General features: G+C 41.7%; 4 protein-coding genes across 8 annotated transcripts in view; 3 read left to right on the top strand and 1 right to left on the bottom strand.

Moving 5' to 3' along the window:
• The window catches only part of LOC109878579 (inactive serine protease PAMR1-like), a 17,606-nt gene extending 13,715 nt beyond the window's left edge, over positions 1-3,891 (top strand). For both annotated transcript variants that reach the window (XM_031812944.1, XM_031812943.1), the window contains exons 10-12: positions 592-854; positions 1,267-1,583; positions 3,025-3,891. In XM_031812944.1, the coding sequence (XP_031668804.1) occupies positions 592-854; positions 1,267-1,583; positions 3,025-3,597 (1,153 nt within the window). In that variant the 3' untranslated portion in view covers positions 3,598-3,891. The remainder of the gene's footprint in view (positions 1-591; positions 855-1,266; positions 1,584-3,024) is intronic.
• Positions 3,892-17,979: 14,088 nt separating this feature from the next.
• On the top strand, positions 17,980-39,202 carry LOC116359609 (excitatory amino acid transporter 2-like). Of its 2 annotated transcripts, none has more exons than XM_031812538.1 (10): positions 17,980-18,386; positions 21,357-21,496; positions 23,856-24,008; positions 28,581-28,940; positions 29,043-29,169; positions 29,406-29,639; positions 30,682-30,876; positions 31,965-32,099; positions 32,299-32,509; positions 34,149-39,202. In XM_031812538.1, the coding sequence occupies exons 2-10, from the start codon at positions 21,367-21,369 to the stop codon at positions 34,239-34,241; spliced, it is 1,638 nt and encodes a 545-aa protein (XP_031668398.1). In that variant the 5' UTR covers positions 17,980-18,386; positions 21,357-21,366; the 3' UTR covers positions 34,242-39,202. The 2 variants fall into 2 exon arrangements, with proteins under 2 accessions (XP_031668398.1, XP_031668399.1); XM_031812539.1 differs by having other exon boundaries at positions 18,039-18,386; positions 33,986-35,578.
• A 44-nt stretch (positions 39,203-39,246) lies between these two features.
• LOC116359608 (cell surface glycoprotein 1-like) lies at positions 39,247-48,958 on the bottom strand. Its single transcript, XM_031812537.1, has 5 exons — positions 48,778-48,958; positions 41,938-43,245; positions 41,441-41,503; positions 41,182-41,260; positions 39,247-41,071 (listed from the first exon to the last, which is right to left on the bottom strand). Exons 1-5 carry the CDS (start codon positions 48,863-48,865, stop codon positions 40,891-40,893), a joined length of 1,719 nt encoding a protein of 572 aa, XP_031668397.1. The 5' UTR covers positions 48,866-48,958; the 3' UTR covers positions 39,247-40,890.
• Positions 48,959-55,875: 6,917 nt separating this feature from the next.
• On the top strand, positions 55,876-60,605 carry LOC109886984 (methylthioribulose-1-phosphate dehydratase). 3 transcript variants are annotated; one of them, XM_020478508.2, is made up of 8 exons: positions 55,876-55,995; positions 56,496-56,728; positions 57,114-57,214; positions 57,345-57,393; positions 58,200-58,317; positions 58,528-58,663; positions 59,375-59,542; positions 59,745-60,605. In XM_020478508.2, the coding sequence occupies exons 2-8, from the start codon at positions 56,663-56,665 to the stop codon at positions 59,860-59,862; spliced, it is 756 nt and encodes a 251-aa protein (XP_020334097.1). In that variant the 5' UTR covers positions 55,876-55,995; positions 56,496-56,662; the 3' UTR covers positions 59,863-60,605. The 3 variants fall into 3 exon arrangements, with proteins under 3 accessions (XP_020334097.1, XP_031668401.1, XP_031668400.1); XM_031812541.1 differs by having other exon boundaries at positions 55,959-56,281; XM_031812540.1 differs by having other exon boundaries at positions 55,959-56,410.
• Positions 60,606-72,089: the final 11,484 nt, after the last annotated feature.

Below are 72,089 nucleotides of genomic sequence, written 5' to 3'. Positions count from 1 at the left end.
AATGATGGGGTTTTTAAACCATGGGGAAGGAACTGTGATAGGGTAGGAAATAGGTGGAGGTGTGTCTTCTGATTGATGATTGATTGTTGACTGATTGGGGAGTGATGATTTTCACCTGTGAGGGGAGAAGGAGAGAAAAGAAACACACACAGGATACACACACACAGGATAACTGTATCCGTAACACTAGTAACCGAAAGGTTGCAAGTTCAAATCCCCAAGCTGACAAGGTACAAATCTGTCGTTCTGCCCCTGAACAGGCAGTTAACCCACTGTTCCTAGGCCGTCATTGAAAATAAGAATTTGAGGGCACAGAGGGCCAAATGTCTACAGGTTTTAGTTTTTTTCCTTTCAATTAAGATCTAGACAACTTGCTGAGGGGAGATCCTTATTCATTAGTGACCTTAATTCATCAATCAATTACAAGGGTGGAGCAAAAACCCACAGACACTCTGCCCTCCTTGGAATGAGTTTGACACGTGTTTTACAGACAATAACTTCCCTGAAACATTTATTCTACATCTCTTTTAAACATCACATTGTTAAGCTTTTCCCCTTGTACACAGACACCTTCTCTGTCCCCTACTACAGGAAAGGTCCAGTCCACAGGCTTCACACCTCATCCAGGCATACGGTCTATGACAGTCACCCCCCTGGCATGGACCCACCCTCCTCAGGGAACCTCCCCAGCACCCAAGACCCTGTCCTGAGGGAATTACCCCGTGGTTTCCACCACCTGTCCACTAGCATAGAGTATGAGTGTGCCTCCTCTCTCTACCAACACTACGGTAGCCCCCGGCGCACCTGTCTGAAGACTGGCAGGTGGAGCGGGCATCATGTCTCCTGCTCGCCAGGTGAGGGCAGCGCTGACTTAAAGAACAGATGCAAAGAAAGGGAGATGTACTCAAACTTCGTCAGCCAATGTCTTGAGGGAATGAACAGATTTGGTTTTACAAATATGGTCCCACTTTATGTGATCCATTTATACAATTCAGTACACATTAATGAAACACTGTTCAAGTGTCCCTAATGCATTTACATCAGTTAGCAGATGCTCCGGTTAAGTGCTTTGCTCAAGGGCACATTTGACAGATTTTTTAGCTAGTTGGCTCGGGGATTCGAACCAGCGACTCGGTTACTGACCAAACACTCTTAACCGCCAGGTTACCTGCCTCCACAGGTGTACATGGTAGTTAGAAACATAGTCAGAAACAACCCATTTCCTCTCCCATCTCTGACACCTACTCCTCTCTCTTTCTGTAACAGTGTGTGGTCAACTCCCAGCAGGCTTCAGCCCTCAGAACCTCACTGAGATTGGATGGCCCTGGCATGCAGCCATCTACCTCCGCTCCCACATCATCCGCAGAGCTGGCTCTGGCCTACAGACGGCACCAGAGGAGGCCTACTCTCCCTGGCAGCTGGCGTGCAGTGGAGCACTAGTCACCCAGCTCAGTGTGCTGGTGGCAGCTCACTGCCTGGTGGTGGCAGGAGTGGACAAGCCGCAGTGGGTAGATCCAGCCAACATTAAAGTGGTGATGGGAATGCACAGCCCGGGCCAGATGAGGACACTGAAACAACTGCAGGTGGGTGTGAGTGATGCTAAGCTAGGGGGATGCTCTATCTACACAGGGGGTAAAAGTCTCTCTTGAAGTCTGTGAATACAGTTGTGAAGCCGTTATAATACGGTCTTGACAACGTCTAAAATGTCCAATCTGCAGTTGAAACAATAACAAAGCAGACACACCACCACTGTGTTTGGTAAAAAAGATGTGGAATGTGGCTGGAGAAATGTCACCACTCTCAAAGTCTTAGACACAGCTACGGATTGCAAGGACTGACCATCCATAATGATATAGAACATTATATTGTAGCCGTATTTTGAGGCTATACAGTGTTTGTTTACATTTACGTTGTTTACAAACATTGGAGCAAAAGAAGCTTATATGTTGAGTTCAGATGGGGTACGACAATTGAACTAAGTTATATTCTAAAAGAATGTATGTAAGAATGGGTACCAATGGGTATTTATCATTAATTAATAAGTGGATGAAGGAACTGTAGATTGCTCCTTTAATGCCTAACCAAAACATGCCAAGGTGATTTATGATAGGCCCATTTTAAAGGTGCAGTCTAATTGTCTTGATTTCCATATCATATCAGATTATTCCTCTAATACTTGTTGTAGTAGAACTGTAAAAAAAACATTAAAAGATCCTGTGTCCTCCACATAATAATTTCCAACAAATTATAATATTTGGATATCATCAGTAAATACATATCATATGTAATATTTGGATATCATCAGATTTCACTGAAACACATTTCTGTCAGCATTGTAAAATCATTAGGTAAATGGAGCCTCCAGTAGGCCCATAAGGTGCTAAAATGTTGGGCAATATAGTCACTTCAACTCCTGAACTGAGAAACACCTACAGGTGTAGGATCTTAATTTGAACCAGTTTGCTACAGCAGGAAAATAATCTTGCAGCACCAGGAAATGTGAATTATTATATGGATTATAAATAATGGACATGTTTGTTGGGGTTGATACATTTTGCATAAGGCTAATCAAGTCTGTCATTTCAAAGTGTAAATTACAAACTTCAGAAGCCTTTCTAAACCTCAAATACACTACAGGTTTTACATTTCCAGCACTGTTCCTCTGCAACAGGGTGATCAAATTAAGATCCTACATCTGTATGACACACTGGTATAAATCATATATTGTCATGTCAATGGGAGATGTAGGAAACTAAGGTTGGGGGTTTGTCCTAAACAATTAGACCTCCTTGCGTTATGCACAAACACTTCCCTCCGGAGAACAGATTGTAAGACTATTGTTGCCAACCTCACCGACCAAATCTCAATGCACATGGCAAGTCAGTAAGCTGTGCTTAGGTCCGGCCAAGTTGCATGCTGGGACACTTATGTGTTTAGACTGAGCCAAGCAAGCTGCCACTGCTCTAACTCTCCGCACGGCATTCATTTTGGTCCATCTGTCTCATGTCTCCTCTGATCCAACAGGTTTCCTCTGTCCTGGTCCATCCCAGCTTTGATCCTGTGACACTGGACTCGGACCTGGCCGTTCTGAAGCTACAGGACAAGGCCAAGATCAGTGAGCGTGTGCTGCCCGTGTGTCTCCCCAAAATGCAAGGCGGGGAGGTGACTGCCACACAGGGCTATGCCACAGGCTGGCTCCTTGCATCTGACTCAAGGTCCAGTTCCAAACCCAGCCTAGACGCCGAGACAGCCCAGACTGGAGTAGTCAAGCTGGGGGATGTCATTCAGTGCGAGAGGCAGTTTGCTCAGAGCGGGGCCCCTGTCACCATCACTGACAATATGCTGTGTGCAATGCGTCACCCTCTCAATCCCACCAAGCCTTGTCCCACTGTCAGTGCAGGCATTACAATCATACAATCTCCTGCCACTAAGCCATCATCGGGTCCTTCGGGGGGACAGGGGGATGATAGTGTTGTCTGGGAGCTTCTGGCTTTAGAAAGTTTTGGTTATGAGAAATGGAACTGTGGCCCAGGGCTTTACACAGTCCATACCCGGATAAACAACTTCAAAGACTGGATACAGAAAAACATGAAGTAGATCTCTGATTTGACTCCAGTCTCAGCCACTCTGTCACCATCATTGACAGCCTGTGTTTTTTTCTAACAACTCACTTACTCACTGTTGCCAGTTCCTTGAAACAGATAACAGGGCTAAGTGCTTGGCAGTGTATTCGGCTGAGCCAATTGGAAACTTCCTAAGACGAGATGTGGGGAGGACAGTCATCCCTGACACTATTTACTATGATGTACACTGAACAAAAATATAAACGCAACATGTAAAGTGTTGGTCCCATGTTTCATGAGCTGAAATAAAAGATCTCATAAAATGTTCCATACGCACAAAAGCTTATTTCTCTCAAATGTTGTACACAAATGTGTTTACATCTCTGTTAGTGAGCATTTCTCCTTTGCCAAGATAATCCATCCACCTGACAGGTGTGGCATATCAAGAAGCTGATTAAACAGCATGATCATTACACAGGTGCACCTTGTGTTGGGGATGATAAAAGGTCACTTTAAAATGTGCAGTTTGGTTACAGTGCCACAAATGTCTCAAGTTTTGAGGGAGAGTGCAATTGGTATGCTGACTGCAGGAATGTCCACAATAGCTGTTGCCGGATAATTTAATGTTAATTGCTCTACCATAAACTGCCTAGGACGTTGTTTTAGAGAATTTGATAGTACATCCAACCGGCCTCCCAACCCCAGACCACATGTATGGTGTCGTGTGAACGGTTTGCTGATGTCAACATTGTGAACAAAGTGCCCCATGGTGGCAGTGGGGTTATGGTATGGACAGGCATAAACTACAGACAATGAAAACAATTGCATTGTATCGATGGCAATTTGAGTACACAGAGACATCGTATTTGAATTTATTATGGATCCCCATTAGATGCTAACAAGACAGCAGCTACTCTTCCTGGGGGTTTATTATGGATCCCCATTAGATGCTAACAAGACAGCAGCTACTCTTCCTGGGGGTTTATTATGGATCCCCATTAGATGCTAACAAGACAGCAGCTACTCTTCCTGGGGTTTAATATGGATCCCCATTAGATGCTAACAAGACAGCAGCTACTCTTCCTGGGGTTTATTATGGATCCCCATTAGATGCTAACAAGACAGCAGCTACTCTTCCTGGGGGTTTATTATGGATCCCCATTAGATGCTAACAAGACAGCAGCTACTCTTCCTGGGGTTTATTATGGATCCCCATTAGATGCTAACAAGACAGCAGCTACTCTTCCTGGGGTTTATTATGGATCCCCATTAGATGCTAACAAGACAGCAGCTACTCTTCCTGGGGTTTATTATGGATCCCCATTAGATGCTAACAAGACAGCAGCTACTCTTCCTGGGGTTTATTATGGATCCCCATTAGATGCTAACAAGACAGCAGCTACTCTTCCTGGGGTCCAGCAAAATTAAGGCAGTTAAACATTTTTTTAACATTATAATACATTCACAACATATTAACTAAATATACTGTGAGGAGATGCTGAGGCCCATCGTCGTGCCATTCATCCGCCGCCATCACCTCATGTTTCAGCATGATAATGCACAGCCCCATGTCACAAGGATATGTACACAATTTCTGCAATCTGAAAATGTCCCAGTTCTTCCATAAAATCACCATATAATACCCATAACATAAGCATATCATAACCATATCCTAACCATATCATAACCAGAAAATCACCATAAAATAACCATATAATAACCATATAATAACCCTAACATAACCGTATCATAATCATATAATCATAAAATAATCATATCATAATTATATCATAACCATAAAATCACAATAAAATAACCAATATTATAATTATATCATAACCATATCATAATCATATCATAATCATATCATAGTCATATCATAATTATATCAGAAACATATCATAGTCATTTCATAATTATATCAGAAACATAAAATAACGATATCATAACCATATCATAACCATATCATAATTATATCAGAAACATAAATAACCACATCATAATCATATCATAACCATATCATAATCATATCATAACCATATCATAATTATATCATAACCATATCATAATTATATCATAACCATATCATAACCATATCATAATTATATCATAACCATATCATAATTATATCATAACCATATCATAACCATATCATAACCATATCATAATTATATCATAACCATATCATACTTATATCATAACCATATCATAACCATATCATAACCATATCATAATTATATCATAACCATATCATAACCATATCATAACCATATCATAATTATATCATAACCATATCATAACCATATCATAACCATATCATAATTATATCATAACCATATCATAATTATATCATAATCATATCATAATTATATCATAATTATATCATAACCATATCATAATTATATCATAACCATATCATAATTATATCATAACCATATCATGTATGTATAGTTTTATGTATAGTTGTATGTATAGTTGTATGTATAGTTGTATGTGTAGTTGTATGTATAGTTGTATGTATAGTTGTATGTGTAGTTGTATGTATGTATAGTTGTATGTATAGTTGTATGTGTAGTTGTATGTATAGTTGTATGTATGTGTGTATGTATAGTTGTATGTGTAGTTGTATGTATAGTTGTATGTATAGCTGTATGTGTAGTTGTATGTATAGTTGTATGTATAGTTGTATGTGTAGTTGTATGTATAGTTGTATGTATGTGTGTATGTATAGTTGTATGTGTAGTTGTATGTATAGTTGTATGTATAGCTGTATGTGTAGTTGTATGTATAGTTGTATGTATAGTTGTATGTATGTGTGTATGTATAGTTGTATGTATAGTTGTATGTATAGTTGTATGTGTAGTTGTATGTATAGTTGTATGTATAGTTGTATGTGTAGTTGTATGTATGTATAGTTGTATGTATAGTTGTATGTATAGTTGTATGTATAGTTGTATGTGTAGTTGTATGTATAGTTGTATGTATAGTTGTATGTATAGTTGTATGTGTAGTTGTATGTATAGTTGTATGTATAGTTGTATGTATGTGTGTATGTATAGTTGTATGTATAGTTGTATGCATGTACTGTACCGTTCTGTTGTGTCTGTCCGTATGTCACTGCCTATGTACAGTACAGTAGGTCTACGCACTATACTATGCTGTGCTGTACTGTACTGTACTGTGCTGTGCTGTGCTGTGCTGTATTGTAATGTACTATACTGTACTATACTATGCTGTATGTGCTGTGCTGTGCATCTACACCTGCATTGCTTGCTGTTTGGGGTTTTAGGCTGGGTTTCTGTACAGCACTTTGAGATATCCGCTGATGTACGAAGGGCTATATAAATAAATTTGATTTGATTTGATTTGCTGTGCTGTATTGGACTGTACTATAATGTACTATACTATGCTGCATGTACTGTGTACATTAAAATGACTGTGAAGGTGATTGTGTGTTGTGTGTACCTGCATGTCTGTGTTGGCGTGTGTGAGCCTCACTGTAGACAGTCAAACATGTGCTGTCAGTCATTGAGAATCACTTAGAGGATTTGTGGTCCTTATCCTCTGTTTGTCAGACAGACAGACACCTCAGCTTTCCCCCAGCTCCTCAGAACAAGACGACACCCTTAGAGCCAATGGAATTACACAATGGGAGATTCTCAGTTGGATTTCCTTGACTCCTCGTGTCCTGTCTCCTCGCCTCCTTCTCAAGAACCGTTGGAGGAGAAGGTCAGAGGCGTTTTGAGAAGGAGGCGAAGAGAGAGGACGCGAGGAGTCAAGGAATAGCAATTGAGATTCTTCCCATGCATGCTACCATAGCAACAGTCACTACCACGGTTAGTGTGGATATCAATGCGTGACCCAAATGATGGTTGGCCATAAAATGGAATGTATTTGAGAAGTGGTTGGAATGGCATCCTGAAGCTTCTGTTACTGTTCTCTAAATCAATGACTCGCATCGTAACTGTACAACATCCTGTTCAAGTGGAGAAGGCAGTTACACTAATGAACAAAAGAGTCATTGTGATTGAATTGTGATACTAAAGAAGACACCATACCAGTTTAGTGGCCTCGCGGTTAAGTAACGCTCTCGTTATAACGACAACTAAGTATATCTTTAGCAAAGAATAATGGGATGTCTGGTGATCGAATCTAGACTTTCACTTGGAGGATCCAGGTTGTCATGACACTGTAAATGTGATGGGGATGGAAGCCTGGTAATCCATTGCTTCTTAGCTTGGAGTACAACCTCCCTCCCCCCATTCTATCACACATACACACCTGCATACTAACACCTGAAGGGTTTGTCTATGTGTTTGTCTGAGCAGGATAGAGGGAGGCGCAAGGCCTTCCTGTACTAACAGAAGAGTAAGAGTAGAAACTGTCAGGAAAGACCTGATGCTGCACTTGAATGAAACTAATCACTTGCATCATTGAACACAGATTTGAGAGGATTTTCAATTTTAGAGAATTCATGGCCAATGTCTGAGTGAACGTTTCAATACCTGGAACAGTATCTACAAAGCATCTCACAAAAGGTCCTAGGAATCCTGTTAGACCCTTTTTAAGACTATAAAACTCCCAACTCAGAATAGGTTTTAGGATTATGTTAAAATAGATAGTGTTACATGAAGGTCTAGATTATTTATAGATACTGTTTCATGTAGGTCTAGATTATTTATAGATACTGTTTCATGTAGGTCTAGATTATTTATAGATACTGTTTCATGTAGGTCTAGATTATTTATAGATACTGTTTCATGTAGGTCTAGATTATTTATAGATACTGTTTCATGTAGGTCTGGATTATTTATAGATACTGTTTCATGTAGGTCTAGATTATTTATAGATACTGTTTCATGTAGGTCTAGATTATTTATAGATACTGTTACATGTAGGTCTAGATTATTTATAGATACTGTTTCATGTAGGTCTAGATTATTTATAGATACTGTTTCATGTAGGTCTAGATTATTTATAGATACTGTTTCATGTCGGTCTAGATTATTTATAGATGCTGTTTCATGTAGGTCTAGATTATTTATAGATACTGTTTCATGTAGGTCTAGATTATTTATAGATACTGTTTCATGTAGGTCCAGATCATTTATGGGTTGATCATATAGAAATAGCGCAGTTGCATGTGGGGCAGGAACCACTGATTTGCTGCATTTTTCTATGATCACGACACTTGCTGGTAACTCTTAAGTGATTCGGACAGCTCATGAGGTGTACTAAATAGCTGTCGACTAGGTGGGAGTCTTATGACTAAAGAGGCTTCATGCGTAGCTTTTATTTTTACCACTACTACTGCAACTACCACCACCGGTACAAATACTACCACCACCACCACCACCACTACCAGTATTACTACCACTACTACAACCACTACTACTAATACTACCACTACCACCCCAACTACTACTACCACTGCCAATACCACTACTACCACTGCCAATACTACCATTACCACTACAACTACCACCACCACTAATTCTAATACTAACACTACCACTAATACTACCACTACTACTACTACCAACACCACAACTACTAATACTACCACCACCACTACTGCAATCACCACCACTACCACCACCACCACTACCAGTACTACTACCATTACTACTACCACCACTACTTCTACTACTACTACTACTACTACCACCATTACTACACCATTGCTACTACTACTACTAGTAATACTATTTCTACAACTACAACTACTACAATTACTACTTCTACTACTACTACCACCTCTACTAATAGTAATACTACTTATTCTACTAATACTACTACTACCACTACCACCACCACCACTACTACAACTACTACCACTACCACTACCACCACCACCACTACTACTACTACTACAACTACTACAATTACTACTTCTACTACTACTACTACCACTACCACCACCACCACCACTACTACTACTACTACTACTACTAGTAATACTATTTCTACTACTACTACAACTACAACTACTACAATTACTACTTCTACTACTACTACTACCACTACCACCACCACCACTACTACTACTACTACTACTAGTAATACTATTTCTACTACTACTACAACTACAACTACTACAATTACTACTTCTACTACTACTACTACCACTACCACCACCACCACCACTACTACTACTACTACTACTACTAGTAATACTATTTCTACTACTACTACAACTACAACTACTACAATTACTACTTCTACTACTACTACTACCACTACCACCACCACCACTACTACTACTACTACTACTACTACTAGTAATACTATTTCTACTACTACTACAACTACAACTACTACAATTACTACTTCTACTACTACTACTACCACTACCACCACCACCACTACTACTACTACTACTACTAGTAATACTATTTCTACTACTACTACAACTACAACTACTACAATTACTACTTCTACTACTACTACCATCACTACTACTACTACCACTACCACTACCACCACCACCACTACTACTACTACTACAACTACTACCACTACTACTAATACTACCACTACCACTACCACCACCACCACTACTACTACTACTACTACTACTACTAGTAATACTATTTCTACTACTACTACAACTACAACTACTACAATTACTACTTCTACTACTACTACTACCACTACCACCACCACCACTACTACTACTACTACTACTACTAGTAATACTATTTCTACTACTACTACAACTACAACTACTACAATTACTACATCTACTACTACTACTACCACTACCACCACCACCACTACTACTACTACTACTACTACTAGTAATACTATTTCTACTACTACTACAACTACAACTACTACAATTACTACTTCTACTACTACTACTACCACTACCACCACCACCACTACTACTACTACTACTACTACTACTACTAGTAATACTATTTCTACTACTACTACAACTACAACTACTACAATTACTACTTCTACTACTACTACTACCACTACCACCACCACCACTACTACTACTACTACTACTAGTAATACTATTTCTACTACTACTACAACTACAACTACTACAATTACTACTTCTACTACTACTACCATCACTACTACTACTACTACTACCATCACTACTATTACTACTACTACTACTACTACTACTACAATTACTACTTCTAATACTACTACTACCACTACTACTGTTACTAATAATAATAATACTACTTTACTACCACTATTATTACTACTACTTCTACTACTAATACTACTACTACTACTGCTGCTAATACTACTTCTACCACAACTACCATTACTACTACTGCCACCACTACTACTACCACAACTACCATTACTACTACTGCCACCACTACTACTACTACTACTACTACTAATACTACTTCTACCACTACTACTAATACTAATACTAATACTACTGCCACCACTACTACTACTACTACTAATACTAATACTACTTCTACCACTACTACTAATACTAATACTAATACTACTTCTACCACTACTACCACTACTACTAATAATAATAATAATACTTCTACTACTACTACCACAACCACCACTACCAGTACTACCACCACCACTACTACTAATACTAATACTAATACTACTTCTACCACTACTACCACTACTACTAATACTAATACTAATACTACCACAACCACCACTACCAGTACTACCACCACCACTACTACTAATACTAATACTAATACTACTTCTACCACTACTACCACTACTACTAATACTAATACTAATACTACCACAACCACCACTACCAGTACTACCACCACCACTACTACTACCACTGCTACAAATACTACCACTACCACTACTACTACCACCATCACTACCACTAATACTTCCACAAGCAGGGTCTGTCCTTGTCAGTCCCTGGTTGGGAGACCAGATGCTGCTGGAAGTGGTGTTGGAGGGCTAGTAGGAGGCACTCTTTCCTCTGGTCTAAAAATATCCCAATTTCCCAGGGTAGTGATTGGGGACACTGCCCTGTGTAGGGTGCCGTCTTTCGGATGGGACATTAAATGGGTGTCCTGACTCTCTGAGGTCATTAAAGACCCCATGGCACTTATCGTAAGAGTAGAGGTGTTAACCCCGGTGTCCTGGCTAAATTCCCAATCTGGCACTGCAAATGAGAGCATGTTCTCAGTCAACTTACCTGGTAAAATAACGGATACATAAAAAATATTACTACTTCTACTATTATTGGTACTACTACTAATAACAATAGTAATAATAATACTACAACCACTACTACTAATACTATTTATACTACTACCACTAATACTACTTATACTACTACTACTACTACTTCTAATCATACTACTTCTGCTACTACTACTACTACTACTAATAATAATAATACTTCTACTAATACTACTTCTGCTACTACTACTAGTAATACTACTTCCACTACTACTACTAAAACTACTACTACTACCACCACCGCTACTACTACTTCTACCACTACTACTAATACTTCCACCACTACTATTGCTACTACTACTACTACCACTACTAATACTACTACTTCTAGTACGAATACTACTACTACTACTTCTACTAATACTTCTTCTACCACTACTACTACTACTACCACTACTACTAATAATAATACTATAATTATGCTACTACTACCACTACTACCACTAGTACTACTAATAGTAATAATAATAATACTTCTACTACTACTTCCAATACTACTACTACCTCTTCTAATACTACTTCTACCACTACTATCACTATTACTACTACTACCACTACCACCACTACTACTACTATTACTACTACTACAGCTGTGACTTATGATAATGATAATAGTAGCTAATAGTAGTAACAACAATAATAACATACAATTGTGATCATTGCAACTCATTTGTTTGTCATTGCCGTTACAGAACTATTGGTGGATATGTGTTTTATCGGTGCATTGATATAGAAGGAGTGAAGTGGGTGGTGGGTTGAGCAGGTTGGGAGGAAGGGGCTCTGGTTTAGGGAACACTTTAGTCTGGCTCCTACAGTAAAGGAGACATTAGTGCAGAAGAACATGGATACAATTAAGATGATTCATCAATTCATTTTGGAATTACTGTAAGACAAGGTTTTGCTCTTGAAGTAGTTTTATTCTTGAAACAAAAAAACAACATTTTGCAAACTAGTTCAAATACTGATAACCAACCACACTTCACACTAAGCCTCACACCAAAGTAGCTAACTAGTGGAGCAATCTATTAGGCTAGTAGCTACTATAGTTTCCCTGTAACAGAGGCTAGTTAGTACAGATGCAGGATCTTAACTTGAGCCAGTGTGTTACAGCAGGAAAATAATCCTGCAGTAACAGGACATGTAAATTATTATGATGATTATAATGAATAGGCATTTATGTAGGCGTTGAGGCATTTTTTTGTCTGGGTAAATCAAGACTGACATTTCTAAGTGGAAATGACAAACTTCAGAAGCCTTTTTAAACCTTCGCAGCTTGCTCAGACTAGCTCCAATGCCAACCAGCGGTAGCATATGCTAGCGGTGATGCTAACGTACAGTTTCCAACTCAAAATGTATTGGTCACATACACGTGTTTAGCAGATGTTTTTTGTGGGTGTAGCGAAATGCTTGTGCTTGTTTCCTGTGGTTTCCCATGGTATGGCTGTGATTGCTCAGAAATGCACACTCATCTTTGAGCATAAATTAGCAATGATACAGGAAAAAGGCTTCCCCTTTGTTATAACATTATTGATATGGTAGGGAATTCTTGATTGTCAGTACAAAAAAAAATCTGTGATTTTTAAGGTAGTCTGTTTCAATTAACCAGATGTTCAAAGATGATGAAACAATAATTCAGTAGGCCATTTGCCTTATTCAGCTGGTGTCCAAATTATTCAGGAAGTCTCACATGAGTTGTAAATCAGTTCAAGTTGGGAAGGAGCCCCAATAGCGACAGACAGAAACATACATTTTTACATTATGCCAGCACACCTTGCTGAAGCAGAGATATGGGAAGATTTATGTGATTATAATTATTTTTTGTTATTTTGATGAATCATAATTGTGTGGATGAATGTCTCGTCTCTCTAGACAGATGGGTGGTTTGTAGTGAAGAGAGGCTGAATCTGCTGTTTATCCACTTGCGCCCCTAGAAGTAACAAATAAAGTTAACTAGCCAGCTAGCGCACATGATATTTGGTTCAGGGTTCCAAGATTACACTGAAATTAATACAATTATTTTATTACGGTGGAACAGTAAAGACAGTTGATGTGTAAAGATTGCTGAACTGATATGTCCAACTAATTGCTATGTTATTTTCAACTCTGCTAAGATATCAATGATAGGGAAAATATGATGCAGGGAATTACCATAACACCTGGATGCAGGAACCCGGCACAGATTAACATTCAGGAAAAGGAGTTGCAAAGATTGTGGTTTCAATTTGAGCCAATTCACCACCATAAGGTGTCCAGGCCACCATGTGCATGAAATGATCAATGTACATGATATTAGAGAAACAGATGCATGCTGGGAATTGTATTTCTACTAGCATGGTATTGACATGATTTAATTATTGGATTGTAAGATTGTCTATTCTTAGTGAGTTTTAAGAAAAGAGAAGACTAGATAGATATATTCTTAGGAAGTGGTAAGTTAACTCATATCATGGTATATCTGTTGTGTCATGAGTGTGTACATTTGCGCATGTGTGTATGTCCCTGTGTGTGTATGTGTGGTAGATTAGGAGAGCTCAGGACAGATTAGTTATTTATAGACACCATGTCCTCTCATCATGGTTCGTGTGGTCAGATGGAGTTGCGTGAGGAACGTGTACCTAAGGGGGTGGAGTCCCGCGTTGGGATGCATGAGCTAGAAACAGACGCGTTGCCATCTTCTCCCTCCCTTCATGTGGACTAACCTACTGAACACAAACTGGTTGAATCAACGTCATTCCAACAATAACAATTGAGGTGATGATGTTGAATCAATGTGGAAAACTGATCAGATTTGCAAAAATTCATCAATGTAAAGGGATGTTGGAATGTTAGCCTTTTTTTCAACACAACTTTTAAGCAAAATCCAAATGACATGGTAAAATGTTTTGGGGAATTCACGTTGAATTCACGTAATGTGACAATTCAATCAAATGTAAATCAAAACTAGATGTCGAAGTGACGTCTGTGCCCAGTGGGAACACGGCTCAGAGATGGTTAACTCCATTCCAATGAAGATCAGAGATCACTTATTGCAACAAACCAGACCACCACCAAGGAAAATGTAACACACACATGAAGCAATTACCAAAACACAAAAAAAGAATCACTAAAAACAGAGATTACCCAATAATAAATAATAAATATTACATACTGTTAAAACATTCAAAAGGAGAAAGGCACCAGGAATGGATGGCTTTCCAATGGAATTCTATTCAACATTTTGGGACAAAGTAGCCCCACTATTTACACACATGACAACACACATGTCACTCAATTCAGAACTTCCTAGTTCCATGTATCAAACAGTTATTTCAGTTATATTAAAACCAGGAAAATCTGGAGAGTCCCCTGCTGATTACAGACCCATACATGTAATACATTGTGACAATTAAATAACAACAACACTTATAAGCAATAGAATGTCAAAAGTCTTATCAGACGTGATACATGTCCATCAAACAGGGCTTATTAAAAACAGACACTTAGATTCATCAATAATGGCTGTTGATGCCGAAAGGCTTTCAACCATCTTGAATGGCTTTTTCTATTGAAAACTTTGGAAGCCCTCAACTTTTGAGCTGAAATAATACATTTAATAAAATAACACAAATAATACATTATCTGATTGTTTTAGAAAGGGGCACAAAACAGGGATGTCCCATCTCACCCTCCTGTTAGCACAGGCAATAGAACCACTTGTAGAAAGAATTAGACAGGACCCAAATGTAACAGGTATCAATCAGTATTGGTAAACATGAATATAAACTAAACTTATTTGTATATTATCTACTTATATACCTGACCAATATTGAACACTCAATGCCCCCTTAGCTAAAAAATATTTTCAGAATACTCTAAAATCTCAGGATGCAAATTAAAGTGGGGAAAAATGAAATAATACGAAAAAGAATAGCTCACAATCTACAGCAATCATTTTAAGTGGACTACCAAAATATTAAATATTTAGGATGCTTAACTCATAAGAGTCCTGTCTAAGCGGGGGAGGGGGGGGGGTTCTACTAATCTACATTAAATTGTTTAAGGAGGTCATACCAAGGATCATTTTGCTATTTGATTTTGAATTTTAAGACGCATTGAAGCATAAAAAAACAAAGAGCTAAAATGATTAGCCTACACTACAAACACTTTGAATAACAGATTCACTACACAGAAAAACAGATAGTCCCAAAAAATCTTAAGGAAGTTTGTTCTAAAGTGTCTGTCCTATATCTGAGAGATATAACAAAGATCAGGAAACATATACATATTTTTTTATGGGTACTTAACACATTATTTTTGGCACTAAACACTCTCCGTATATACCTCCATTCATTTTTCAACTGGTGCCGGGGGACCTTCAGACAAGTCTTGTGAGGCCTGTGGGGGTCCTAGAGCAAAATAACCAATATTTTTCCACATGTTTTTCTACCTGTTGTTACGTCACAGCCTTATTCTAAAATGCATTCAATTTTTTTTTAAATCTACACACCATACCTCATAATGACAAAGCAAAAACAGGTTTTTAGAAAATGTTGCAAATGTATTAAAAAGAAAAACCAGAAATACCTTATTTACATAATTATAAGACTTTGCTATAAGACTCGAAATTGAGTTCAGGTGCATCCTGTTTCCATTCATCATCCTTGAGATGTTTCTGCAACTTGATTGGAGTCCACCTTTGGTAAATTCAATTGATTGGACATGATTTGGAAAGGCACACACCTGTCTATATAAGGACCTACAGTTGATAGTGCATGTCAGAGCAAAAAACAAGCCATGAGGTTGAAGGAATTGTCCGTAGAGCTCAGAGACGGGATTGTGTCGAGGCACAGACCTGGGGAAGGGTACCAAAACATTTCTGCAGCATTGAAGGTCCACAAGAACACAGTGGCCTCCATCATTCTTAAATGGAAGAAGTTTGGAACCACCAAGACTCTTCCTAGAGCTGGACGCCTAGCCAAGCTGAGCAATCGGAGGAGAAGGGCTTTGGTCAGGGATGTGACCAAGAGCCCGATGGAACAACCATCTCTGCAGCACTCTACCAATAAGGCCTTTATGGTAGAGTGGCCAGGCGGAAGCCATTCCTCAGTAAAAGGCACATGACAGCCCGCTTGGAGTTTGCCAAAATACCATTAGAATCAAGATTTTCTGGTCTGATGAAACCAAAATTCAACTCTTTGGCCAGATTGCCAAGCTTCATGTCTGGAGGAAACCTGGCACCATCCCTACAGTGAACCATGATGGTGGCAGCATGCTGTGAGGATGTTTTTCAGTGACAGGGACTGGGAGACTAGTCAGGATCAAGGGAAAAATGAACTGAGAAAAGTGGAGAGAGATCCTTGATAATAACCTGCTCAGGACCCCAGACTAGGGCGAAGGTTCATCTTACAATAGGACAACGACCCTAAGCACACAGCCAAGACAACCCAGCAGTGGCTTTGGGACTATATCAATTCTAATAACCTGTTTTTGCTTTGTCATTATAGGGTATTGTGTGTAGATTATTCAATCCATTTTAGAATAAGGATGTAATGTAACAAAATGTGGAAAACGTGAAGGGGTCTGAATACTTTTCTGAATGCACTGTATGTGTTTGTGAGTGTCTCACCTCATATTATTGTGTAGCCTAAACTGTTTGGACGCTACAGCCAATTTTGTGAGTAGACCGATTTTCAGGATGTCTCATGGTCTGACAAACATTGATCTAGCTCGGTCACCTTTCACCAGGGGTGAGGACATTGGCCTTAGTTTAACAAGGACAAGGATTCTATTTGGAACCTTTTTCATCCTTCTTTAAGAAAAGGTTCTAAAAGGCTTCTTTTTATGGAGAAAATGTTCTACCTGGAATGAGGGTTCTTCTAAACTGCAAGGACAAGCTGAGGAACCCTTTATTGTTCTAGATCCTTTTTCCTAAAAGTGTGAGTTGAAAGAGCCCATCTTGTCTGATTCATTACTACTCAAACTTCCCTCTCCTCTTTGTTTACATCTGGGTTGGCTATAACACGCACATGTCTCTTCAATGCAACAGCCAAGTGTTCCTTTTCTTGAGCAGTTGGCTTGCAGGCCTGCTTTGATTGTTTGAGAATCTCGTGCGTCTTTATCCCGCCTCACATCCGAGGGAAAAGCATTACAGCGCATGCTTTAAGGACGGATTAGACAGGTAGAGAAGGAGAAAGAGGAGGGCACCAAGGATTTCACTTGCTGCTTACAATTAAGCAGAACGTGGAGCCCATAGTCCAGCCTGCAGGTTGGTCACTTCAGGTCTACACACATGCTTGGATGAGTCGACTTCAGTGACTGCGGATACCATTCTTAGTCTTCCATGGGCATTGCTGATTATTCATTGTATTTCGATTGGATGCTGAGACGGTGCTGCTGGCTTTCTTCTTGAGATCTACTCCTGCATAGCCTCCAGATTTCTACATTCCCTTATTTAAGGGGCAAAGGGGGGACCTTCATACGTTTGTGGATCTTCACTGAATCTCCAAGATGGATAGACCGTGAATTTCCCTTCCTTTCTTTGACTCTATCCTCGCAGCCCCATGGCTGACTGAGTAGTGACTCTTTAGTACGTCACCTTCCATTCCAAATTCCAGACAACAACTACAGGTAAGCTAAATGTAAAGGTTTTTAATTGAATATGAAAGGTTTGAAACATTTTCTTGAAGCGCTCCAGAATGTTTCTCTTCAAACCTTCTACATTCTACTTTTTCCGTCCTGTATTTATTATAGAGGCAGTTGCTGTCATGGATTTTTGAAGGTATGATTGAAAGTTTGCATCTCACAGTATGATGCATCAGTATTGTTGAGTAGAATTTCCTCATCACAGTATGATGCATCAGTATTGTTGAGTAGAATTTCCTCATCACAGTATGATGCATCAGTATTGTTGAGTAGAATTTCCTCATCACAGTATGATGCATCAGTATTGTTGAGTAGAATTTCCTCATCACAGTATGATGCATCAGTATTGTTGAGTAGAATTTCCTCATCACAGTATTATGCATCAGTATTGTTGAGTAGAATTTCCTCATCACAGTATTATGCAACAGTATTGTTGTTGTCCCCTGACGCAAAAAAGGGAAAATGCTCTGGCGTCGGTGACGTGTCTGATCATTCTTCATGTATTGTCATTTGACCTTTGGTAATCAGAGGTCATCCCTTTCTGGTGAGAGAGCTGAGACACTCTCCCCTTTGACCTCATCTGCACCAACCCAGCCAGGTGGCCTTGAGAACCATCCAGCTCAATGAGATGTACCCTATCTAATGAGACACATAATGACATTAGCAAATCGTATGTGCCCTGGATCCTGATTCAAGTGCTTCACAATTGCTACAGTCAGGCTTCAGTTGACTGTAGCGATATATTGTTTAGGCTTTGAAAAGCTTTTGGTACTAGTGCACCATAGAGCAGATAGGCAGTATGGATGACTCTTGGTGAGGGGGCCATTTCTTGCCAAAGAGCTGTGTGAATAATTGTGTTTTTTAAATATGTGATTTCATTTGTATGTATTGTGAATCTGTATTTCTGAATCTGTGAATCAAACAGTAATCCCTTGCTCAAGACGGTCTAATCGCAGCTTGGCACACCTTGACAGTTCCTGGGTCACCCCTGAGAGGTTATGTAACTAAACCACTGGTGTGCTTGACAGGCTAATTTTGTCGGCCTTAACAGGCTTATGTCCGGGCACTGTGTGTCAGACAGCCTCTGATTGATTTGCCAGTCACAACCTATTAACTGCCTCTCCGTCACGTCTTTGGTTCTGTGGATGTAAACAGTTTGCAATACAAGCAGTTACTACAAATTCACTCAATATGGTTTTAGAAACAGAAGGGAATTTCACTCAATATGGTTTTAGAAACAGAAGGGAATTTCACTCAATATGGTTTTAGAAACAGAAGGGAATTTCACTCAATATGGTTTTAGAAACAGAAGGGAATTTCACTCAATATGGTTTTAGAAACAGAAGGGAATTTCACTCAATATGGTCTTAGAAACAGAAGGGAATTTCACTCAATATGGTTTTAGAAACAGAAGGGAATTTCACTCAATATGGTTTTAGAAACAGAAGGGAATTTCGCTCAATATGGTTTTAGAAACAGAAGGGAATTTCACTCAATATGGTTTTAGAAACAGAAGGGAATTTCGCCAAACCTCCATTTTCCTCTCAATCCAAGAGATATTTTGCCAGTGAGTACAGAGCTGTTCATTTTTTCAGGACAGTGTAACAGTGTAGCAGGGGGACCCAGCAGAAGGGCTCCATCTCAGGAAATGGACGGTATTGACAGTGTGTGTTAGTGTAAATATGAAACAATACGGGACACGGTGACAACACACGGATGTTCCAGAATGGCGGAGGGGACAAAGTTACGCAACAGCACACAAGGTTATACACCCCAAGAGATGTGATTTAAATGATGCTAGGAGTAGGGACGGTCGAGGACCTTTAAGTTGAAGACTTTTAATAAGCCAGGCAACAACAAAGCTGGGAGACTTGTTGCTGTGGTGACGTGATGAGGCGATTAGGTAGAGAGATGGAGGGAGGAGTGTGAGGAGTGTGAGATGGGGGCATGACCTGAAAATGAAGACTTCCATCTCAGAGGAATAAGATTACGAAGAAGCTCCATTCACTGGAAAATCACTGCATCCTCAGACTGACCCAGATCAGAGGGCAGAGATAACAGACGTTAAGTTTAAGTCAGTTGCTGTCGACAGACACTGGACACACACACATACTGTACTAACACACAAGTCATGGTGGGCTCCTGAGTGGCGCAACAGTCTAAGGCACTGCGTCTCAGTGCAAGAGGCGTCACTACAGTCCCTGGTTTGAATCCAGGCTGCATCATATCCGGCCGTGAACCCTTTCACTAATACGAGGTGGAGTCCCATAGGGCGGTGCCCAATTGGCCCTGCATCGTCCGAGTTTGGCCGGGGTGGGCCGTCATTGTAAATAAGAAATTCTTCTTAACTGACTTGCCTAGTTAAGTAAAAAAATAAAATAAAAATAACTGGTGTGCTTTGAAACCTAAATATCAGGTATCAAGCCCCAAGGCACACTCTTAGAAAAGAAGGTGTCACACCTTGAATTGTCCCAATAGGTGAATCCTCTAAAAACAACTCTTTCTTGTGGAGCCTTTTCACTAATACGAGGGGCTACGTCAGTAGTATTCAAAGTCGGGGAAATGGGGTCACCCTCACAAATTAATACAACAAATAAGAGTACAGATAATTGTTTTTGCCAATATACAAATTATTTTGAAAAATATAATTAGAATGATTTACATACTCACATCTCCCATGTCTCTCTCTCTACCCACTCATTCAGTCTCCTCTCCCTCATACATCTTTGATCTTTGTGATAGTATGAATACATTATCATTCTGTTTGCCATCAGTTCCCGAGCCATTATTACAGATGGACAAGAAGCCACATCAAACTCTTATGGTGTGCTGCATCAGTGACCTTTACACTGGAGCAAATATGGTAATACCTGTCGACACAGCTAGGCATTATGGGTCAAGGAGGAGTAAATGAATAAACCTCCTATCTATCTCTCTCTCTCTCTCTCTCTCTAGTGCCAACACAATGCAGAGGCAAGTGGAGGTCAGAATGCATGAAAGCCATTTGGAGCCCATCGTGGAGCCTCCTCAGCCTATGTGTTGGGGAATATGCAGCAAAATCATGAATAACTTGGTCCTTTTCCTCACCATCCTTGGTAAGTTAACCTGTTGTATAGATGTTACTGTCTTGGTAAGTTAGCCTGTCCTATAGATGTTACTGTCTTGGAAAAGTTAGCCTGTCCTATAGATGTTACTGTCTTGGTAAGTTAACCTGTTGTATAGATGTTACTGTCTTTGTAAGTTAGCCTGTCCTATAGATGTGTCTGCTTGTTACTGTCTTGGTAAGTTAGCCTGTTGTATAGATGTTACTGTCTTGGTAAGTTAGCCTGTCCTATAGATGTGTCTGGTTGTTACTGTCTTGGTAAGTTAGTCTGTCCTATAGATGTGTCTGCTTGTTACTGTCTTGGTAAGTTAGCCTGTTGCATAGATGTTACTGTCTTGGTAAGTTAACCTGTCGTATAGATGTTACTGTCTTGGTAAGTTAGCCTGTTGTATAGATGTTACTGTCTTGGTAAGTTAGCCTGTTGCATAGATGTTACTGTCTTGGTAAGTCAGCCAGTCGTTTAGAGGTGACTGGTTGTTACTGTCTTGGTAAGTCAGCCAGTCGTTTAGAGGTGACTGGTTGTTACTGTCTTGGTAAGTTAGCCTGTCATATAGATGTTACTGTCTTGGTAAGTTAGCCTGTTGTTTAGAGGTGACTGGTTGTTACTGTCTTGGTAAGTTAGCCTGTTGTTTAGAGGTGACTGGTTGTTACTGTCTTGGTAAATTAGCCTGTCATATAGATGTTACTGTCTTGGTAAGTTAGCCTGTTGTATAGATGTTACTGTCTTGGTAAGTTAGCCTGTTGTATAGATGTTACTGTCTTGGTAAGTTAGCTTGTTGTATAGATGTTACTGTCTTGGTAAGTTAGCCTGTTGTTTAGATGTGTCTGGTTGTTACTGTCTTGGTAAGTTAGCCTGTTGTTTAGATGTGTCTGGTTGTTACTGTCTTGGTAAGTTAGCCTGTTGTTTAGATGTGTCTGGTTGTTACTGTCTTGGTAAGTTAACCTGTTGTTTAGATGTGTCTGGTTGTTACTGTCTTGGTAAGTTAGCCTGTTGTTTAGATGTGTCTGGTTGTTACTGTCTTGGTAAGTTAGCCTGTTGTTTAGATGTGTCTGGTTGTTACTGTCTTGGTAAGTTAGCCTGTTGTTTAGATGTGTCTGGTTGTTACTGTCTTGGTAAGTTAGCCTGTTGTTTAGATGTGTCTGGTTGTTACTGTCTTGGTAAGTTAGCCTGTTGTTTAGATGTGTCTGGTTGTTACTGTCTTGGTAAGTTAACCTGTTGTTTAGATGTGTCTGGTTGTTACTGTCTTGGTAAGTTAACCTGTTGTTTAGATGTGTCTGGTTGTTACTGTCTTGGTAAGTTAACCTGTTGTTTAGATGTGTCTGGTTGTTACTGTCTTGGTAAGTTAACCTGTTGTTTAGATGTGTCTGGTTGTTACTGTCTTGGTAAGTTAACCTGTTGTTTAGATGTGTCTGGTTGTTACTGTCTTGGTAAGTTAACCTGTTGTTTAGATGTGTCTGGTTGTTACTGTCTTGGTAAGTTAACCTGTTGTTTAGATGTGTCTGGTTGTTACTGTCTTGGTAAGTTAACCTGTTGTTTAGATGTGTCTGGTTGTTACTGTCTTGGTAAGTTAACCTGTTGTTTAGATGTGTCTGGTTGTTACTGTCTTGGTAAGTTAACCTGTTGTTTAGATGTGTCTGGTTGTTACTGTCTTGGTAAGTTAACCTGTTGTTTAGATGTGTCTGGTTGTTACTGTCTTGGTAAGTTAACCTGTTGTTTAGATGTGTCTGGTTGTTACTGTCTTGGTAAGTTAACCTGTTGTTTAGATGTGTCTGGTTGTTACTGTCTTGGTAAGTTAACCTGTTGTTTAGATGTGTATACTTTCAGTCAGTAGTTTTGAAACTAATGCTAATGAGCCAAAATGGGTTCCTGAAAATTGTGCGCAATTGTGTTCTATGTCATGTATTTTGAATGTTAAGTTACAAAAAGCACGTTTTATTTTGTATTTTTGTTTTTTTGCAACTCATATTTTATGTTACAAATTCAAATTCGTACAATATGTTACAAATTCAAATTCATACAATATGTTACAAATTAGTAAGTTCTTAAGATCCCCGATTGCATCTTTAACAATGAAAAGTGTGGGATTTGATATAATTTAGTTTTGATATAATTTAGTTTTTCTGCACTTAGTCACCTCCCATCCCTCACAGTGCATAAGGTTGCCTAAAACTTGTGGGTGAAAGTGTAGCGAGAGTCGAGGTAGAGCTTGTTGTGTTCAGGGTATAAACACTAGCTGATGTGTATGAATACAAATAGCCCAGTGTGTGTAAACGGTGGTTCTAAATCATGCAACAGAAAACCAATGAGAGATCCAGTTGATATGACTGTGGGTTCTCTCTCTGTGTTCTAGGTGTGATCACAGGCTCTGTTTCGGGAATACTACTGCGTCCCATGTCGCCGCTCCCCCCTGATGTGGTCATGATCATCTCGTTCCCAGGAGACATCCTGATGAGGATGCTGAAGATGCTCATCCTGCCCCTGATCATCTCCAGTCTCATCACAGGTGGGAGACCAGAACCCTGCCATCATATGTATTTATCATGGATCCCCATTAGTTCCTGCCAAGGCAGCAGCTACTCTTCCTGGGGTTTATTATAGATCCCCATTAGTTCCTGCCAAGGCAGCAGCTACTCTTCCTGGTGTTTATTATGGCTCCCCATTAGTTCCTGACAAGGCAGCAGCTACTCTTCCTGGTGTTTATTATGGTTCCCCATTAGTTCCTGCCAAAGCAGCAGCTACTCTTCCTGGGGTTTATTATAGATCCCCATTAGTTTCTGCCAAGGCAGCAGCTACTCTTCCTGGGGTTTATTATAGATCCCCATTAGTTCCTGCCAAGGCTGCAGCTACTCTTCCTGGGGTTTATTATAGATCCCCATTAGTTCCTGCCAAGGCAGCAGCTACTCTTCCTGGGGTTTATTATAGATCCCCATTAGTTCCTGCCAAGGCAGCAGCTACTCTTCCTGGTGTTTATTATGGTTCCCCATTAGTTCCTGCCAAGGCAGCAGCTACTCTTCCTGCGGCTTATTATGGATCCCCATTAGTTCCTGCCAAGGCAGCAGCTACTCTTCCTGGTGTTTATTATGGTTCCCCATTAGTTCCTGCCAAGGCAGCAGCTACTCTTCCTGCGGCTTATTATGGATCCCCATTAGTTCCTGCCAAGGCAGCAGCTACTCTTCCTGGGGGTTATTATAGATCCCCATTCGTTCCTGCCAAGGCAGCAGCTACTCTTCCTGGGGTTTATTATGGATCCCCATTAGTTCCTGCCAAGGCTGCAGCTACTCTTCCTGGGGTTTATTATGGATCCCCATTAGTTCCTGCCAAGGCAGCAGCTACTCTTCCTGGGGTTTATTATAGATCCCTATTAGTTCCTGCCAAGGCAGCTACTCTTCCTGGTGTTTGTTATAGATCCCCATTAGTTCCTGCCAAGGCAGCAGCTACTCTTCCTGGGGTTTATTATAGATCCCCATTAGTTCCTGCCAAGGCAGCAGCTACTCTTCCTGGGGTTTATTATAGATCCCCATTAGTTCCTGCCAAGGCAGCTACTCTTCCTGGAGTTTGTTATAGATCCCCATTAGTTCCTGCCAAGGCAGCAGCTACTCTTCCTGGGGTTTATTATAGATCCCCATTAGTTCCTGCCAAGGCAGCAGCTACTCTTCCTGGGGTTTATTATAGATCCCCATTAGTTCCTGCCAAGGCTGCAGCTACTCTTCCTGGGGTTTATTATAGATCCCCATTAGTTCCTACCAAGGCAGCAGCTACTATTCCTGGTGTTTATTATGGATCCCCATTAGTTCCTGCCAAGGAAACAGCTACTCTTCCTGGGGTTTATTATGGATCCCCATTAGTTACTGCCAAGGCAACTGCTACTCTTCCTGGGGTTTATTATAGATCCCCATTAGTTCCTGCCAAGGCAGCAGCTACTCTTCCTGGGGGATATTACGGATCCCCATTAGTTCCTGCCAAGGCAGTAGCTACTCTTCCTGGGGTTTATTATGGATTCCCATTAGTTCCTGCCAAGGCAGCAGCTACTCTTCCTGGGGTTTATTATAGATCCCCATTAGTTCCTGCCAAGGCAGCTACTCTTCCTGGGGTTTATTATAGATCCCCATTAGTTCCTGCCAAGGCAGCAGCTACTCTTCCTGGGGTTTATTATAGATCCCCATTAGTTCCTGCCAAGGCAGCAGCTACTCTTCCTGGGGTTTATTATAGATCCCCATTAGTTCCTGCCAAGGCTGCAGCTACTCTTCCTGGGGTTTATTATAGATCCCCATTAGTTCCTACCAAGGCAGCAGCTACTCTTCCTGGTGTTTATTATGGATCCCCATTAGTTCCTGCCAAGGCAACAGCTACTCTTCCTGGGGTTTATTATGGATCCCCATTAGTTCCTGCCAAGGCAACAGCTACTCTTCCTGGGGTTTATTATAGATCCCCATTAGTTCCTGCCAAGGCAGCAGCTACTCTTCCTGGTGTTTATTTTGCATCCCCATTAGTTCCTGCCAAGGCAGCAGCTACTCTTCCTGGTGTTTATTATGGATCCCCATTAGTTCCTGCCAAGGCAGCAGCTATTCTTCCTGGGGTTTATTATAGATCCCCATTAGTTCCTGCCAAGGCAGCAGCTACTATTCCTGGGGTTTATTATAGATCCCCATTAGTTCCTGCCAAGGCAGCAGCTACTCTTCCTGGTGTTTATTATGGATCCCCATTAGTTCCTGCCAAGGCAACAACTATTCTTCCTGGTGTTTATTATGGATCCCCATTAGTTCCTGCCAAGGCAACAACTATTCTTCCTGGGGTTTATTATAGATCCCCATTAGTTCCTGCCAAGGCAGCAGCTACTCTTCCTGGTGTTTATTATGGATCCCCATTAGTTCCTGCCAAGGCAGCAGCTACTCTTCCTGGGGTTTATTATAGATCCCCATTAGTTCCTGCCAAGGCAGCAGCTACTCTTCCAGGTGTTTATTATGTATCCCCATTAGATCCTGCCAAGGCAGCAGCTACTCTTCCTGTGGTTTATTATAGATCCCCATTAGTTCCTGCCAAGGCAGCAGCTACTCTTCCTGGGGTTTATTATAGATCCCCATTAGTTCCTGCCAAGGCTGCAGCTACTCTTCCTGGGGTTTATTATAGATCCCCATTAGTTCCTGCCAAGGCAGCAGCTACTCTTCCTGGTGTTTATTATGGATCCCCATTAGTTCCTGCCAAGGCAGCAGCTACTCTTCCTGTGGTTTATTATAGATCCCCATTAGTTCCTGCCAAGGCAGCAGCTACTCTTCCTGGTGTTTATTATGGATCCCCATTAGTTCCTGCCAAGGCAGCAGCTACTCTTCCTGGGGTTTATTATAGATCCCCATTAGTTCCTGCCAAGGCAGCAGCTACTCTTCCAGGTGTTTATTATGTATCCCCATTAGTTCCTGCCAAGGCAGCAGCTACTCTTCCTGGGGTTTATTATAGATCCCCATTAGTTCCTGCCAAGGCAGCAGCTACTCTTCCTGGGGTTTATTATAGATCCCCATTAGTTCCTGCCATGGCTGCAGCTACTCTTCCTGGGGTTTATTATAGATCCCCATTAGTTCCTACCAAGGCAGCAGCTACTCTTCCTGGTGTTTATTATAGATCCCCATTAGTTCCTGCCAAGGCAGCAGCTACTCTTCCAGGTGTTTATTATGTATCCCCATTAGTTCCTGCCAAGGCAGCAGCTACTCTTCCTGGGGTTTATTATAGATCCCCATTAGTTCCTGCCAAGGCAGCAGCTACTCTTCCTGGGGTTTATTATAGATCCCCATTAGTTCCTGCCAAGGCAGCAGCTACTCTTCCTGGGGTTTATTATAGATCCCCATTAGTTCCTGCCAAGGCTGCAGCTACTCTTCCTGGGGTTTATTATGGATCCCCATTAGTTCCTGCCAAGGCAACAGCTACTCTTCCTGGGGTTTATTATAGATCCCCATTAGTTCCTGCCAAGGCAGCAGCTACTCTTCCTGGTGTTTATTTTGCATCCCCATTAGTTCCTGCCAAGGCAGCAGCTACTCTTCCTGGTGTTTATTATGGATCCCCATTAGTTCCTGCCAAGGCAGCAGCTATTCTTCCTGGGGTTTATTATAGATCCCCATTAGTTCCTGCCAAGGCAGCAGCTACTCTTCCTGGGGTTTATTATAGATCCCCATTAGTTCCTGCCAATGCAGCAGCTACTCTTCCTGGTGTTTATTATGGATCCCCATTAGTTCCTGCCAAGGCAACAACTATTCTTCCTGGGGTTTATTATAGATCCCCATTAGTTCCTGCCAAGGCAGCAGCTACTCTTCCTGGTGTTTATTATTTATCCCCATTAGTTCCTGCCAAGGCAGCAGCTACTCTTCCTGGGGTTTATTATAGATCCCCATTAGTTCCTGCCAAGGCAGCAGCTACTCTTCCAGGTGTTTATTATGTATCCCCATTAGTTCCTGCCAAGGCAGCAGCTACTCTTCCTGGGGTATTATCGATCCCCATTAGTTCCTGCCAAAGCTGCAGGTACTCTTCCTGGTGTCATATTATGGATCCCCATTAGTTCCTGCCAAGGCAGCAGCTACTCTTCCTGGTGTTTATTATGGATCCCCATTGGTTCCTGCCAAGGCAGCAGCTACTCTTCCTGGTGTTTATTATGGATCCCCATTAGTTACATTATTACACCACTACATATCTTCAATACAAAATGTATAATATCACCATACAACAATATGACAATGTACTACAGTATACCTGTGTGTAGAGTGCGTTTGCTAGCGTTTGTCTGTACTAGCACTAGAGGCATTGTACGTTGGAGTGTTATTATAGCATTATCCACAGGATGTTAGTGGCACCTTAATCAGGGAGGACAGGCTCGTGGTAATGACTGGAGCGGAATCAGTGGAATGGTATCAAACACATCAAACACCTGTTTGGTGCCGTTCCATTTCCTCTGTTCCATGACATTATTATGAGCTTTCCTCCCCTCAGCAGCCGCCACTGCATTTATCACTAGAGTATCTGGAATGCATATCTTCTGTAGTTTACGTAACCGGTTGTTGAACTGCGGGCCTCTCTCACCTCTCTCCCACTCCAGGACTGGCAGGGTTGGATGCCAAGTCCAGTGGCCGCCTGGGCACCCGAGCCATGGTGTACTACATGTCCACCACAGTCATCGCTGCCGCTCTGGGTGTCATTCTGGTGCTGCTCATTCACCCAGGTAACCCCAAGCTGAAGTCTAACCTCGGGCCTGGCAAGAAGAACGATGACGTCTCCAGTCTGGACGCCTTCTTCGATCTAATTCGAAACCTTTTCCCAGAAAACCTGGTTCAGGCCTGCTTCCAGCAGATCCAGACAGTCACCACAAAAGTCCCCGTACCTACCAACAGGACCAGGGGTCCACCACAGTTTACCATCAAAAGGGCTCTTCAGTACAAGAGTGGGATGAATGTGCTAGGTTGGTACACTTATAGAAAACATGCTCTTAACTGGAATGAATGATTGTCTTAGCAGTCCAAATAATTGATTTGACACTTTTTGCCTCCTTTTGAAACTGTAGGTTTGATCGGTTTCTTTGTGGCTTTCGGGATAATCATGGGGAAGATGGGAGAAAAGGCCAAGCTCATGCTGGAGTTTTTTAACGTTCTCAACGAGATCGTCATGAGGATTGTTGGCATGATTATGTGGTAAGTCTTTTCCTCTCTAGAGTTATATACCTCTACCCCCCCCCCCTCCTCTAAAACAACAGGCATTCTAGGAAGTCCACTCTAGTCACTGTGGCCAAAGGAGAAAAGTGTTATTTATTACAGGAAATTAGCCCCCAGTGTACATGGTTGCCCCAATATTCCCAATTACATACCACTATTGACCTTTCATTAGTTTTACCAAACTGCAAAACTAATCTCACCAAGGTCTCTCCCAGGTATTCCCCTTTCGGTATCGCCTGTCTCATCTGTGGGAAGATCATCTCAATCGATGATCTGGAAATGGTTGCCAGGCAACTGGGAATGTACATGGTGACCGTGATCGTGGGCCTTGTCATCCACGGTGCCATATTTCTACCGCTAATATACTTAGTCATCGTGAAGAAAAACCCCTATGTCTTCTTCATGGGAATCTTCCAGGCCTGGGTCACCGCTATTGGGACAGCATCTAGGTACAAGATCCAAACCCATTCTCTAACCTATTCTCTAACCTATTCTCTAACCTATTCTCTAACCTATTCTCTAACCTATTCTCTAACCTATTCTCTAACCTATTCTATAACCTATTCTCTAACCTATTCTCTAACCTATTATCTAACCTATTCTCTAACCTATTCTCTAACCTATTCTCTAACCTATTCTCTAACCTATTCTCTAACCTATTCTCTAACCCATTCTCTAACCTATTCTCTAACCTATTCTCTAACCTATTCTCTAACCTATTCTCTAACCTATTCTCTAACCTATTCTCTAACCCATTCTCTAACCTATTCTCTAACCTATTCTCTAACCTATTCTCTAACCTATTCTCTAACCTATTCTCTAACCTATTCTCTAACCTATTCTCTAACCTATACACTAACCTATTCACTTCTTCTCTGTCACCCTCCCTTTTCCCTCTGTCAAACGTATTATTGCTCAGAACCCATTCTAGAACCCATTCTAGAACCCATTCTGCTTGTTTACGATAAGACAGACAAAACAAGATGCCTTGACCTTGCTTGTTTTGTCTCCACTCTACAGATAAACTAAAAACAAGAGTAATGTTATTCGTGGTGCACACAGCGCAAAGTTGCTTTCAAAGATTAAAAACCTCAGATTAGTTTAGGATAAATAGTTCATTTATATTAAGGACTCTGCATTACCCAACCTATTTGATAGATTGTATGACAGAGTAGGTTTTGAGCCACAGCCGAAGCTCACACTGAGATGATAACAGCAACAGAGATGTGGTTCATGTCCTAGAGGGGTGTCCACATTTCACGGGTGTCTGATACCTTCATGCATGACACCAGATTTGTAGAGCTTAGCTACCACAATGTAGTTAGACTCTTGTCGACTAATCTTACTGCTTAAAGTAAGACCCTTTAAAAGTCACCCTTTGAGAGAACATAATGCTCAATGCATAATATAGATATTATGTCAATTCAGTGTTTAATACCATTCCAAGTCTTGTGATATGTATTAAGTACAAGTTCTGTACCCGTCTCTCAGTGCTGGTACCCTGCCAGTCACATTCCGCTGTCTGGAGGAGAACTTGGGCATCGATAAGCGAGTGACACGATTCGTGCTCCCCGTGGGCGCCACTATCAACATGGACGGCACTGCGCTTTACGAGGCCGTGGCAGCCATCTTCATCGCCCAGATGAATAACATCGACCTCGACTACGGCCAGATCGTCACTGTCAGGTAGGACACTTCTAATCCTACATGACTAGGGCCCTGTGTTTCGGACTATCATGTCACATGACCTAGGATTTAATCTTTATTTTAAGCCTTTTCCAGACACTAGATTTACACCAAAAATAAAAGCAATTATCTGAGCATGGTGCTGGAACATGGTGCTGGAGGACGGTGCTGGAGCACAGTGCTGGAGATTGGTGCTGGAAGATGGTGCTGGAGCACAGTGCTGGAGATTGGTGCTGGAGGATGGTGCTGGAGCACAGTGCTGGAGATTGGTGCTGGAGAATGGTGCTGGAGCACAGTGCTGGAGATTGGTGCTGGAGAATGGTGCTGGAGCACAGTGCTGGAGATTGGTGCTGGAGAATGGTGCTGGCCCATCTAACATAATAAGAAAAGGGACCGTTTGTTGAAAACCCTTTAAATAAAGGTTCAAATTCAGGTCATGTGACATGATTGTTCAAAACAAGGTGCCCTATATATGATCTATTGACCTTGACAAAAAACATGTCTTCATGTACCTACAATATAAGGTTGAAATTAATGTATGTGTAATTAACTGAGGTCTCTCATCCTGACTGTAGCCTGAAAGCAACCTTGGCCAGTGTGTAATTAACTGAGATCTCTCATCCTGACTGTAGCCTGACAACAACCTTGGCCAGTGTGTAATTAACTGAGGTCTCTCATCCTGACTGTAGCCTGACAGCAACCTTGGCCAGTGTGTAATTAACTGAGATCTCTCATCCTGATTGTAGCCTGACAGCAACCTTGGCCAGTGTGTAATTAACTGAGATCTCTCATCCTGACTGTAGCCTGACAGCAACCTTGGCCAGTGTGTAATTGACTGAGATCTCTCATCCTGACTGTAGCCTGACAGCAACCTTGGCCAGTGTGTAATTGACTGAGATCTCGCATCCTGACTGTAGCCTGACAGCAACCGTGGCCAGTGTGTAATTGACTGAGATCTCTCATCCTGACTGTAGCCTGACAGCAACCTTGGCCAGTGTGTAATTGACTGAGATCTCTCATCCTGACTGTAGCCTGACAGCAACCTTGGCCAGTGTGTAATTGACTGAGATCTCTCATCCTGACTGTAGCCTGACAGCAACCTTGGCCAGTGTGGGAGCGGCCAGTATCCCCAGTGCTGGATTGGTGACCATGCTACTGATCCTAACAGCCGTTGGGTTACCCACCCAAGACATCAGTCTATTGGTGGCTGTTGACTGGCTGCTGTGAGTACTCAATCTTGCACTTGTACCTGCATTCACACGTACAGAGAATGTTTCCACACACACACAATATCTTCTTGTTACCTCAGGATAAAACTCTGGTCTTCCTCAAAATATTGTCCTCAGCTTTGTTCCCCCGAGAGATTACCTTCTGCACTTGTCTGTCTCTGTGTCTGCCTCCCCACCCTAAAAAAAACTACAGGGATCGGTTCCGAACCTCCGTCAACGTGGTTGGGGACTCCTACGGGGCCGGTATCGTTTACCACCTGTCCAAAGACGAGCTCGATGCGTTTGACGCCGCGCAAAAAGTTGATGAATTTGAGTTGACAAAATCCCAATCGTTCTTCGAGAACAACACCAACCAGTGTGTTTACGCTGCAGCCCACAGCACAGTCATGATAGATGATTGCAAGGTACATTTCATCTTTAAGGATATAGAGACGTGCATGTAGACTTCCCCTGTAACGGCTGCCTTTCCTTCTCTTGTCATTTGGTATGTCGACATACATTGATGTCACCTTATACAATTATTTTGGAGAAAACAATATTACAAGGTGGAGAAACTAAATAAATATGCTCATATATTTATTTACTCACTCACTAACTATATGGAAAAGCAGTTTTTGTGATACCTGTGTACTTTTGCTCGACAGTTTACTATCATTCTGATGTTATGTTTTTGACACGATTTTTCTTTTGAAAACATTTTTCCGCACTTGACTTTTCTTCCTATGTCTTGTATTAATCTGTGACATGAGTGGGATTATTTTTCTTAATTGGACATGTATTTGTGGCAGCCCTGCTTACATGATTCGATTCAGTTTTACGGCCAATTTTTAAATCAACATTGTATGGCTAGTGGTACACATGAAGACTGCTATTTCATCATGTTTATCCAAAACAGTGGCAGACATATTATGGACCTGTCAAAAATCCTTCTTTCTACTGTAGCTAGCTATGTTTTAGACCAAAAACTCAAAGAAAAGTCCATGCTCTTATTTTCAGAGCATTTTACTGATCCATTTGTCATGGATCATTGTTCTATTGCTTTGCTTGCATGGGACAATTACTAATCACTGTTTTATACTGTCATTTAGTTGTTTTCTTATTCAACATTATTGTCCCGGTAATTCTGTTGGGCAGAGAATCCATAAAATACATGGCCAAGATAGAAAACGAAACTGACTCATCAATGTTTTACATTCTCCTGTCAGTGAGAAAACACATTTCAATCCATCTTCTGTATCTGCTGTCGCTTCAGTATTCAGAGAGGATTCAATCTATCTTCTGTATCTGCTGTCGCTTCAGTATTCAGAGAGGATTCAATCTATCTTCTGTATCTGCTGTCGCTTCAGTGTTCAACGAGGATTCAATCTATCTTTCGTATCTGCTGTCGCTTCAGTATGCAGAGAGGATTCAATCTATCTTTCTGTATCTGCTGTCGCTTCAGTATTCAGAGAGAATTCAATCTATCTTCTGTATCTGCTGTCGCTTCAGTATTCAGAGAGGATTCAATCTATCTTCTGTATCTGCTGTCGCTTCAGTATTCAACGAGGATTCAATCTATCTTCTGTATCTGCTGTCGCTTCAGTATTCAGAGAGGATTCAATCTATCTTCTGTATCTGCTGTCGCTTCAGTATTCAAAGAGGATTCAATCTATCTTCTGTATCTGCTGTCGCTTCAGTATTCAGAGAGGATTCAATCTATCTTCTGTATCAGCTGTCGCTTCAGTATTCAGAGAGGATTCAATCTATCTTCTGTATCTGCTGTCGCTTCAGTATTCAGAGAGGATTCAATCTATCTTCTGTATCTGCTGTCGCTTCAGTACTCAGAGAATATTCTTTCTTTTCTTTTCTTTCTATTGGGACCAAATTTGCGGGAATCCCAGTAAATTCAACCAATTCAACCAAAATTCAACCGACCAGCCAAATTCAACCAAAAGGATGGCCTGCAAGTATTACCCCCTTGGTTTCTCTGCTCAAACCCTTTGACAGCTTCAATATGACTGTGCCTTGGTCTTACAGTTAGATGTCCCTGGTAATTGCTTGCAGGTATCCATGGGCAATGGAAACGGCCACCCCAACGGCCACCCCAACACTGCAGATTTCTCTCTTGTTGAGGAGGAACCATGGAAACGAGAGTAAAGCAGCACCCTGCTCCGACCTCATCCTGACTTCCACAAGCTTCCCTTCCTGACCAAAATAAAGAACGTAACCACACTTAGCCCTGTAATCACAAGCTTTGGTGCATCAGTCTTACTTCCTGTGGTCTGACTATGGTCAGTTCATTGACTATGGGATGAAGCTCCCCTCCCACAAAGACAATGTAGGTACGCATCCACTTGTACCTATCTTAAACAATTAGATTAGGACTTCCAAATGACATTGCTTAAGCTGTGCTGGTGATTTTTAAGGCATTGTTTAGTATAATGGACCCATTCAGGTGGTTGTATTCTGAACCTTACTCGACAGTGCATGTTCTCTGATATACGCAATGCCGCACTTTTGTTGCTGCTCAACCTTTTGGGGGAAAAGCAATCCTTCTGTCTGTTTTATGTATAAAAATGTAGGGATTTTGTTAGCGCCAGAGGCAGTTCAGCGAACGTGTGCTTATGGGATGTGGCCTTGCCAGTTGTATACAAGGACCAGTTGAGGAGTGTTATGATGAGAAGCCCCTCCATGGAGAACCCTCCTGTCAGTCACTACTATTCCTATTCCTGACCCTGCACAACCTTATAACAATATGTTCCAGAAACGCTTGATGTTCCAGGGGTTGCTAGATATTCAGTGGTGGTCGATTCACTTTTCTTTGGTTTCCAGAGTGGCTTTGACGCTTTCTAAACCTGCTGCCTTCTAATAGCACTAAGAATTAAATAACTTAAAGAGCCTTGGTAATGCACATTTTCTTAAAGATATAAAAATGGCAAAAACGTCAAGGCAAACACTGAACTATCTCAAAAAGCCCTTGACTTTACTACTGCCTCTTGTTGCAGTCAACCAATAGCAGCAAACAGGTTCTGAAATCGTTAACGTAACAACATCCCGCAGCAAAGGGAAGCAGAATGTTGACCATGTGGCTCCCCCTAGTGACAGAATAAAAACAAGTGTTGGGTGTGTTGAAGGAGCTACAATACCTTTGACTTAGAGGATTAAACTCTGGCATCGGCACACATGATCAGCCTCTAAGCACTGGAGCTTACCTCTGGACTTAACATCACTAAATGCCTCCAAATGTGGCTGCTGCGTATTTATAGACAGCCAAAGACGCAAGGTGCATATGGACAGCATTAACAAGACATGTGCAGAGGCAGGAAGAGAATTTAATGTGTTCCCTCCCCTGGCTGTAAGAGGACAAACACACCAACAATCAATATATTCTATATGTTTTTGTGTGTCTGTATATAACGTATACGTGCATTCGAGTGTGTGTGAATGTGTGTGTCAAAGAAAGAGTGAAAAAGAGAGAGAACAAAAGACAGAATAAGAGATGGTAGAGAGAGAGTAAGAGATGGTGGAGAGAGAGTAAGAGATGTCAGGTAGAGAGAGAGTAAGATATGGTAGAGAGTGAGTAGGAGATGGTAGAGAGAGAGAGAGTAAGAGAGAGTAAGAGATGGTAGAGAGAGAGAGTAAGAGATGGTAGAGAGAGAGTAGATGGTAGAGAGAGAGAAGGAGATTGTAGAGAGAATAAGAGATGGTAGAGAGAGTAAGAGATGGTAGAGAGAGAGAGTAAGAGTTGGCAGAGAGAGAGTAAGAGATGGTAGAGAGAGAGAGAGAGTAAGAGATGGTAGAGAGAGAGTAAGAGATGATAGAGAGTAAGAGATGATAGAGAGAGAGTAAGAGATGGTAGAGAGAGTAAGAGATGGTAGAGAGAGAGAGTAAGAGATGGTAGAGAGAGTAAGAGATGGTAGAGAGAGTAAGAGATGGTAGAGAGAGGGAGTAAGAGATGGTAGAGAGATGGTAGAGGGAGAGTAGGAGATGGTAGAGAGAGGGAGTAAGAGATGGTAGAGAGAGGGAGTAAGAGATGGTAGAGAGATGGTAGAGGGAGAGTAGGAGATGGTAGAGAGATGGTAGAGAGATGGTAGAGAGAGGGAGTAGGAGATGGTAGAGAGGGAGTAGGAGATGGTAGAGAGAGGGAGTAAGAGATGGTAGAGAGATGGTAGAGGGAGAGTAGGAGACGGTAGAGAGAGGGAGTAAGAGATGGTAGAGAGATGGTAGAGGGAGAGTAGGAGATGGTAGAGGGAATATAGGCTTGTAAGCCGGTCGGCCCTGAAAGTCAGTGCTTTGTGTGTTTGTATTTCTATGCTAAACGACAACCTTGCCTTGTCAACCACAATCTGTTCAGTCAGTCAGCATGATGATTACGACAATGTTAATTACAGTCAAATAATCCATATCAACAGAAAATTTGCCCTTCAATTTGGATTTGAAAAGTTCAGCTCCATCTCCAGCATGCTCATTTGTGACTCTGAAAGAAAGGAAGGCCGGTCCTCCCTTTACTTCCTCTAATGTATGTCGTTTCAACATGATAAATACAAAGACTGAAAAAGTAGCTTGCAATTACAGATAGGACTATTTGGAGCTCGGTGTGTGTGTGTCCAGCACTGCACTGTACAAACCTCTGTACCTGGACCAGTAAGGTTATATAACAAGAAGACCATAACCTAGCAGTGGATGCTGGGTAGAATCTCAATAGGGAACTGATCTTTACAGCAGTACTGGGTCTCAGAAACACTCTGAGGACGGAACCTGTTGAAGAGCAGCGTTATCTTACATCTCCATGTTCAAAGTGCCTCCTTGCACTTTGTGGATATAACATATACTAGATCCAGGTAGATATTTAGGTGAAACGTTTTGTAGTGAATCCTAAACAAATATGATCTCCCAGAGGGTTCTGCTCAGGGTTTCTATAACGATAGGAAAACCATATGCAAATGTAGAACTACGTTGTTTGTCCTTTTATTTTTGGGTAGTAGTCTACTAGTCTCACAGAGATATTAACTTTCCAATGTTAGGTTCTTATTTTTCAGAGTAAATAACCCACGGACACTAGAGAAGCTTTAACCAAGTTGAATTCTTCCCAAAGGTTCTGTACAGCTGTAATCAGACAACCCAACATTTGTCCCATCCAGATATTTATATCCCACTTAAGACACTCCCTCTCTCCAATCCTTACAGTATATGCCCAACAGGAAGAAGGTAACCAGATAAGAAACCCTGATTACTGACCTCAACCCCTCCTTCACCTAATCCACAGATGTCCATCTGTCTTCCCTGTATCAAACACTTCACCCTCCTCTCCTCCATCAAACACATTCCACAGAGAACCCTTAACTTTCTCCTTCTGTCTGTTCACAGAGAACCCTTAACTTTCTCCTTCTGTCTGTCCACAGAGAACCCTTAACTTTCTCCTTCTGTCTGTCCACAGAGAACCCTTAACTTTCTCCTTCTGTCTGTCCACAGAGAACCCTTAACTTTCTCCTTCTGTCTGTCCACAGAGAACCCTTAACTTTCTCCTTCTGTCTGTCCACAGAGAACCCTTAACTTTCTCCTTCTGTCTGTCCACAGCGAACCCTTAACTTTCTCCTTCTGTCTGTCCACAGAGAACCCTTAACTTTCTCCGTTGATTCTATGCTTCTTCTCTATCATGTATCTAATATCTCAATGTTCAACATGTTGAATCCAACACCAATATACATATGGAATCGTTTGGTCTTTTCAGGGAGACAGATGTAGTTAATACTCTTAATGCAGACACAGAATGATCCAGAAAATGGGCTGAAAAGAGAGGAACAATAAGAGAAAGAAGTGCTGTATTTTCCACCAATATGGACTGGGTGGTGTTATTTTAGTGTTTGTTTTACAGTATCGTTGTTACTTTTGTTGTTAGGTTGACAAGATAAGAGGGAAAAGTCCAATTAAAGGTGTAGCTTTCTCAGAGTGGCATCAAGACGACAGGGGCAGGCATCAACAGAGCTTTGGTGCTGGCAGCTACTGTATGTATGTACGTTAGCTGAATATCAGGTTCAGGCAACATTTTTTCAGGCAACCTATGCACCTATGCAAAATGCTCTTGAGTCTTGTCCAGACATAGCTGAACACTGTTAAACATCAGTGCTTCATAAATTCACTTTAAATGTTTTCTTTCTCAGTTTGGCTTTTTCCTCTTTTTATTTTTCTATGAATACCTGTTGAAATGTACATTTAGACCTTCTTCTGCTGTCTATTTTCTATCCTGGATTTTGATTCAATGCACATATGTGTCCAAGAACGTGTTGGAACATTCTTCCTCATTGTTGTGTAATCTGTCTGATGTTGACTGTGTGAATGTGTGATTCTAGAATCTGTCTGATGTTGACTGTGTGAATGTGTGGTTCTAGAATCTGTCTGATGTTGACTGTGTGAATGTGTGGTTCTAGAATCTGTCTGATGTTGACTGTGTGAATATGTGGTTCTAGAATCTGTCTGATGTTGACTGTGTGAATGTGTGATTCTAGAATCTGTCTGATGTTGACTGTGTGAATGTGTGGTTCTAGAATCTGTCTGATGTTGACTGTGTGAATGTGTGATTCTAGAATCTGTCTGATGTTGACTGTGTGAATGTGTGGTTCTAGAATCTGTCTGATGTTGACTGTGTGAATGTGTGGTTCTAGAATCTGTCTGATGTTGACTGTGTGAATGTGTGATTCTAGAATCTGTCTGATGTTGACTGTGCGTATGTGTGGTTCAAGAATCTGTCTGATGTTGACTGTGTGAATGTGTGATTCTAGAATCTGTCTGATGTTGACTGTGTGAATGTGTGGTTCTAGAATCTGTCTGATGTTGACTGTGTGAATGTGTGGTTCTAGAATCTGTCTGATGTTGACTGTGTGAATGTGTGATTCTAGAATCTGTCTGATGTTGACTGTGCGTATGTGTGGTTCAAGAATCTGTCTGATGTTGACTGTGTGTGAGTGAACTAAAGAAAGTATGAATTTAATTTGTCTAAAACGTAAAAATATCATTTTCTCTGTCAGACAAATGGACTAAAAGTGTGGTAAAGTGTTTTACTACTTCTTGTGTACATATAATTATGGAAACCAATAAATGTTGAAATGAAAAATGAAAAACGGATTGTTTCTTTCATGACATATGGTCCCAGAGTAACAAAGCATGGTAGTAGTTGTTGTATTTAAACCCCAGTAGTTGTAGTTAGTTCATAGTTTAAAATGATCTGCAGTACACTTTATAAGAACAGACGTGGAAATAGAAGGGAGAAACTACAATTGGGAACCATTTGGTGTAGCTGACTAATGAAGTGTTGTAATGGTTTAAAAATGCATCCATTATACTGCAGCAGTAGCTATGCACTGAGCATCATACAACTGTCTAACACGAGAAGAACACTGAGTGTTTAAAACGAATACATATGAAGTATAAAGTATATTATACTTACTATGACTCATATACCGGCATTCATCTGAACAATACGTAATGCCACAGTCAGCAGGATTTTACACCCAGGGGAAATGTAGTGAAAAGCAGGGCTCTAAGTAGGTTGGTATTCAGTCTTTCTGCTATACTTGACCTATTGTGGCTGTGTAGCACTTATGTGAGTCCCTGAGTGTATGTGTGAGTCCCTGAGTGTATGTGTCACTAACATCTAGAAAGACATTCTTTTATATTCTGTATGGATTCTGTATTTTCTTTTACAGGATGATCAAAAACATGTACACAAATAAGATTTGTTGATAAAAAATAGTGCAATATCAAAACAAAAATAACAACAACAACAACAATAACAACAACACCAACAATAACAACAACAACAACACTGGTCAGTGAGTGAGAATTAGAAATTCAGTATGACCTTGTTTTCTTTTTTTCTATCAATGGTTCTGACAGTGTTTGTAACTTTGATAATATACATAATGTCAACAGAGATATAGCAGCGTGTTCATCCATGGCCCATCGGAACAGGTGTTTATCAATCTGACTTATCTGGGCTACCAAAGGTCAAAGGGACAGTTCAAACTCACACGCCACAGACGTGTCCCACATACATTCTAGAATGTCTCCATTCATAGTCATAGAATCAGGAATCACTAGCTACAAATGTAGGGTCTTAATTTGATCACCCGGTTGTTGCAGCAAATTTCCTGCAAGGTAGGAAATGCAAACTGGTAGTTATTCAAAGTTTAAAAAGAGTTCTAAAGTTTGTAATTTCCGCTTAAAAATGTCAGACTTGATTTGCCGTAAGTACAAAAATGCATTATCAACCCCTACAAAAATTACCATTAATTATAAACCACACAATCATTCACATTTCCAGTTGCTGCAGGATTCTTTCCCTGCTGTGAGAAATCTTTCCATGACATAGAGTGACCAGGTGAATCCAGGTGAAAGCCATGATCCCTTATTGATGTCACTGGTTAAATTCTCTTCAATCAGTGTAGAAGAAGGGGAGGAGACTGGATTGTGCTTTGAGACAATTGAGACATGGATTGTGTATGTGAGCCATTCAGAGGGTGAAGACAAAGACAAAATATTTAAGTGCCTTTGAACAGGGTAGGTGCCAGGTGCACCCGTTTGTGTCAAGAACTACAACGCTGCTGGGTTTGTCACACTCAACAGTTTCCTGTGTGTGTCAAGAATGGGGGGGTCCACCCATTATGCCACCCACTATGCCACCCACTATGCCACCCACTATGCCACCCACTATGTCACCATTGACTAGAATGGGGAGACCCGTTCCATTCTATTTCTCAGGTGTCCGTTGTTCTTATTTTGTCCCCGTTCTTCATCTCCTTGGCCCTTCTCAGTCCAGAGGCTCTTTCTCTGGGAGGTCCTCCAGAAGTATAACAGTGTACTCTGCAGCGTGGATGTTTTCCCTTGGCCTCTCTTTAGACAGAAACCTCTCCATTTCACGCTCCGCCTTCTCATCTCCTGAGCTCGCGTTGGCGACCTTCTTCTCAGATGCCTGGGCTGGTGCATTCCACCTGCAAGATGATTTGACATGGTTTAATTCCATGGTTTGTAACTAAGTGACAACATGTTTCAATCTCATGAACATATTTTCCTGGATGGGTTTGAAAGTGGTTGATTTTACCTGTCTCTGGTACCTATGGCGACACAGATTACGACCAAGACCGCCACGCCCGCGACGAAGGCAACGATGATCAACCAACCTGGAGGAGGAGGAGAAGAAGACGAAGCAGACAGTGAGGGGAAGTGACCATGTCTACTGGAACCTCTAGTACGTTCACAAAACTTTGTCTTCAAATTTAAACTGCACCAAGGAGCAGAACGTTCCCTGGTGTATCAGTATCATATCTTGTTTGCTGGGTGTGTATGATTCAGGAACTGACCCGATGTATATGAATCATGTTGTCTGGATGGGGTTGGTTTTACAGCAGCTGCATCATGAAGAACTGTGGAAATAGAGATATATTAACTACAATTTACACTCAAAGAGATGTGTTCAATAGTGTGTTCAACAGATACAATGGGACATGCCCTAGCCCACTCTGCTAACAGACACAATGGGACATTCCCTAGCTCACTCTGCTAACAGATACAATGGGACATGCCCTAGCCCACTCTGCTAACAGATACAATGGGACATGCCCTAGCCCACTCTGCTAACAGATACAATGGGACATGCCCTAGCCCACTCTGCTAACAGATACAATGGGATGTATTCAGACTGGACAACCCAAAGCCTTCTTTTGACATCAATGAATGATTTACGCAGAAGTATGATTAAAGTACAAGGATCTCAATGCTGAATGCCACCCATTATGAACACAAGAACTTTGAAGGGACAGAATATTAGTACACTTCTCCTGGATAAACAGTACTGTACCTGTAGAGGTATCCACTGCCGGTTCCTCCCTTGGTAGAGCAAGCCTATTGCTGCCTTGAATTCTTGTCTTTGTTTCAATGAATGGCTTATCGACTAGGGAGTTGTATGTTTGGTCCTCCTCGCCAGCAGGGGCTGCTACTGTGGTGCTACTCTGAGGCAGGAATCCCGACCCTGACCCTTCGATGTCTGAATTCATCCTGACTGTTGTAGGTGCGACAGAACTGGTGGTTGAGGTGAAGGCCAGCTCTGTATTCATCTTTGCAGCCCCGCCTTCCTCCAAGCCTGTCATACTGGTTAGGTTAGAACTAGGTGTATGGCTGGTCCCCGAACTTTGGCTAGGTCTGGAGGTGCTACTAAAGCTTGGATCAAGGCTAAGAGGTAACAGGTCTTCTTCTTCAAACTCTGAGATGGGACTATGGCTGGGACTGGGATCCGGTACACGACTATGGCTGGGACTGGGATCCGGTACACGACTAGGGCTGGGACTGGGATCCGGTACACGACTAGGGCTGGCGACAAACTTTGGTCTGAATATATCGTCCTCCAACTCCTCTAGCTCTGTTGTGGTGCTAGCATCATGAGTTGGATAAGGACTGGTGCTGGGGTTAGCGTCATGAGTTGGATAAGGACTGGGGCTGGGGTTGGCGTCAAGGATTGTGTTAACATCTTCCAAATCCATCGGAAAATCAGTGGTGGGTTCAAACTCTGCTGTGGGGACAAACTCTGCTGTGGGGAAAAAATCTGCATTGGGGACAACCTCTGCTGTGGAGACAAACTCTGCTGTGGGGACAACCTCTGCTGTGGGGACAAACTCTGCTGTGGGGCTTTCGGTATCCAGGATCATTTCCTCTTCCTCTGGTGAATCAGGTCTATCACTTGGACTGGAATCATAGTTGTACTTTTCATAATTGTCCTCTGTGTCGCTTTGACTGGGGCGAGGAGTTGGACTGGGGCGAGGAGTTGGACTGGGGCGGAGGTTAAAGCTAGGTTTAAGGTTGGCGTCAAACAGGTCCCCTTCATTGTCTTGTCCTGAAGTGGGGTGTTTCATACTGCCCTCTGTAGTGCTGCCCTCTGTAGTGCTGCCCTCTGTCTCATCTGTGCTACCCTCCTCTGGGTCAAAGGTGGGCAGCTGGTCTTCCGGGTCAGATGTCACAGGGTCAGGGGTCACCAAATGATCTAGGTCCACTGTTTCATCACTGCTGGATGTTCCATTGGTGGCATCCGGGGGACCCACTACAAGCTTCTTGAAGATCTTGAACATTTCCCCAAGAGAATCCCCAGCAGCCAGAGCGGGAGGTTCTGTCGAGGCTGTGACAAAGAGAAGAAAAGACCTCAGCTCAATGATTACCTACTAACATCATGTCCTGACCTTTACAGTAGAGGAAAATTACTGAGCTTTGATGTCTTTGCATGACAAAGGAAGGCCTGGGAGTATCGTGGCCTTCCAGGCTCCTCCCTGGAGTACCTGTGTGAACCTGTCGTGTTCTGACTAACCATACAGGAAACATGATTATTAACTGGGGTGACTAATCGTCTGCCTTTGTGTTTGACAGAGGCAGTTTCATCAAATCATTTGGTTTTATTCAACCGCAAAATCAACACACCCAAGCACTTAAATAAACAATGTCTTGGCTTGTCTCTTTTCCCTGTTCTGTTGCCATAATTAGTCAACAGTGCTACTTCAAAAGAGTTTAGGATAGGCTTTGAAGAGGTGCCAAAATGTTATGCCCCAACAGAGGTTTTCACGTGAATAAGGTGTGCATATATATCTTATTCCTGCAAGAGGGCGTGCTAGGGAGCTAACCAGGGATACACTCTTAGCAGTGAAGATGCCTGGAAGAACCTTTTGGGTTGTCGCACCGGCAGGACCTTTCCAGGTCAAAAAGGTTATTGGAACCCCACCGGAACCTTTTTGTGATGGGAGGGGTTGCATTTTTTACCTTTTTAATAATATATTGTAGAGGTGGCAGCCTATGAGGAGACTGGAGGCGTGGATTATTGGAAGTGTGGCTTTCAGATCATTTTGGGGGGGGGGCACCCGTTAGAGTAAATGTCATTCCTATTCACCATGTTCAGCTTGTACACTGCAAATTTCAATATTCCTTCAATATTTATGCATATTGTATATTCTAATATAATATGAATAATATAAACACTGCTGATTAAATATAGTAATAAAGTAGTAACTATTCCAACTTTGCAATTTTCATAGGCTCTTGACTGAGGAAGTCATTCACCTCTGTAAGCTTCCTTGAACAACAGAACAGATGAACAGGAAGGACATTTACTCAAACCGGTGACCCAACAAGATATATCTTAAAGCCACACCCCTAATAAGCCACGCCTCCACTCCAGGGTTCCTCCTGGAACCTGTTGCTACATTGAAACGTTAAAGGTTCCACCAAGAACCCCTCAATTAAACAAAGGTGCAAATATGAGCCATTGACTAGCAATGGTTCCTTGAGAAACTCAGGGGATCCTTGAGGATCTCCTGGGTTCCTCAAGTCACCACTAATTCTAAGTGTGTACTGTGGCGAGAGGGGGTACTAAGGGAGCTGACCAGGGATACTGTTGCCCAATCCCAAACTTATCTCTGACCCCTTTCCTTAGGTATTTGTTGAATCCTCCAAAGGAGATTAACTGTTTCATGGAATGTTGACTGTCATTAAATACTGTTTTCAAACAAAAGGAGAACTGCTCTTATCTTTGACATTGTTCTTAAAATTTGACACCAAATACATTATCCTTTACATCAAGCAATCTCAGGCCTCCATTTCTAACACACTTGTGAACAGTTTTACCTGTATGAGGTTTCTCCCTGTCCAATAACAGTTTTACCTGTATGAGGTTTCTCCCTGTCCAATAACAGTTTTACCTGTATGAGGTTTCTCCTGGTCCAATAACAGTTTTACCTGTATGAGGTTTCTCCCTGTCCAATAACAGTTTTACCTGTATGAGGTTTCTCCCTGTCCAATAACAGTTTTACCTGTATGAGGTTTCTCCCTGTCCAATAACAGTTTACCTGTATGAGGTTTCTCCTGGTCCAATAACAGTTTTACCTGTATGAGGTTTCTCCCTGTCCAATAACAGTTTACCTGTATAAGGTTTCTCCCTCCCTGTCCAATAACAGTTTTACCTGTATTAGGTTTCTCCCTGTCCAATAACAGTTTACCTGTATAAGGTTTCTCCCTCCCTGTCCAATAACAGTTTTACCTGTATGAGGTTTCTCCCTGTCCAATAACAGTTTACCTGTATAAGGTTTCTCCCTCGCTGTCCAATAACAGTTTTACCTGTATGAGGTTTCTCCCTGTCCAATAACAGTTTACCTGTATGAGGTTTCTCCCTGTCCAATAACAGTTTTACCTGTATGAGGTTTCTCCCTGTCCAATAACAGTTTTACCTGTATGAGGTTTCTCCCTGTCCAATAACAGTTTTACCTGTATGAGGTTTCTCCCTGTCCAATAACAGTTTTACCTGTATGAGGTTTCTCCTGGTCCAATAACAGTTTTACCTGTATGAGGTTTCTCCCTGTCCAATAACAGTTTTACCTGTATGAGGTTTCTCCCTCCCTGTCCAATAACAGTATTACCTGTATGAGGTTTCTCCCTGTTCAATAACAGTTTTACCTGTATGAGGTTTCTCCCTCCCTGTCCAATAACAGTTTACCTGTATGAGGTTTCTCCCTCCCTGTTCAATAACAGTTTTACCTGTATGAGGTTTCTCCCTCCCTGTCCAATAACAGTTTACCTGTATGAGGTTTCTCCCTGTCCAATAACAGTTTACCTGTATGAGGTTTCTCCCTGTCCAATAACAGTATTACCTATATGAGGTTTCTCCCTGTCCAATAACAGTTTTACCTGTATGAGGTTTCTCCCTGTCCAATAACAGTTTTACCTGTATGAGGTTTCTCCCTCCCTGTCCAATAACAGTTTTACCTGTATGAGGTTTCTCCCTGTCCAATAACAGTTTTACCTGTATGAGGTTTCTTCCTGTCAAATAACAGTTTTACCTGTATGAGGTTTCTCCCTGTCCAATAAAAGTTTTACCTGTATGAGGTTTCTCCCTTCTCACCCAAGCTTGTATGAAACTCACCAAAGCACTTTGGTTTCACAGAAATTCAGGATATACACATTAATGCACCTGTTGGAACAGCTCAGCAATTCCTACAAAGACTGCTGTGTGTCTGTCTACGTGGGGAGGGGGAAGGGGGAGGGAAGGGGGACTTAGGCACTAAACATGTAAAGAATAGGTCCCCCAGATTTCACTGAGCTAGAGTACAGGTAGGTTTGAAACACAATGAGTCTCTCCGGTGAAGTAGAAAAGTGCAGACTCATCAGACGAGGATAGGATTACTTGAATTCCATAAGCCTGTGTTCAGATACAACAGGAGGTCTTAGACAGTGACCCATTTTACTTGGCTGCACAATCAATGGCCAGCTGGGGATGTTTTAATAACCCTGATTAATACACAACCAATGGCCAGCTGGGGATGTTTTAATAACCCTGATTAATACACAACCAATGGCCAGCTGGGGATGTTTTAATAACCCTGATTAATACACAACCAATGGCCAGCTGGGGATGTTTTAATAACCCTGATTAATACACAACCAATGGCCAGCTGGGGATGTTTTAATAACCCTGATTAATACACAACCAATGGCCAGCTGGGGATGTTTTAATAACCCTGATTAATACACAACCAATGGCCAGCTGGGGATGTTTTAATAACCCTGATTAATACACAACCAATGGCCAGCTGGGGATGTTTTAATAACCCTGATTAATACACAACCAATGGCCAGCTGGGGATGTTTTAATAACCCTGATTAATACACAACCAATGGCCAGCTGGGGATGTTTTAATAACCCTGATTAATACACAACCAATGGCCAGCTGGGGATGTTTTAATAACCCTGATTAATACACAACCAATGGCCAGCTGGGGATGTTTTAATAACCCTGATTAATACACAACCAATGGCCAGCTGGGGATGTTTTAATAACCCTGATTAATACACAACCAATGGCCAGCTGGGGATGTTTTAATAACCCTGATTAATACACAACCAATGGCCAGCTGGGGATGTTTTAATAACCCTGATTAATACACAACCAATGGCCAGCTGGGGATGTTTTAATAACCCTGATTAATACACAACCAATGGCCAGCTGGGGATGTTTTAATAACCCTGATTAATACACAACCAATGGCCAGCTGGGGATGTTTTAATAACCCTGATTAATACACAACCAATGGCCAGCTGGGGATGTTTTAATAACCCTGATTAATACACAACCAATGGCCAGCTGGGGATGTTTTAATAACCCTGATTAATACACAAACAATGGCCAGCTGGGGATGTTTTAATAACCCTGATTAATACACAACCAATGGCCAGCTGGGGATGTTTTGCTCCCAAACATTTTTTTATTATTTTGTTTTATGCTAACACAATGACTCAGAGAAATATCTTTTGTTCAAGAAAGTTAAAAAAAGATATACTGTACTGAATTAACCTCCATTGTACTGTACTGTACTGAATTAAACTCCATTGTACTGTACTGTACTGTGTTGAATTAAACTCCATTGGACTGTACTGTACTGTACTCTGCTGAATTAAACTCCATTGGACTGTACTGTACTGTACTGAATTAAACTCCATTGGACTGTATTGTACTGTACTGTACTGAATTAAACTCCATTGGACTGTACTGTACTGTACTGTACTGAATTAAACTCCATTGGACTGTATTGTACTGTACTGTACTGAATTAAACTCCATTGTACTGTACTGTACTGAATTAAACTCCATTGGACTGTACTGTGCTGAATTAAACTCCACTGTACTGTACTGTACTGTGCTGTACTGAATTAAACTCCACTGTACTGTACTGTGCTGAATTAACCTCCATTGGACTGTACTGTAGTCTGCTGAACTAAGCTCCATTGGTCTGTACTGTACTGTACTGTACGGTATTGTACTGAATTAAACTCCATTGGACTGTACTGTACTGTACTGTACTGTGGTGAATTAAACTCCATTGGACTGTACTGTACTGTACTGTACTGAATTAAACTCCATTGGACTGTACTGTACTGTGGTGAATTAAACTCCATTGGACTGTACTGTACTGTACTGAATTAAACTCCATTGGACTGTACTGTACTGTACTGAATTAAACTCCATTGTACTGTACTGTACTGAATTAAACTCCATTGGACTGTACTGTACTGTACTCTGCTGAATTAAACTCCATTGGACTGTACTGAATTAAACTCCATTGGACTGTACTGTACTGAATTAAACTCCATTGGACTGTACTGTACTGTACTCTGCTGAATTAAACTCCATTGGACTGTACTGAATTAAACTCCATTGTACTGTACTGTTCTGAATTAAACTCCATTGTACTGTACTGTACTGAATTAAACTCCATTGTACTGTACTGTACTGAATTAAACTCCATTGGACTGTACTGTACTGTACTGTACTGAATTAAACTCCATTGTACTGTACCATGCTGTCCAAACATGTGAAACATAGACGTCTTTTCAATATCTGGAAAACAAGGCTTCTAGGTGTCTTTTCAACGTAATTTAGCTTACTGGGTATGTTGTTACAATGGGGATGGTTGTCAGACTGTGACAAGCAACCCCAACAATAATATCTGATCTTGTTTAATGTGAACACAATTTCTCATGCATTTTTACTTTTGGATGGCCCTGGGAATTGAACCCACAACCCTGGCTTTGCAAGCACCATACACTACCAACTGAGCCAAAGAGCAGGGTTTCACTCATTTGTTTCCTGGGACAGTAATAAATTGTTACTCACCAGGAACAGGGTCGGACTGAACAGGTGCCAGAAGTCCGAAAATAACCCCAAGCAGTAGAGTCCACATCCTGAGATCAGAGATAGGCATCGAGGGAGAGATGAGAGAATGTGTACTGCTATGCTCTGTGGTTCTGTTCCCAAGAAGGCTGGCTTGTTTTCCTAGGAGTGTCTGTGGGATGACTGAACTGGTTTGAAGGGTGTAGCTCAACTTTTTTATACTGAGATGCGAGTCACATCAGTGCATCATCGATAGCTAATGACAGTCGATTGGTTGGCGGAGGTGGGCTAGAACACAGAACACACCCTCTCTTTCAAAAACTCTCCCTCTCTGGCTTTCTCCCTCTATCTCTTTCTTACACACACACACACACACACACACACACACACACACACACACACACACACACACACACACACACACACACACACACACACACACACACACACACACACACACACACACACACACACACACACGCACGCACGCACACACACACACACACACACACTCTCTCTCTCTGTCTCTCTCTGTCTCTCTCTCTAACTATCCATATCTCTCTTTCTCACATTACCAATAGGTAACTTTTTTTGATTTTTTTATCCAACCATATTAATCATGACCAAATATTTAGGAACAGATTGTCATTTAATGGAGTCTGTGAAGGATGAAACCACATGGAAAATATGGTAAGCAAGATAGATTTAAAAAAAAAAATGATTTTCACCAAGTCAAATGAATGTATTAGTATGTTTCATGATGCTCGTATCTAAACCAAAGTAGATCGTTTTAAGATCGTTTTACAGATCTTAATTTGATCACTCTGTTTCAGGAGAACTTTCCTGCAAATGAAAGGACATTTAAAAAGTGGAGTGTGTTTGAGGTTTAAAGAGGCTTCTGAAGTTTGTAATATAAACTTTTAAACTTGATTTTCCGCTTATAAAAAATGTATCAACAGCTGCAAAAATGTCCATTAATTATAATCACTTTTTCTGTTGCTGCAAGAATTATTTTCCTGCTGTAGAAAACTGGCTCAAATATGAGGTCCTAAATCTAGCAGGAAAGTGCATCCTTGTAGCTGTGTGGATTAACATAGTCTATATGTTTGCCTCGGGGTAAGTTGAGCCGATAGCCACCACAACCCATACAAATGATGATTCTATTTGGTTGATTACATTTGGTCAGTTTTATGCATAGTGTTTTTGCGATATGTCATGCATATGAACTCACGGTAGTACATTTGTATTATAACAGAGCAGACATCATCGTGTCCCGTGTATACAAACGTAAAACAAGCAGTGGTCTGGTTCCCCTTGACGTTGTTGAGAGAGGAAGTGAGAGAATGGTAGAAGTCCTTTGGAACAGCTGCAAAGCCAGAGTAGCAGAGGAACACAAGTTCATATCTGATGACATGGAGTCTCATAGATCAGTCTCATGGGCTTAGTAGCCACAAACACAGAGAACTTGTCTACGAATTGGCGCATCAAAACAGCATCCCTGTCCCAGACAACTGGTCAACCAATAGAAGGGTAAGTGATATTGAACAGAGAGAATCTATATCTGAATGTAGCATAAATTTAAGATGACCTACCAGCACCATCACCCCCAATGTCACAGGACACCATTACTCTTACCCCAAGGCAGCTCAACTTACTCTGTCCCTATGCTCAACCTACCCCATACCCGCTGTTATGCCAATAGACCAAGCTATGTTTTCAAAACTGTTATGTTTACATAAATGATGATTATTTCCAGGGATACACAACATCCTAAAGTATATGTACTGTAGATATCTTTGTTAGAAAGAATGTTATATTTCACTTGACGTAGTGATGCTGAATGTACAACATGGCTCAACATGCCCCATTCTTCTCTATAGTCATTGAGCTGCGGTACCTGATGGGAATAGAGGGTCTTTGGTGGCCATCAGGAAGTCAGGATAACTCAGTAGAGGGTCTTTGGTGGCCCAGTCAGGATCAACAGGAAGTTAGGATAACTCAGTAGAGCAGGCCTGGACAACTCCAGTCCTCAGGGCCTGATTGGTGTCACACTTTTCCCCCAGTCCCAGCTAACACACCTGTCGGTCCCAGCTAACACACCTGTCAGTCCCAGCTAACACACCTGTCAGTCCCAGCTAACACACCTGACTCCAATAACCAACTAATCTTGATCTTCAGTTAAAAATGCAATTTGTTTAAATCAGGTGTGTTTCTAGGGATGGGCGAAAAGTGACACCAATCAGGCCCCTGAGGACTGAAATTGCCCAGGCCTACTGTAGAGGGTCTTTGGTGGCCCAGTCAGGACCAACAGAATGTTAGAATGACTCAGTAGAGGGTCTTCGGTGGCCCAGTCAGGACCAACAGGAAGTCAGGATGACTCAGTTCAGCACCTACGTAGAGAGGTGTGTTTCTCTGATGACTAAACATGTGTGGGCTGGGTAGTAGACACCTGTCCCGTCTCGTCCACCACACCCCCCTCTGGCTTAAAGTAGAATTGTCATCACTTCCTGGTCTGGGTACTAAGGCCTTTGAAGCTTTAGACAGCCTGAGAGAAAATAAAAGGTACGGGGCCTGCTCCTGCACGCACACACACCTCCCATGTATAATGGGTTGCTTCCGTCTCTCTCCTTCTCCCAACCTGGGCTTCAACCAGGGACTCTCTGAACACATTGACAAAAGCATTGTTACCTATCTCTCTCCACAAAAGCCATGGGAAAACAACTATTTCAATGTCTCAGAGCACGTGACGTCAATGATTGCATCGCTAACTAGCTAGCCATTTCACACCGGTTACATATGCATGCATACTGAAGACACATACACACACACACACACACACACACACACACACACACACACACACACACACACACACACTGACAGACCTACATGTAAGCATGCACACACACACACACACACACTGACAGACCTACATGTAAGCATGCACACACACACACACACACATGCATGCCTGTGAGTACACACAGACACGGGGATGGTGGGATGCATGACATTTACATATGTACACAGACAGACTAAATTGACCTAGTTTTCCAGTAGAACAAAACATGTTTGACTACAATACATGTTTTTATTGCTTTTTCAGCGAAAGAGATGTCTGTAACATGGAAGGATGATGGGGAAAGAGATGTCTGTAACATGGAAGGATGATGGGGAAAGAGATGTCTGTAACATGGAAGGATGATGGGGAAAGAGATGTCTGTAACATGGAAGGATGATGGGGAAAGAGATGTCTGTAACATGGAAGGATGATGGGGAAAGAGATGTATGTAACATGGAAGGATGATGGGGAAAGAGATGTCTGTAACATGGAAGGATGATGGGGAAAGAGATGTATGTAACATGTAAGGATGATGGGGAAAGAGATGTCTGTAACATGGAAGGATGATGGGGAAAGAGATGTCCATACCATGGAAGGATGATGGGGAAAGAGATGTCTGTACCATGGAAGGAGGATGGTGAAAGAGATGTCCATACCATGGAAGGATGATGGGGAAAGAGATGTCTGTACCGTGGAAGGAGGATGGTGAAAGAGATGTCCATACCATGGAAGGATGATGGGGAAAGAGATGTCTGTACCATGGAAGGATGATGGTGAAAGAGATGTCTGTAACATGGAAGGATGATAGGGAAAGAGATGTCCATACCATGGAAGGAGGATGGGGAAAGAGATGTCTGTACCATGGAAGAAGGATGTGGAAATGATCGTTAATCCTGTGGGGAATTTCCAAACATGCTTCATATTGACTGAAGTTTCCTGTATGTGGCTACACTGTGCGTCTGTGTGTGTCCGTGCCAGATGACAAGTGAAACACTTCCACCACAGTGAGCAATACTAAAGGCTGCTGGGTCGGGACCATGTAGAGCAGCACTAATAGAGAGATTCAAGTGGTAGTGGATAAGGTTCAGCCACCACAGGTCTGTCTGGCAAGAACTAATCAGATGTCTTCAGAACAGGTTTATTGCAGATATCGGGTTCAACACGCCACACTCCTAAAAGTTGTTCAATGGAAAGATACAAGACAATAATAAGCATAAGTAGGGGCTTCCAGACAACGTACGGGGCAAAGCCAAATACACACAGCTAGTAGAACACACTGACAGGCCAAAGGCCCAGTGACTGGTAAGCATATATACAACATGACTGCCATGTAACTAAGATCTGCACATGTGCACAAGACCACAACCAACGTGGAATAGCAACTGCACCACAAGCGAAGGCACAGGCAAATGTAGGCTACATACATACATCATAAGGCTACACACAGTACATGGTAGCACGAGGCTACATAAAGGCTGTAAATGTACATAAACACAGCTATACGCATCAACAGACAACATAAACAGAATATATTTCCCTTGAAACAGTACATGTGAGCTTCATCACCAAGCCGAACGAGCTAGCGTTAGTGGCTCATATTCTGGCTTAGCTGGCTAGTAGTAACATGACACACATGACAGGAAAACACCTGATAAATATGGTGAATATGAACTTAGCAACATGTTGATAACAAACATGGTCATCTCCCATCTATTTCTGATGTCCATCCAGTTTGATTTCTATTTGCCATATATAGTTTAACTGTGCTGTTTCACAGAAAATCTGAACCTATATACTTTTTACGGACACAGTGTATTTAAAATGAGTTATCTTGTTGTTATTAGTCCCACCCTTCAGCTCTATTCAACCCCTCCCATCTAACTTTAACACCATCCAGTGTTGATTTCTATTTGCCATATATATTGTTCAACTGTGCTGTGATGTTTCACAAAAGTTCTGAACTTTTCTATTCTCATAGTTTATACAGATTGTACATTAAAGATAAACATTGTTGCTAAAATAATTATTGAATCCATTCTCGTCTGACCGTGATCTCACTCTGAAGACAGGAGCGAGGTTCAGTGAGGTGCACAGGGACTGTGATTGGCTGATACAAGTGGGGTCTTGTAGGTACCAATAATGAGAACAAGTACAACAAACTACTAGATTAGGGTTGATGTAACTACTACATAAGAGCTGGCCATTTTAACACCTAGTATCACCATACTATCACCATAGTATCACCATACTATCACCATAGTATCACCATAGTATCACCGTAGTATCACCATATTATCACAGTAGTATCACCATAGTATCACCATACTATCACCATAGTATCACCATAGTATCACCATACTATCACCATAGTATCACCATAGTATCACCGTAGTATCACCATAGTATCACAGTAGTATCACCATAGTATCACCGTAGTATCACCATACTATCACAGTAGTATCACCATAGTATCACCATACTATCACCATAGTATCACCATAGTATCACCATACTATCACCATAGTATCACCATAGTATCACCGTAGTATCACCATAGTATCACCATAGTATCACCATAGTATCACCATACTATCACAGTAGTATCACCATAGTATCACCATACTATCACCATAGTATCACCATAGTATCACCATACTATCACCATAGTATCACCATAGTATCACCGTAGTATCACCATACTATCACCATAGTATCACCATAGTATCACCGTAGTATCACCATAGTATCACCATACTATCACCATAGTATCACCATAGTATCATCATAGTATCACCATACTATCACCATAGTATCACCATACTATCACCATAGTATCACCATAGTATCACCGTAGTATCACCATACTATCACCATAGTATCACCATAGTATCACCGTAGTATCACCATAGTATCACCATACTATCACCATAGTATCACCATAGTATCATCATAGTATCACCATACTATCACCATAGTATCACCATAGTATCACCATAGTATCACCATAGTATCACCATAGTATCACCATAGTATCACCATACTATCACCATAGTATCACCATAGTATACATTAAGACTGTGTCTAAATCAGTCTTAGCTGTTCCTTGTCAGTAAACTCAGCTTTGGTGAACGTGCCTGTTACCATGCCTTTAAATATCCACTCCCTAAGTGAAGGCCTAAGCCTTCAGCATGCAACGATCCAATGCCTATCACGTGTCCCCGGCACTTCTGTCAACACAAGGCATTTTATCCTGTCTGACGAGAACCTAGAAATCCCTATTGGCCTGGACTTACCCCTCCACTTTTCACCCCAGCCATCTATATGCTACCTCCCCATGATATCCTACACACTGTCAGTCCAAAAAACACTAAGTAAAAGGCAGGCTTATGGGAAATGTTTCTTGATAACAAACATGGTCATCTGTCAATTATAAAACAATGTATCTAATAACGACTTTGGTGAAGTAAAGCTGTCCCAAGGAAACATCCCGCCCCCTGGGATGGATAGGCCTACAACAAGGTTGTAAACCAACATTATATTAAAGGCCTAATGGTCATGTTTCAGGTTGCAGGACTAGATGTTTGTTATGAAGAGTTCATGTCACAGCCACAGTATCCTTTCAAATGCTGATAAATACAGTAATACAACACTGCAGCCCGCCTGGTTTTCAACCATCCAAAGTTCTCTCATGTCACTCTGCTCCTCCACACACTCCACTGGCTTCCAGTCGAAGCTCACGTCCACTACAAGACCATGGTACTTATCTACGGAACAGCACTAGGAACTGCCACTTCAGGCTATGCTCAAACCCTACACCTTAACCCAAGCACTCCGTTCTGCCAGCTCAGGTCTCTTGAATGCACTAACTGTAAGTTGCTCTGGATAAGAGCATCTGCTAAATGGCTCAAATATAATATAATAATATAATGTACTAGTAGGCATCTACACTGTAATTAGACTGCAGCCCGCAAGCACCATGATGTAAATTGGTGACTCTAGTTGGGAAGAGAGGGACCACTTTTCATGACTAGACAAGAAAAAAGTACCTGTCGTTACCATAAATTTGGTTTAATTTATTTGGGCTCTGCTACCACCTGGTGCTTGTTAGGCATACTTGTGCAACACCCTCTCCAGGTTGAAGTTACCCTGATATAGGATATACTTCTTCAAACAAAAATTTGAACAAATAATAAAACACGTTTGATTTTGAATTGCTAAGAATTGTTTCATCTTATTTTTGCCGATTATCAAAGACCTCTGCGATTATTCGATAATTGTCTTCAGGCACAATACAAGGCCACGTGCAAGAGATCTGGAGGTCCTTACTATATCCTGTCGCACTAATGACGACCCCTCTGCTTTCAAACAAACACACAAAGGTATTTAAAACGCGATAAAACTGAATTGTTCCATTTAAACATGTGGCGAACTATTGTATTTAAACGATATGTTGTTTTAGATTTCGTTGAGGAATAACGTCGCATGTTAAAGTAGCACCAGTTAGTTAGTGAGCTACCAGAGCCTAACGTTATCTAGTTTGCTTTTTGGCCAGCCTGTTACGGTTGCGCTCTAGTGTATTGGCACCCTTGTACGTTTATTTTAAATAATTCATTACGTCTTCAAATATAAATTAAAATAAAAAAACGTGTTCACACGTGTACTGTGGTAAGTTGCAGGTATTTTTACAAGGTAAAAACAGCCATTCAAATCGTGTTGAAAAGAGAACAGGATATTCTGCTTCATTATAACGTTACCACTGTGAACATGGCGAAGGGGAAAGAACTATCTGAGGATGTAAGGAATTTGATTATAACCAAACATGGACTTAAGCAAGGTTACAAGTCCATCTCCCGAGACCTTGGCATTGCTGTTTCCACAGTTCGTAATGTTATCAGGAAGCATGCTGTCCATGGAGTTGTAGTCAACCTCCCAGGACGTGGTCGCAAGAAGAATCTGGTTCCACCGGGTGAAAAAGAGGGAACTTGGAAGAAGAATCTGGTTCCACCGGTTGAAAAAGCAGTTCGTTCTGCATCTATCCAAAATAAAATGACATCTGTTTGTGATGCCACCATTGATGACAAGGAAAATGGTTCCGAGTCGACGGAGTCTCAGGTATGTGCTTTGGAACGACTGCTAACAGTTGTAGGTTATCAAGCTAGGCTGCCTAACACATTTAAAACAAGTCTTGCAATCTGAAATTGCAAACAAGTAACGAGCTAGATTCACACCTTAACTTGTAGGCTAGACAGTGAGTAGAGCAAGAATCTAAGGACAATAGAAGCGATGAGGGAAGTCGGAGGAAGATATTTTGGGGAGTCCAAAGCCAGAGAGCTAGACAGAAATGACAGGGGGGGGGGGGGACTTTAACAGGGAGAGAGAACCCAGAAAGACCCAGCCACATCTCACAACAGTCATAATTTGCACAGGCACCTGAATGTAAATGATGAGCCATTATGGTGTCTGGGTAATGTGCTGTTTCCCCACCACCTTGTATCAGGACAAGGAACATCCACGGCTTCTCATCCCAGAGTTATGTCGTCTTTTCTACCAACTCGGCTGGGTTACTGGGACAGGAGGAGGGCTAAGTTTGAGACGTGGGTAAGTGCTCTGACTTTAATATTGTTGAATAATTTTTTTAAATTCAAAACCTCATACGTGACTTGAGAGAGTATATATATGCATGCATGCATGCTAGCTAATGAACATCTCCCCATTTTGTTGTACCTAGAGATCAGATCTACATTGCCCCGTCTGGAGTGCAGAAGGAGCGACTACAGGTGAGCAGGGCTGGTGTTTTGCCTTCATATCATCATAGAGACTACAGGTGAGCAGGGCTGGTGGTTTGCCTTCGTATCATCATAGAGACTACAGGTGAGCCGGGCTGGTGTTTTGCCTTCGTATCATCATAGAGACTACAGGTGAGCCGGGCTGGTGTTTTGCCTTCGTGTCATCATAGAGACTACAGTGGAGCCGAGCTGGTGTTTTGCCTTCGTGTCATCATAGAGACTACAGGTGAGCAGGGCTGGTGTTTTGCCTTCATATCATCATAGAGACTACAGGTGAGCAGGGCTGGTGTTTTGCCTTCATATCATCATAGAGACTACAGGTGAGCAGGGCTGGTGTTTTGCCTTCGTATCATCATAGAGACTACAGGTGAGCAGGGCTGGTGTTTTGCCTTCGTATCATCATAGAGACTACAGGTGAGCAGGGCTGGTGTTTTGCCTTATCATCATAGAGACTACAGGTGTGCATGGCTGGTGTTTTGCCTTCATATCATCATAGAGACGACAGGTGAGCAGGGCTGGTGTTTTGCCTTCATATCATCATAGAGACTACAGGTGAGCAGGGCTGGTGTTTTGCCTTCATATCATCATAGAGACTACAGGTGAGCACGGCTGGTGTTTTGCCTTCATATCATCATAGAGACTACATGTGAGCAGGGCTGGTGTTTTGCCTTCTTATCATCATAGAGACTACAGGTGTGCATGGCTGGTGTTTTGCCTTCATATCATCAGAGCCAACTTGGACTACTTAGTTTGACAGTTTCTGGAGATATGTTTTTTATGTGTGTTGCACCCTGTAGCCAGATGACATGTTTGTCTGTGATGTGGAGGAGAGAGACATCAGCTCCCCACCCCCCTGGAAGAACCTGAAGAAGAGCCAGTGCACCCCTCTGTTCATGAATGCCTTCACTATGAGAGGTGAGCTCTCTGTTCATGAATCATACACTATGAGAGGTGACTTCTCTCTGTCCATGATTGATACACTGAGAGGTGAGCTCTCTGTTAATGAATGATACACTATGAGGGGTGAGCTCTCTCTGTTAATGAGTGATAGTCTATGAGGGGTGAGCTGTATTTACAGACCTGGGAATAGGCCAACATGCTAACTGTCTCCCTCCTGTTCCTCAGCGGCGCAGGCCGTCATCCACACCCACTCCAAGGCTGCCGTCATGGCAACTCTGTTTTATCCTGGCAAGGAGTTCCGCATAACTCACCAGGAGATGATAAAGGGAATCCGCAAGGGCACCTCCAGAACCAACTACAGGTAGGCACATGGCTAGGACACCTCCAGAACCAACTACAGGTAGGCACATGGCTAGGACACCTCCAGAACCAACTACAGGTAGGCACATGGCTAGGACACCTCCAGAACCAACTGCAGGTAGGCACATGGCTAGGGCACCTCCAGCACCAACTACGGGTCGGCACGTGGCTAGGACACCTCCAGCACCCAACTACGGGTCGGCACGTGGCTAGGACACCTCCAGCACCAACTATAAGTGCTCAATGGGAAAGGGGATTTCCTAGTCAGTTGTCCAACTGAATGTATTCAACTGAAATATGTCTTCCACATTTAACCCAACCCCTCTGAATCAGATGTGCGGGGGGCTGCCTTAATCAACATCCGCATCTTCAGTGCCCAGGGAACAGTGGGTTAACTGCCTTGTTCAGGGGCAGAACGACAGATTTTTACCTTGTCCGCTCAGGGATTCGATCCAGCAACCTTACGGTTACTGGCCCAACACTCTAATCACTAAGCTACCAATGTGCTACAGTGTGAATGTCTATACTGAAACAGTCCAGCCCCGGCAGCTTATGGAAATGAATGTGGGAATCCAGATGTTACCTTGTAACTCCTGTCAATTCTGGCACATTTTCATTCAGGGGAAACTGACACTTGATTTTTAGATAGTGGCCCTATTGACTATGCATTCTGCTCACACACTGACGTTGACGTGTGTGTGTGTGTGTGTAGATATGATGAAACCCTGGTGGTCCCCATCATTGAGAACACCCCGGAGGAGCGGGACCTGAAGGAGCGCATGGCGCTGGCCATGGAGCAGTACCCAGACTCCTGTGCGGTCCTCGTCCGGCGCCACGGCGTCTACGTGTGGGGGGAGTCCTGGGAGAAAGCCAAGACCATGTGAGTTAATGAATAATTATGAAGTAACACAAATGTTTTATATAAGTGAATAACTAATAATTATAAATAGTCTAAAAGTAATGTTTGTAGAAGTATTACTGTGAATGTGTCATTTAGACTGAATGTATCACTGTTTTAAATGCATCATTGGTGCTTTCTAGAGGTTTGTGTGGTAGTGGGTTATCCGCGTGTCTTGTTCCAGGTGTGAATGTTATGACTACCTATTTGACATCGCCGTCCAAATGAAGCAGAGTGGAATGGATCCTTCAGCACCACCCATTGAAGAGAACCATTACTACGATGTCCAACCATCCCAATAAATGGAGGCATACAATCAGGGCCTAAAATGAACACCTGCCAAATGTGTATTTTTTTCTCCAGCCATGTCACCGGGTGGTCAGGACTTCACAGTGCAAGTATTTCACTCTCATTTGTGAATATAAAAAGTCAAGTTTGATCACATTTATAGGGACATATATGCTGCACTAGCTGTTTTCAAAATATTTCTGCCGTTTTTGTTTCATAGCTGGTAATATATAGCCTATTCCACCTCGCTCTGCAACACAGCCTGGCTGGGGGGACTGTGCGTACATGAAGAGCTGAGTGAAAGATTACATTTTTAGAAGCGCTGTGCACAGGCATAAAAGTTGGTCTAATTTACTTGAAAAGAAAGTCTACTGAAGTGAAACCCTGTCCTATTTACATTGTTTTGTTCACAAGCTAGGTTGTTTTTCTATGTTTGAGTTTCAACTGCTTGGGAAGAGAAGACCACGCTTCTACTAGTCAATCTCACAGGCAGAAACAATACTGATTTGCGTTGCCACGGTAACCTCCCTCCCTTAAAGGTGCAGGTGAACATTTTTGTCTCTGATATTTTGGTTAAAATTTAAATTAATGAATACCAATTTGACTTCTTACTAGTAATACACGTATTGTTTTAGAAACATTACAAAGCATGCTCATCTGTTTGGTTTGTTGGTGTAATTTTTGTGGAAAATATTTTGGCTGGTAAAAAAAATCTGAGTGACTGGTAGATTTAAAAAATAAAATAATAATAAATCTTCCTGCCGCAGTGGCTTTTGTACCAAAAAGTACATTTTATGTCCTGCAAACAAGCATTAGAGTATATTAAAATACATTGACATTTCTATCTACAGTAATAGTGGAATGATGTTATACAATATTTTACCCCCAAAACCTCTTATTGGTCCTTAAAAGACAGACTGGCTGTTGTCAAATTGACTAGGCCTGAGCCACAGACTAACCCATTGTGCTACAGCCACACACTAACCCATTGTGCTACAGCCACAGACTAACCCATTGTGCTACAGCCACACACTAACCCATTGTGCTACAGCCACACACTAACCCATTGTGCTACAGCCACACACTAACCCATTGTGCTACAGCCACACACTAACCCATTGTGCTACAGCCACACACTAACCCATTGTGCTACAGCCACACACTAACCCATTGTGCTACAGCCATAGACTTTATTTGACCAGATTTGCTGGCCTCAAAAATATGACGGGTAGTTCCTTTTAAAAAAAAGTTATTTGTGGGATAAGTTTATTTAATCTCTTTTTAAAGATTAGGCTTTCCACTTTAACGCCACTTGTATTGGCCTCTCGGTTTGACATGTGCAGTTGTAAAGCAACATGAGGAGCCTGTCTCATGTTAAAATGGGTGTCAAAGAAACATTTGATCTGTTAAAGGTGACTGTGTTCTTACTCTGACCAGACAGTCTGTATCACTACCATCTGAACTATTACAAGATTGTTAAGTGTCTATTCTCTCTCTTGAGCATTCAATGTAATCTGAAAGAATTAGACATATGGGGGGGGGGGGGGTTGGTGTGTCATATCACGCAAACGCCTGTCTGCACTTATAGAATTCAAAGTTAGCAGGAGTCAACTAGGGTTATTGTCTTACATACTGCAAATCAAACAGCCTGACAGATGTGGATTGTTCACAGGCGAACAGACGGTTCACATAATATAGCAAAACATGAATCATGTCTGATCAATAATGATGAGGATTCATGTTAAAGTGTGCAAACCTTTTTTTTTTCAAATTTTATTATGACATTTAAATGTGTGCAGGGATTGGTTAATACTTGCTCTGAGACAAAGGAAGTTGCATAGAAGATAGTTGGTGCGGGAGTCTTCCAATTCAGCCCTCTGTCTTCCTGGATTTGTCTTCCTTTCTTTATCCAATGGGTTCTACCAGTCCTGGTCGCTGTCCACGTTCATGTTGTGCAGAACCTCCAATTCCAGCATTTTGATTCTGCCGTGGTCCATGGTGCTGAATCTCAGATCACTGCTGTGTCCTTGTTTGTCTAGATCTAGCATTCTATATTTTTTTATTTTTATTTCACCTTTATTTAACCAGGTAGGCTAGTTGAGAACACCTTTATTTAACCAGGTGGGCTAGTTGAGAACACCTTTATTTAACCAGGTAGGCCAGATCACCTTTATTTAACCAGGTAGGGTAGTTGAGAACACCTTTATTTAACCAGGTAGGGTAGTTGAGAACACCTTTATTTAACCAGGTAGGGTAGTTGAGAACACCTTTATTTAACCAGGTAGGCTAGTTGAGAACAAGTTCTCATTTGCAACTGCGACCTGGCCAAGATAAAGCATAGCAGTGTGAGCAGACAACAAAGAGTTACACATGGAGTAAACAATTAACAAGTCAATAACACAGTAGAAACCAAAGGGGGAGTCTATATACAATGTGTGCAAAAGGCATGAGGAGGTAGGCAAATAATTACAATTTTGCAGATTAACACTGGAGTGATGAATGATCAGATGGTCATGTACAGGTAGAGATATTGGTGTGCAAAAGAGCAGAAAAGTAAATAAATAAAAACAGTATGGGGATGAGGTAGGTGAAAAGGGTGGGCTATTTACCAATAGACTATGTACAGCTGCAGCGATCGGTTAGCTGCTCAGATAGCTGATGTTTGAAGTTGGTGAGGGAGATAAAAGTCTCCAACTTCAGCGATTTTTGCAATTCGTTCCAGTCACAGGCAGCAGAGTACTGGAACGAAAGGCGGCCAAATGAGGTGTTGGCTTTAGGGATGATCAGTGAGATACACCTGCTGGAGCGCGTGCTACGGCTGGGTGTTGCCATCGTGACCAGTGAGCTGAGATAAGGCGGAGCTTTACCTAGCATGGACTTGTAGATGACCTGGAGCCAGTGGGTCTGGCGACGAATATGTAGCGAGGGCCAGCCGACTAGAGCATACAAGTCGCAGTGGTGGGTGGTATAAGGTGCTTTAGTGACAAAACGGATGGCACTGTGATAGACTGCATCCAGTTTGCTGAGTAGAGTGTTGGAAGCCATTTTGTAGATGACATCGCCGAAGTCGAGGATCGGTAGGATTGTCAGTTTTACTAGGGTAAGCTTGGCGGCGTGAGTGAAGGAGGCTTTGTTGCGGAATAGAAAGCCGACTCTTGATTTGATTTTCGATTGGAGATGTTTAATATGAGTCTGGAAGGAGAGTTTGCAGTCTAGCCAGACACCTAGGTACTTATAGACGTCCACATATTCTAGGTCGGAACCATCCAGGGTGGTGATACTAGTCGGGCATGCGGGTGCAGGCAGCGACCGGTTGAAAAGCATGCATTTGGTTTTACTAGCGTTTAAGAGCAGTTGGAGGCCACGGAAGGAGTGTTGTATGGCATTGAAGCTTGTTTGGAGGTTAGATAGCACAGTGTCCATATGTTTTAAGTACTGGGATTTTATTAAGAGCGATTAAGAGCAGTCTGCCTGACTGTTCAGCATAGCAGGTTAAATGTTAGGTTCACCTGAATTAGAAGTGTTACCCTCCCCCTGATTTTTTGGGGAGAAAATCATATATTCGTCTTAGACAGTGCCTTCAGAAAGTATTCATACCCTAGAAGTAGCAGGCAAGGTGATCCCATCTCACTTCTGCTGTTTTTGTCTAGGGAGACCCTGGCACAGGCAATTCGACAATCCAAAAATTACACCAATATCTCAAATCTACGGATCATAGCATTTCATTATACGCCAACGATGTCTTACGTTATCTAGACAGTGTATCCTAATTCCTCCCAGGGCTTTGAAGATCATAGACAAATTCAACTCCATCTCAACTAAATAAATCTAACCAAATCTGCCCTACTGCTTCTCTCAACCCTGAGGGAAGACTCCATCTCTACCAATTGAATCCCAATTATTTCCCCCTTCTGGCTATTGGGATGAAATCCATAATGTGGTTTAAAAGTGTGTATTTTTAATTGAGACTTTATTTAACTAGGCAAGTCAATTAAGAACAAATTCTTATTTACAATGACGGCCAAACCCGGACCACGCTGTGCACCGCCCTATGGGACTCTATCATGGCTGGGTGTGATACAGCATGGAATCGAACCAGGGACCCTAGTGACGCCTCTTGCACTGAGATGCATTGCCTTAGACCGCTGCACCACTCAGGAGCCATATATTATATATATTATATGTGTGTGTGTGAGAGCAAGGTAAGTGAGCCCGGATAAAAATGAACAAACATACAAATGGGAAGAGCGAGGACTATCCGTATCAAACATTACATTGTATTTCCAGACACAAGCATTTCACCCCACCATAAATTGGTTTAGACTTGATTCTTCTGCCCCCTGGCTGAGTATAGTGAGAAATATGGTGTCTCCTGTTGCCCTGGAAGTGGTGGTCTCCACTGATATATCCCTTAACCAATGTAATATGGTGTCTCCTATTGCCCTGTAAGAGGTGGTCTCCACTGATATATCCCTTAAACAATGTAATATGGTGTCTCCTATTGCCCTGGAAGAGGTGGTCTCCACTGATATATCCCTTAAACAGTAAACTACATTTTGGTCCTATTATTGCCCACACAATTTAAATTTGATGTAACATTTAAAAACATTGTTACTGGGAATCAAAATGTCATGTCATGTGATCTGGAGGGTGGCCTTTTGCACCCCCCCCCCCCCCCCCTCCAATGGTCCGCATCCGTACCCCTTGCCGAAATCATAGACAGTAATGGTTTGAGAACGTTCCAGGGTTTGAAAGACATACTGTACACATTACCAGGCAAATTATTATGTATTTTTTCTATATTTACAACGTACGTCTGCAATGCTGGCCTAGAGTCCCTTGTGAAATACAATTTGCAAACCATCCAATGATGTGATTTATAAATAAATGATCTGGGCTCCCAAAGAAAAGATCTCCCTTTTGGAAAACTCTTATTCTGAGCTAGCTATTAAAGTATGGTACACAGATCTTATTGAATCTGAACAACCCTTTAACTGGAACAGAATATGTAAAAATATGATCTTGGCATCCCATAATCCGAACCATAAATGTATACACTTATACAGACTGTATTTGACACCAAGAAAACGTTTTTTTGATGAAATTGGCCGAAACTCCCAACTGTTCACTGTGTCCCCTAAATCAGGTAGACACATTCCTCCATATTTTACTTGCTATATTGTATTTACTTTGCCATCATGGCCTTTTTTGTCTTTACCTCCCTTCTCACCTCATTTGCTCACATTGTATATAGACTTGTTTATACTGCATTATTGACTGTATGTTTGTTTTTACTCCATGTGTAACTCTGTGTCGTTTTATCTGTCGAACTGCTTTGCTTTATCTTGGCCAGGTCGCAATTGTAAATGAGAACTTGTTCTCAACTTGCCTACCTGGTTAAATAAAGGTTAAATAAATAAATAAAATATGATGTGGGACAGGCCTGCAGTTAAATGCTATTGGGGCAAAGTGATTCAATTCATTTTCAAGTACATTAATGTACATATTCCAATGCTTTGCATCTGTTACTTAACGATAATAGCTCCTTGAATCAATTAATCAGAGACGATTACTGCTGACTCTTAGATGGCAATCACCTGACTCCCAATTCGCCAAGGGCTACAGTTACTATTAGAAGTTACTGCATTATAATTGGCGACAGCAGGAATAAATGGTGCAAATCAGGGAACAATTGTGACCTGGAAAAATATACTTGACTCTGTAAAGAATCATTTCAGCTCCAGCCCAACATATAGAAATAAACCATTCATAAAAGTCATCTTTGGTTTGTCTGCATCAGCTTTGAGTCATCTAGGGGATGTCTGGATCAGCTTTGAGTCGTCTTGGGGATGTCTGGATCAGCTTTGAGTCGTCTTGGGGATGTCTGGATCAGCTTTGAGTCGTCTTGGGGATGTCTGGATCAGCTTTGAGTCGTCTTGGGGATGTCTGGATCAGCTTTGAGTCATCTTGGGGATGTCTGCATCAGCTTTGAGTCGTCTTGGAGATGTCTGGATCAGCTTTGAGTCGTCTTGGGGATGTCTGGATCAGCTTTGAGTCGTCTTGGGGATGTCTGGATCAGCTTTGAGTCGTCTTGGGGATGTCTGGATCAGCTTTGAGTTGTCTTGGGGATGTCTGGATCAGCTTTGAGTCATCTTGGGGATGTCTGGATCAGCTTTGAGTCGTCTTGGGGATGTCTGGATCAGCTTTGAGTCATCTTGGGGATGTCTGGATCAGCTTTGAGTCGTCTTGGGGATGTCTGGATCAGCTTTGAGTCGTCTTGGGGATGTCTGGATCAGCTTTGAGTCGTCTTGGGGATGTCTGGATCAGCTTTGAGTCGTCTTGGGGATGTCTGGATCAGCTTTGAGTCGTCTTGGGGATGTCTGGATCAGCTTTGAGTCGTCTTGGGGATGTCTGGATCAGCTTTGAGTCGTCTTGGGGATGTCTGGATCAGCTTTGAGTCGTCTTGGGGATGTCTGGATCAGCTTTGAGTCGTCTTGGGGATGTCTGGATCAGCTTTGAGTCATCTTGGGGATGTCTGGATCAGCTTTGAGTCATCTTGGGGATGTCTGGATCAGCTTTGAGTCGTCTTGGGGATGTCTGGATCAGCTTTGAGTCGTCTTGGGGATGTCTGGATCAGCTTTGAGTCGTCTTGGGGATGTCTGGAACAGCTTTGAGTCGTCTTGGGGATGTCTGGAACAGCTTTGAGTCGTCTTGGGGATGTCTGGATCAGCTTTGCACATCTGGATTTGGGGATTTTCTCCCATTCTTCCTTGCAGATTTTTTCAATCTCTGTTATGTTAGATGGGGATTGGCCTTGAAGAGCAATCTTTACGTTTTTCCACAGATTTTCCATGGGATTCATGTCTGGGCTTTGGCTGGGCCACTAAATGACTTTCACATTCTTGTTCTGAATCTATTCTAGCGTTGCTTTGACTGTATGCTTGGGGTCATTATCCTGTTGGAATGTGAATCTTGTTCTCATCAATGATTTGCTTGTATTTGGTTCCATTCATTGTTCCCTCTATCCTTACCAGACTCCCTGTCCCTGCAGCTGGAAAGCATCCCCATAGCATGATGCTGCCACCACCATACTTCACAGTAGGGATGGGTTGATGAGCTGTGCCTGATTTTCTCCAGACACAGCATTTTGCATTCAGGCCAAAGAGTCATTTTTCTTTGTTTTTGCTCTGAATCTTTCACGGGTCTTTTTGTAAACTCCAGGCTGTCATGTGCCTTTTCTCAGGAGTGGCTTCCATCTGGCCAGTTCCATATTTTGTTTCCATTTACCAATGATGGAGACCACTGTGCTCTTGGAAACTTTCAACACTAGAAGTGTTTTCTAAATTAGTGACATCTCAAGGATAATCAAAGGTAATTGGGTGCACCTGAGCTCAATTTGGAGTGGCATATATTCCACATTTTGTTGTTACAGCCTGAATTCTACACACAATACCCCATAATGACAAAGTGAAAACATGTTTTCAGATATTTTAGCAAATATATTGAAAATGAATTACAGAAATATCTAATTTACATAAGTATTCACACCCCTGAGACAATAAACCTTTGGCGCTCTAAGAGCGTTGCACACCTGGATTGTACAATATTTGCAAGTTGGTTGTTCATCATTGCTAGTCAGCCATTTTCAAGTCTTGACATAGATTTTCAAGCTGATTTAAGTCATAACTGTAACTCGGCCACTCAGGAATATTCAATGTGGTCTTGGAAAGCAACTCCAGTGTATATTTGGCCTTGTGTTTTAGGTTATTGTCCTGCTGAAAGGTGAATTTGTCTCCCAGTGTCTGTTGAAAGCAGATTGAACCAGGTTTACTTTAAGGCTTTTGCCAGTGTTTAGCTCCATTTCGTTTCTTTATATCATGAAAAAAAAAATCATTGTCCTTGCATACCCATAACATGATGCAGCCACCACTATGCTTGAAAATATGAAGAGAGGCACTCAGTGATGTGTTGGATTTGCTCCAAACATAATGCTTTGTATTCAGGACATAATTCCTTTGCCAATAGTTTTGTCAGCTTTACTTTAGTGACTTATTGGAAACAGGAAGCATGTTTTGGAATGTTTTTATATCTTCATTAAACTCTGTCATTTAGGTTAGTATAGTGGAGTAACTACAATGTTGTTGATCCATCCTCAGTGTTCTCCTATCACAGCCATTAAACTCTGTCATTTAGGTTAGTATAGTGGAGTAACTACAATGTTGTTGATCCATCCTCAGTGTTCTCCTATCACAGCCATTAAACTCTGTCATTTAGGTTAGTATAGTGGAGTAACTACAATGTTGTTGATCCATCCTCAGTGTTCTCCTATCACAGCCATTAAACTCTGTCATTTAGGTTAGTATAGTGGAGTAACTACAATGTTGTTGATCCATCCTCAGTGTTCTCCTATCACAGCCATTAAACTCTGTCATTTAGGTTAGTATAGTGGAGTAACTACAATGTTGTTGATCCATCCTCAGTGTTCTCCTATCACAGCCATTAAACTCTGTCATTTAGGTTAGTATAGTGGAGTAACTACAATGTTGTTGATCCATCCTCAGTGTTCTCCTATCACAGCCATTAAACTCTGTCATTTAGGTTAGTATAGTGGAGTAACTACAATGTTGTTGATCCATCCTCAGTGTTCTCCTATCACAGCCATTAAACTCTGTCATTTAGGTTAGTATAGTGGAGTAACTACAATGTTGTTGATCCATCCTCAGTGTTCTCCTATCACAGCCATTAAACTCTGTCATTTAGGTTAGTATAGTGGAGTAACTACAATGTTGTTGATCCATCCTCAGTGTTCTCCTATCACAGCCATTAAACTCTGTCATTTAGGTTAGTATAGTGGAGTAACTACAATGTTGTTGATCCATCCTCAGTGTTCTCCTATCACAGCCATTAAACTCTGTCATTTAGGTTAGTATAGTGGAGTAACTACAATGTTGTTGATCCATCCTCAGTGTTCTCCTATCACAGCCATTAAACTCTGTCATTTAGGTTAGTATAGTGGAGTAACTACAATGTTGTTGATCCATCCTCAGTGTTCTCCTATCACAGCCATTAAACTCTGTCATTTAGGTTAGTATAGTGGAGTAACTACAATGTTGTTGATCCATCCTCAGTGTTCTCCTATCACAGCCATTAAACTCTGTCATTTAGGTTAGTATAGTGGAGTAACTACAATGTTGTTGATCCATCCTCAGTGTTCTCCTATCACAGCCATTAAACTCTGTCATTTAGGTTAGTATAGTGGAGTAACTACAATGTTGTTGATCCATCCTCAGTGTTCTCCTATCACAGCCATTAAACTCTGTCATTTAGGTTAGTATAGTGGAGTAACTACAATGTTGTTGATCCATCCTCAGTGTTCTCCTATCACAGCCATTAAACTCTGTCATTTAGGTTAGTATAGTGGAGTAACTACAATGTTGTTGATCCATCCTCAGTGTTCTCCTATCACAGCCATTAAACTCTGTCATTTAGGTTAGTATAGTGGAGTAACTACAATGTTGTTGATCCATCCTCAGTGTTCTCCTATCACAGCCATTAAACTCTGTCATTTAGGTTAGTATAGTGGAGTAACTACAATGTTGTTGATCCATCCTCAGTGTTCTCCTATCACAGCCATTAAACTCTGTCATTTAGGTTAGTATAGTGGAGTAACTACAATGTTGTTGATCCATCCTCAGTGTTCTCCTATCACAGCCATTAAACTCTGTCATTTAGGTTAGTATAGTGGAGTAACTACAATGTTGTTGATCCATCCTCAGTGTTCTCCTATCACAGCCATTAAACTCTGTCATTTAGGTTAGTATAGTGGAGTAACTACAATGTTGTTGATCCATCCTCAGTGTTCTCCTATCACAGCCATTAAACTCTGTCATTTAGGTTAGTATAGTGGAGTAACTACAATGTTGTTGATCCATCCTCAGTGTTCTCCTATCACAGCCATTAAACTCTGTCATTTAGGTTAGTATAGTGGAGTAACTACAATGTTGTTGATCCATCCTCAGTGTTCTCCTATCACAGCCATTAAACTCTGTCATTTAGGTTAGTATAGTGGAGTAACTACAATGTTGTTGATCCATCCTCGGTGTTCTCCCATCACAACTATTAAACTCTGTAACTGTTTTAAAGTCACCATTGGCATCTTTGTGAAATCCCTGAGCGTTTTCCTTCCTCTCCGGTAATTGAGTTAGGAAGGACACCTGTATCTTTGTGGGTGTATTGATACACCATCCAAAGTGTGATTAATAACTTCACCATGCTCAAAGGGATATTCAATGTCTGTTTTTTTGTTGTTGCTGTTGACCAATCTACCAATAGGTGATCTTCTTTGCTAGGCATTGGAAAACGTCCCCGGTCTTTGTGGTTAAATCTGTGTTTGAAATTCACTGAGCGACCTTATAGATAATTGCATGTGAGGGGTACAGAGATGAGGTAGTTATTTTAAAATCTGGCTAAGTGTGCCTTGCTGGTTAAGTGTGCCTTGAATTCTAATAAATCCCTGACAGTGTCACCAGCAAAGCACCCCAACACCATGATGTCCTGATTCACGCCGTCTCCTCTGAACTGTTGATGTGGAGATGTATCTGTTACTTGAACTCTGTGAAGCATTTATTTAGGCTACAATCTGAGGCGCTGTTAACTCTAATGAACATATCCTCTGCAGCAGAGGTAACTCTGGATCTTCCTTTGCTGTGGCGGTCTTCATGAGAGCCACTTTTATCATAGCGATTGATGTTTTTTGCGAGTGCACTTGAAGAAACTTTCAAAGTTCTTGAAATGTTCCATTGACTGACCTTGATATCTTAAAGTCGATGATGGACTGTTGTTCTCTTTGTTTATTTGAGCTGTTCTTGCCATAATATGGACTTGGTCTTTTTCCAAATAGGGCTATCTTCTGTATACCAACCGTACCTTGTCACAACACAACTGATTGGCTCAAACTCATTAATTGAAATGCATTCCAACTACCTCATGAAGGTGGTTGAGAGAATGCCAAAAGTGTGCAAAGCTGTCAAGGCATAGGGTGACTACTTTGAAGAATCTCAAATATAAAATATATTTTGATTTGTTTAACACTTTTTTGGTTACTACATGATTCCATATGTTATTTCATAGTTTCGATGTCTCCACTATCATTATACAATGTATAAAATAGTATAAATATATAAAAACACTTGAATGGGTAGGTGTGTCCACACTTTTGACTGGTGCTGGATATCAGACCAGGTTTTGTTCTACAGTAAGTAGGGATGTAGAATGTGTCTAAATTGACAATGAGATAAAGTACAGCCTTGATATTCTTCTGAGGATATGCTTCTGCCAGCCTGGAATCATTATTTATTTAGACTAGAGAGAATCTGGTTTCTCCTCTGCATTAGACTTTCAACACTAGCCTGATATGTTTTAGAAGTTAGTTTTAGTTTGCTCCACAGAACGTGTAGATCAGGACTGTTTTGATCTACGTTAACTGATCTCCTACCAGATCTCCCAGGTGATAAATGAAACATTACACACGCGCCCAACACATAGGGCTGACTGTCAGTCAACCTCACAGCCAGTCGTCTCCTGAGGACACTCCCCTGTGTAGTGGCAAAATGGAAGTCCCAGCGCTCCTGCCAGCGCTGATTCCTTTCATTTCCATCATGGAATTCCACCCTGGCTAGCGTGTGCCACGCCGCCTCCAGTAACATCAGACAGACGGTGCCTGTGGATCCCACCTCTGTGGGCGCCGCCACTCTCCTGCTCTCATCCCTGTTCATCATCACACACCAGCGGGGAGTTCTTACAAGATGCTTCTCCATAAGCCCTACTGACTTCCCTCGTCTTGTCTGCTGTGTGTGCTGAAAATATACCACTGGATTCAGAAGATCCCCTCTGTGTTGCTTAGCTAATGCTGTTAGAAATACATATTGTGATGGGCACGTCACTGCTTGAAAATTGTGAAGAAATTCCTGTTTTGACAATGTATTACACAAATGGATGTGTTAGCAATCCTTTATTCAGAAATTGTATTTTTTTTAAATGTCTATACAGTATGTCCATGTCCACTGCAAGAGCTACTCCGTCTTGAAAGACCATAAACAGAGTTTGAGTGAAAAAGTATATTTTTAGAATATGGAATAGGCTGAATTGTTTGTCCGTCTTGGGCTCTTTGAACATGTGTTACAGGAGCTGAATACATTGTGGGTCACCTACAGGAGGGGGTAACCTCAGTTCAGTGCTTTGT

Source organism: Oncorhynchus kisutch, unplaced genomic scaffold (assembly GCF_002021735.2).
Source record: "Oncorhynchus kisutch isolate 150728-3 unplaced genomic scaffold, Okis_V2 Okis03b-Okis08b_hom, whole genome shotgun sequence".
NCBI classification, from domain to species: Eukaryota; Metazoa; Chordata; class Actinopteri; order Salmoniformes; family Salmonidae; genus Oncorhynchus; species Oncorhynchus kisutch.
The sequence above is the reverse complement of the archived record's forward strand: the minus strand, read 5'-3'. Positions and strand labels throughout refer to the sequence as shown.

Coding starts and splice junctions, on each gene's coding strand:
- LOC109886984 (XM_020478508.2), top strand. CDS start 56,663: ATGACATCTGTTTGTGATGCCACCATTGATGACAAGGAAAATGGTTCC. Junction 58,664..59,374: donor ACCTCCAGAACCAACTACAG/GTAGGCACATGG, acceptor GTGTGTGTGTAG/ATATGATGAAACCCTGGTGG. Junction 59,543..59,744: donor TGGGAGAAAGCCAAGACCAT/GTGAGTTAATGA, acceptor GTCTTGTTCCAG/GTGTGAATGTTATGACTACC.
- LOC116359609 (XM_031812538.1), top strand. CDS start 21,367: ATGCAGAGGCAAGTGGAGGTCAGAATGCATGAAAGCCATTTGGAGCCC. Junction 21,497..23,855: donor CCTTTTCCTCACCATCCTTG/GTAAGTTAACCT, acceptor TCTGTGTTCTAG/GTGTGATCACAGGCTCTGTT. Junction 32,100..32,298: donor GTGGCTGTTGACTGGCTGCT/GTGAGTACTCAA, acceptor AAAAAACTACAG/GGATCGGTTCCGAACCTCCG.
- LOC116359608 (XM_031812537.1), bottom strand. CDS start 48,865: ATGCCTATCTCTGATCTCAGGATGTGGACTCTACTGCTTGGGGTTATT. Junction 41,261..41,440: donor ACATGATTCATATACATCGG/GTCAGTTCCTGA, acceptor CTCCTCCTCCAG/GTTGGTTGATCATCGTTGCC. Junction 41,072..41,181: donor GCCATAGGTACCAGAGACAG/GTAAAATCAACC, acceptor ATCATCTTGCAG/GTGGAATGCACCAGCCCAGG.